Source organism: Polyodon spathula, chromosome 9 (genome assembly GCF_017654505.1).
Source record: "Polyodon spathula isolate WHYD16114869_AA chromosome 9, ASM1765450v1, whole genome shotgun sequence".
NCBI classification, from domain to species: Eukaryota; Metazoa; Chordata; class Actinopteri; order Acipenseriformes; family Polyodontidae; genus Polyodon; species Polyodon spathula.
Window position 1 is genome coordinate 1,492,570 of NC_054542.1, and position 72,089 is coordinate 1,564,658.

The window sequence follows — 72,089 nt, forward strand, 5'->3', positions numbered from 1 at the left end:
AACGTAAACTCCACTTGATCCTAGACATATCCCGCTGTGCAATGAGCCGACCAGACGCTTGCAGAAGTTAAGCGTTAGAAGAGGAAATAATGTTCTTTTATTCTGTTTTCCAGCCTGGCCAACGGGAGTTGAGACAGCTGTGATTCTGGCCAATGGGAGTGTCGATTTTTTATTTGCAGAAAGAATGTGCGCCTCCTGTAAGCTATTTATTAAAGAGGACTACGGTGGCCCAAAAGTGCAAATCACTGTCATCTTAAAAAATGCAGGCGAATTAAAAAATTTCCAGCACCTTAAAGGGTGGTGAACACAAAAAAAGTATGTATTTCCGTCATACTTTTTTGTATTCGCCACCCTTTTAAGATGCAATCCATTTTTATTTCCGTCATACCTCATTCGCCAGGACACTTTAAGATGACACTGACTTGCACTTCTGCGCCACCGTAGACATAGCATATGCTTACATTTCTTACGAGTTTAATTTTATATTTGTTCAGTTTCAGTGCGCCCTAGCAATGTTTTTATTTGGTTGAATGATCCTTAAACTCTGATTTAGTTAAATATGTTACTTTCATTAAATAAATGTTAATCCTGATGAAAATTACTTAATACTGATTTTATCATTAACTTAAATTATTTCTAACCACATTTAAAAACAGCACCGTATACAATAGTATGCAAAATAAAATTACATACTCACCCTTAACTTGAAAAATACAAATACTTAGTGATAAAATGTATGGTATAACAATAACAATAATAATAATATACTGCGTTAAAGTTATGTATGATACAATCAAAAGCGCTGATGTAAATTAAAAAAAAAAAATAACATCACAACTTAATGTTGAAAGACTTGATATTTAGATTTTTCTAAAAGAAACACATGAACAAACTCTGTACTTTAATAGTTATCAAACACATTGCTTGTATTTGTGTTCCTCTCAGAAATGTGGTAAGGAGACTTTGGTTAATTAAGTTAAATCTGATATCCCAGAAACTCTAGCTGAGATACTGCTTTGTCTAAAATTCAAACAAGTGCTATACTACTTAGTGGTAAATACAATTAGTTTTCAACTGAATGTGTGGACCAGGACCTAGATCTGAAATATTTTCAAGTCCGTCAAGCAAAGACTTTCATAGGTACCATGATACGATTCGTATCGTATCGTGATTGGTGTATCGTTTCACCCCTAAATAAAATAATAAAAAAAAAAAAAAAAAAAACGTTTGCACAGTAGAGTGCTAAAACAGAACTGGCTCATCGAGAACGTTAATACCCAAATGGCAAACAACAGTAAGTAAGCAAGAACCGGACTTTTGCTGTCAGGTCAGTGGTTCTACACAATTCCAGTAAAACTGGATGTCCGGTCAAAAAACCGGGCAGTTGGCAAGCCTAACCCTATGTAAATCACACACTATCGAGAAAAGAAAACCATGCAAAGACGACAATGCAGTTGAAAGACCCTTACATCTAGTTTGCTTGTACTGGTTACAGCCTGCTCGTTCTTCTTTTTCTTGTACTTGTCCTTGTACATTTTATTTCTGTGTTTCTTGCACATCCAAGGTTTTCTCTGTTTGGCCACTTGAGTAGTGGTCTCTGTGCAGCCCTCATAAGTGCAAGGCTTGGTCACAGTCTCGTCACCAAAACAAGCGTCGTCGTCGTTCAACTCCTCGGGGCTTGCGGTGCTGTCTCTGGGGTCGGAGGTGTCTAGAACATCGCTCTCTTCGCCGGGATCGTCCGCAATTTCATAGAGCACCATATTTTCAGGTTCTTGAGGGGTGGTGATATTCGTCCTGGTTTCAATAGGTGTACTATTACCAGCGTAATACATCTTCACATCTTGTGAGACAACGACCGAAATGTTTGTTTCAGTGTTCATGTTTTTAGTATTACCTTCTTCACTCATTCTGCGAATAAAACAAGTAAACAATTACTACTTAATAGATATGTATTCCACTAGGTCCAAACAAAACGGATGTGTGTAAACTGCTCCATACTATGCACTATTTGGAAATAATGGAAATGCAAAAAAAAATAAATAAATACAAAAACAAAAGGCTACGCTATCGCTCAGCTGCCTACGGTAATACCGGTTTATATGTACTTAAGATTGTAATATTTTGTACTACACCTGACGTTTTTAAATATAAAAAACAAGTTTAAAATCAAAACAGCGTTCCCGCGATCACACAAAAGAGTAAACACAAATACATCCAGCTCGACTTTCCTTGTTCCTTACAACTTCCTCCTGAACCACATAAAAAATGAAACAACGACGCTGCTTTGCATGAGCTTCAAAATCGTTTCATATTATTGTAGTGCCACCTTCTGGAATATACTTGTGATGACCTGCATCCAAGCACAGATCGTTAGAATTGCAGGTGACGGTTTTGTTCAGCTTATATGAAACTTCCATTTTTTTCATAAAGCAATCATGTTTTACAGTGGAGTTTGTCGGCATTACCCTCCAGGCAGTGTTGTTTAGTTGTAGAGACACAAGCAACCCATCGGTGAACCTCGGTGGGGGTGAAAAGTGGAGGTTCCCCAGTGGCCCATCTGGTAGCTCAGCCAGGTGGTGTACATTCATACAGCACAGGTTCACATTCTGGCTATGCAAAGCAGGCCAGTCTTCACTGGGAGTGCCACATTGGCACTGCCATGGATTAGGGAAGCAAAACCATCAGGGACTGTTTCTCCTCATCACTCAACAGCAAACCCTGCTGGCAAGGCATCCAGTGAGCTCAAAGCAGACACCTGCAGGGCTGGGCCTTTGCCCTCCAGAGGTTAACAGCTCACTGACATCCGTTCTTTAATTCCTTGGTGAAAAAGGAAGCTGGTTTGGGCATGGGATCGGAGGACACCCATTGAATCTTCAGGTCTCCTTCAGGTCATTGACTGCACCCCCTGTCAGACTAAGGTTTTTTTGTATCATTTTGTTCCTTAACATGTCTAGATTCCATTTTTTCCTGTTGCCAAGCTGAGTTTGTGTCCATTTGGCTTGGCAACAGTATATTCTGAATTTACTTCTCATATCTGAAAATTTAGATATTGAAAAGCAGAGGTTTTATTATTTTTTATTACAGCATTGAATGTGTTATTACAATGTAGATTATACCATTAACATTATAACTATAATTAGGGCTGTAAATCTGTTTAATTTATAACAATCAGCACCAAAACTGCAAGGCTTGAGAGGAATGAAGACTTCATTAGCAGAGGTAGAAGCATACAAAGTAGTACCAGCTCTGTTGTGGTTTTGTGTTTCTCTTCTATAGCGTTTTTTTCTTGTAAGTACTAGATTAGCAAAAATGTATTTTAATTTTCCACAGCTATAAAAAAAAAAAAAAAAAACCCACAAAAACAAATCTACAACCAGTGTGTCCTACACTGTTTAAACAGTATGCTGTTTCTTCACCTGTTTCCCCCTCTGCCTACCCTGAAGCTACAGCAACGGCAGAGGAGAATGTGAGAGTGTGAGAAAGGGACGTTGGATTGTTCCTTTTTCTTTACCGAAGCAATGTATTTTCCTTTAACTATTTTTACTGGAGTCCAGTGGAATTGTGAACGCAGTTAACAAATAAATGTAAAGTTTTTTTTGGGGGGGGGGATTCAGCCACATTTCGGGACTGCTTTTAAGTTAACTGTTTTTTCTTTCCCGAGTTTTAAACCGGGTTTGTTTTTCCTTTTTATTTAGACTGACCTAACGGGATATTTTGTAAGTGACTTTTTAGACGAGAGGATTTAAAAGAAGTTTGTTTGTTGTGGATTTTCACCTTTTGGTATTTGAGTCACATTTTTAATTTAATTATTTTTGCACAATTTAAAATGTTTCAAGTTCTTTTTGGTTAGTTATTTCTTTGCACTTTATCTTTTGGTTTTTGTTCTTGTAATACGATTTTGTGGTTATTTTATTATTACTACACACTACTTGTAAAACCCCCGTTCTTCTTTAGCCATTTTTTTGCTCGCTGTTTAACTGTGATAGTGCTCTCCTGTAGGATCTTTTTGTAAACATTTTAGTTAAATTGAATTCCACTGCTCTTGAGAATTGTTTGGTAACCTTGTGTTGTTTGTCCTTTGTGTACACATTACTTTCTTTTGAAATTCCAGACCCTTCAATATTTAGTCAATTTGAGTTCTCCAACCTCTCAAATTGGAGTGACGTAGACAACTAAATTTTAGCCCTATTTAATAATTATCGGAGGCATTACACGAAGGACAGCAAGATATTTTTAGGATGATAGTTTTGACTGTCTGTTAAGGCTGTACGCCGTTCCCAAAAAACGGCACGTCGCAAGACTGTAGATGGTGTAATTACAACTTTTTGCATAGGATTGGAGACACTGATCAGAAATTCAGTCTGGAGGATGTACTGAACGTTTTGTAGTCTAAAAGTAACATTTGAACTTGCCAGTAGTCAAAAGCAATAGTTTTGATAAATGGTTTTGGTGTACTATTTATAAGGTCTTGTGTATGTTGATGTAGCTAAAAAAGCATTTGGTGAACTTTCCCTGAATTCTTGTTTTTGCCGCACCTCCGACATGAAATACACAAAAAATCTGTGTGCCAAAATTGTAGCCTTATTCTTGATCTCCATACAAGAACTGTCTTCACGAAAAAAAAAAAAAAAAAGTCAAGGTGAAAAGGCTGCTGGTCCAAATCGCAGCTGTGAAAGTAGAGCAGTAATCAATAGTCAATTTTCTTACCACAATAGCAGTACCAGGAAATGCTCTTTTCTTTTGGTTCTTTGATCTAAATATTCCATATTTAGGATTGTCTTACTGACCCAATTTTCTACTTTGTATTGAGGATGGGGAAAAGGATTAGCACTTGACAAAGGCTCTTACTGTAGCCTTCCAGAGAAGCAGGATTGTGGATAACTGTAAAATTTTGCACAACCATTTTTTGGAGCAGCCTTTGTCATTAGATACAGGGACCAATGTATATGGTTTGTTGAAAAGTGGAGGGCAAACTGAAGGACTAACTGCGATTAAGCTTCAAGAAACCAAGCTGTCAATCTTTGCAGTGTTACCTTTTTAATTGTTACCCCACAAAACTGGGCAGGTGTTTCAGTATACAATGTTCAATATGTACTTAGAGTATGTAACAAATGCAAGCAGAATCAATTGGCTCAATCAGTACCAATGCTTTACATAGAATTGTTACACTGTTTTAAAAAGGAAAGTATTCTCCAAGTACTACAGTACAAAACATTTGGTTTACTTAAACTATATTGGATTGATAGGTTTAAAAAAAAAAAAAAAAAAAGTGCAATTCCCCACTCAGTTCTGGAAACCTGTTGGTTCAGTGGGCACCCCCCGATCAAGCCAGCTTCCTTGATCATCCAGGAACTCTAAGGCGGATGTTAACGAGCAACCGACCTTTGGCGTTGCCTTTGAGCTCACTGGACGCTTGGCCAGTAGGATTCATTGTAGCGCGATAAGGAGAAACAGTCTGCCCATTTTGCCTCCCTAACCCACAGGAGCACAGAACCAATGCAACACTCTCGTCCGAGACCCCCGCGAAGACCGGCCTGTGCTGCATGTCTCACGCTGCGCATGACCCTGGAGTGTACCAAATTGGTGTATGCCATCATTGTTTTGCTATGTTATTGGAATAACTGATATTTGCAGAAACAACTCAGTATATGAAGTGGCCAGAAACAGGTGTCATGTCATGGTTCCATATGAATTCAAAAACAGCCAAAACACCCTCTAGTTTCACATGTATTCCAACTGCATGTGCACAGACACTTTTCTGATTGTATAGATCACTCCCAATCCCCCCCCTCCCACCAAAAGTCAGACATTCAATTTTTTTTTACTTCCATAAGTAGTCCTGTGATATGACTAGGCTTGGTACAATTTTTATTTTTTATTTTTTTGCCAAAAAGGAATTTACCGTTTCTTTCAATCTTTATTTTTTATATATAAGTATGCCATTAAAAAAAACCATTTAGCAAAACCCATTTCATATTCAGCATGAAACAAAACCACGGTTACCAACATTCGAATTGAAATAATGCTTGGTCACAGCAGAGCTATACCTTGTAAAGATAAGATCCTTCACAAATTAAAATATAGTCTCAAACTGTAGAAAACGCAGCATATAAAAAGTGTATTACACTTTCATAGCATAGAGTAAAAATATGCACGGAACAAAGACATTAGATAGTTGAACAGAACTTGCACCTCTTATTTGGAGTCTAAGCTCCACCCCTCTCCTGCTTCAGCACAGCCGGACTCAGTCACTGGAAGGCTTCGTCCTGCCCTGGAGACTTCAGCCATCAGCTAGGGTATTGTGCTAAATATTCATTTAGTGTTACTCTTGCTCCCCATTTTGAAATCAAAACCAGTAACTGTCACCATATGCCTAAAGCAAAAGCTTACGTACACCTTAACCCGCTAATTTCATAAGTAGGCACTTTGAATGACAGGCGCTCTAGCTAGCAAATGCAGTCTGTGCAGGTCTTGATGATTGACAGTCATTTAAACAAATGAGCATTCTAGGTGAAACGACAATACTAATGGACCACAAAAGGATTGACAGCAACCCCCAGCCATTCAGAGCAGAATGGAGATGGGACAGACAGCAAGTATAAACTACAAACTAGATGATTGTTAAATGATTTTTTGGCAAAAAAAAAAAAAAAGAGTGGTTTTACTGATATTCATCAAATATTTCAGTGAAACTCTAGGAATTCGACATTTGAGTTTTACCGGATTAATATAAAAATGTCATTACATTAATTCTGTCTGCCCTCAAATACGAAGCCCTGTACAAATCAGTTTCTCTAATCCTAACATGCAAACCACTTCAATACTGAGGGGAGAACCACAAGACAGAATTAACACAAGATAAAGGTTTATTCAAATTAGAGACTGCTTTTCTGGGACATGACAATTTGCAAGACAACTCATTTCTTGAGGAAGAGCATTACAACAGATAACAGGAGTAGCAAACCAAGCAGCCCCAGGAGACCATGGAAGTGCGTCCAGTGCTTCTCTGAAAGAGGAAGACGCAAAAAAGGTTAGTGGCAGAATATTTTAGTGCTGAAGTGAATAATGATGAAGCTTCAGATCAGGCACTCCTCAGCGCACTTCACCAAGACCTAGATACTTGAGCTTTGGCCTAAACAAGAGAGCAACCTCCATCTTCAATTAGGAACAATACATGAAGAAGGATAGTACTGCTTCAATGCACCATCTCAAAATCACTTACCCATTTGAACGTGGGGCATTCCATGGGGCACGTTCTCATCCAAAATGAAGGTTCCTTCACCGACAGATATGAGGCTGGCCTGACCATGAGCAAATCGCTTCACTACATTTGATTTCCTAGGACAGGGCTTTCCTGCACAGCGCCCTCCCACACCAAGATCTACTGGAATAGGCATATCTGTGGAAGGAGCAAGTCATCTGGAATAACTAACCAACATTTTATCAAGTGGTATAACTATTGGCCAAAACTAGTTAACGGGGGAGGGGCAGAATTTGACAAATACTTCAGGGGTAAGTCTAAAATGGCCAAGCTTTAAAAGGACCAACATCCTTGGAAGTTGTGGGTCCAACTAGTGCTTTTCAGCAACATACCTCTCCCATTAAAGCATCCTTCATTACAAACACGGTGTTCTGGAGAGCACACTTCAGTTGAACACTTGAAATAGATCTAAGAGAGAAAGTAAATAGTCAGAGCAGCATTTGTCTAAAAATACCATTTATGACTAGGCCCTTGGAGGCAAGCACGAGTATATGATTAGACCATTATAAAAAGATACTCGCCACTTCGTCCAAATACTGCTTGATCTTGTAGTCCAGGAACCGGAAGATTTGTATTTCAAAGCGTCGAGTGTGCTTGGATACAGGCATGTTATTGTGTTTGACATGGAGGCCAGCAGCACTGCTATAATCCAGGATGTTTGGACAACTGTGGGGTAGAAATTCAGAAGGGAGTCCGACAGCTGCCAACTAGGAGGCTTGAAGTGCATGGCAGCCATATTGTAATGCTTCTAGCAACTGCAACAGTCTAGCTTGCAAAGATTTACTTCAGGTGTTTGCAGCCAACAATAATCTGAGCCATTGACTGAACCTGTTGCTGAAGTTACAAGTCCTATATAAAATACAAGTAGGTGGTGATGTACCCTTGCAGTGGCTACATTTCTGAAGGATTAATTTTAGAAAGAGAGAATAAAAGGTCAGCAATTTGGTCACTGGTCATATCTGGCAGTAGCTGCTGGACAAAGCCCTGGCATGTTGCTTTGTCCAGACAAATGGAGACATCAGGATATTTGAACCCTGTCAATGATGCAGGATACTCACCCTTCATATATGATCACCCAGGCAGCTTGAGAGGACTGGGGATAGGCAATGCAGTAGTGGACCAGCAGAACTACATTAGGGTTAGGAGGGTTTACAAGCTGCACTTCCAGATACACCTTGCTTCTAAGCAAGAAGCTCAGGGGCAGATGGGACTGTGGGTAGAAGCTGGTGTCTGCAAGAGACAAGCATTTTAGAATAACCAGACACAAAGTACTGCATGTGCATCGCTCTTAATACACCAGCCACTGAAAGAGGGATTTGAGCAAGTCAAATCTAGCAGTCATGCTGGGACATGATGCCCAACATACGGCTACAGCTCCACAAGACCAAATGAGAGAAGTTACACTGAAAGACATTACCTTTGTCATCAAGTAGACTATGTTCTTATTAAATGGCGTAAAAAAGGTTAGACATGATTTCAATTACCTGTGGCAATCCTTAACCTAACTGCAAGAGAGCCAAAAGCCAAGGCTGCTGATGGAGGCGGTGGGTTCACCACCAAGTAGCCAGTGCTGGCCATATTTCCTTTAGAATAGCGACATTCCACCTGGAAACTGCAGTGCAGAGAGGTGACAGTGAAGATCAAGAATCCATTTAGTTACCAGTTGGCACAGATGTTCCATTCAGTAATAAAGCCATGAGGGCTTTTACTCCAATCATGGGGTCCCCCACCCACCCATTACAACCAGCAAAATAGGCTTCTTTCAGCAAGAGGGTTAACTGGCTGCCTGTTCCTAGCTTGTGTAAAAGAAATTACCGATAAGAGTGGTCTCTGGTAATTTGTCCATACATCTGCTGGATCCCCCGAACCAAGCCATGAACTTCAGCAAGATAGACTGTAGTCTCTGCCACAGTCTACAGAAAAAACAAAAAGCTTGCAGGCGAGAACACTGAAGCAGACAGGAGGAGGATTGTAAAATCAACTGGGCCAGTCCAAAACCAGTGGTATTCCAATAGATTAGCACCCCCCTCCCCCTTAAACATATGGCTATAAATAAGGGACTGTAATACCTAAAAAAGTCCTAGTACTACCTTTGTGGTAAAACCGCACACATTGCAGTACCCAGGAGAGTGCACTTACAAAGACGTGTGTCCCACAGCCAGTCACATGAAATTTAAAGATGGCAAAGTCTGGAGTGCAGATTACAGGGGCACAGGATTGGTTTCCTGCAATTACCAGACTGCAAGGATCAATCTCTGGCTTGGTTGAGGTGCGGTATACTGCAAATACAAAATGCCCATCTGCTGTGCACGCTGAAAGAGAAAGCCAAGAACTACATTAATGCAAATGCATGCAATAGTGAAACTTGTAGGAAATCTTCCACTTATGAAAGTATGTTTAGCAAGGCTGGAATTCAATCATGTTACAAAAGTCTTCTTCCTCCCCCCAAAGAATTATGTAGTCTCCATTTCTTTGCAAACTGTTCAATCTGGATTGCTCATTAGATGAGTAGTGCTATATATCAAAGTGTAAAACAAAGCCATACCATCCAGAGGATAGTAACACTGGGAAGTTGTTGCATCCACACAGCATCCACTGGCCACACACTGTTGTGGATCAGCATTAGGTAGACTGCAAGCAACCTGCTGACTTCTTGGTATCTTGCACCCTGCAAAACAGTAAACTTCAATGCTTGTTGTATAGGGAAGACCCTGTAGTTTAGGTTTTAATATCTCGAAGTAAATCCTCAACTTTGTCAAGCAGCACATTGTATTCAATTAAATGCAACACAAGACTGAAGCACTCCTGCATTATGAAGAAGTGTCCAGTGAATTAACACTTACCCTCACGTGGAACTAGGCCAGGAACAGGACACGTGGCCTGTATATCTCCTCGCTCCCCAGTAAGAGTTGTGTAAATCACTCTCAGGATATAGAAGTTGTTCTGGAAGTGGAAAGAGAGTCGATAGAATCCTTGACAGGATTTTGATCACTTGCAATACAAATGGGGATCACAGCTGCAATTGCCCTCAGCTTACCAGTATCTTGACATGACAGGCCTTGTAAGGAGCGGTCAAGATGTTCTTGCCGTTTCCTCTCACCACACTGTATCCACAAGTCTTGGGAGCACTGGCAACAGCTACCAAGTTGTTGGATTCATCTATAACAAATGCCACATTTACAGCATGCTTCCTGTTTTACAGCACCCACATTACTGTGTAGCAAGCCAACTCACCTATTAAATGGATATCTTGTAGCAGTCCCCCAGGAAGCTCCACTGTCATGCAAGTATCACTGCAGAGGACAGAAACCCCAAAGGGAGGGAGTGATGATCCTGTTGGTAAAGCTGCACTGGTTGGACACTTCATCTGCACCGGTACCCTTTTCCCATTAAGGGTTACATATACTAGAGTCAGGACATAATTCCCATTCTGGAAGAGAATTAAGGGAGGGAAGAGAACAAGTGAGGATATTTACATGCATAGGAATTTTAAAAGCAACAGAAAGCTGAAAATATTTACCATCATCTTCACATCACAGGCTGTATAAGGAGTTGTGAAGATGTTCTTTCCTCTCCCATGCAACAAGCTGTATCCACACTTTCTGGTATCATATTTGACAATTACCAGAGAGTTGAATTTATCTGCAAGCAGCAAGGTTGCCATGAAATTGGGTTTCCAGGGTTATCTTCATTGCCAAGCAATTTGGGTGGGAAGTTATCTGGGACAAGGCACAACTTACCTATCAGGGCTACTTGTTCAATTGGTCCTCCAGGCAGCTCTATTGTCATGGTGGAGGCTTTGCAGACAGTGGGTATTGTTGGTTTTCCAGTAGTGGTTGTAGTGGTTGTTTTTGTAGGCTCTACAGCACTGGTTGGGCAGATCATCTGAACATACCCTTGTTGCCCAGACGTTGTATAGCGGAGAGTCAAGATGTAGTTCTCATTCTAGAACACAAGAGGAAGTTAACTTCAAATGTAGATTCAGGAAACAAGGAAATGGCAGGCTTGGGGTAGTCCAGACACATTCTGGTCATATCAGCAGATGTCAAACGGCATGCTTTGAAGTATGCTTTCAAATACCAGAAGATATACTAGGCACACTTAAATATGAAGCCCAGCATTTTGCATCAATTTGATCTCCCACTGAAATGGGACAAAACATTTGCCAGGACTAGTTTCAAATGAGCCTTTCTATTTCCATTCCAAACCAGCAGTGTGCTGCTGAAATTCAGGACAAAGCTATGCTTCGGTAGTTCAAAACAATATTCTCACTGACACGTGCTATACTACTTTCAAAATGTCTATGCTTTGGATTCCCATGCTTCTTGGAGAAGGAGTTTGGTCAAGAATGCCAGTTACTGATCTGCCTGTGCTCTACTTATAGCTCTAAATATCCAGCAAGTAAAATGATTGTCACTATAGAATCATTGTACACCCAGTTTAAATCCACCAGTGTCCAGGTTTGTTTCAATTGTTTCAACCCCCCCCACCCCCCGCCCCGATTACCAGTATCCTGACATCACAGGCTTTGTAGGGGGTTATGAAAAGGGTCCTTCCACTTCCCTGCAGCAAGGTGTAGTTGCAGTACACAGGAGCTTTGTTGACAACTATCCATTTGTTGGAATAATCTACAAAAGAAAGTTACCATAAGGATCTCCCTACTGTGCCATGACTAAATTTACAGGTGTCTAGCAAAACACCAACTCACCTAGAAGCTCCACTAGGACTAGAGGTTCCATGGGCAGCTCCACCATCATGCCAGAGGAGTTGCACACCACATCTGGCGTGGGAGGGGTCCTTGTTGATTTTGTGGTTGTGTTTGTAGTTGCAGGTGCTTTTGTTGGTTCTCCTGCACTAGTTGGACATTTCATCTGCACGTACTTTACTGTACCATTAATTGTTGTATAGCGTAAGACCAAGAAGTAGTTCTCATTCTAGAAGAAAATTCAAGATGTGCATTAAAAGGGTTTCAGAGCTTAGGGTAAGAAGGAAGCAAGTCACTAAAATCAGAAGCACAATCTGGAACCAGCCGATACTGAATTTGTGTCTTTCCAGCAACACTAATCTTGGATTAGTTCATGCAACATTAGGAAATCCAAGAGCTGTGCAAATCAGGTTAAGTGAATCCTGGCCCTATCTGTTGTGAGAGCACTACTTTAATTCTCTACCACCCCCTTTTGCAGTTGTGTTTTCAATCCAAATTTGAACAGAAGCACAGAGTAGTCTATTTTGTTAAACAAAAATGGGATTACCAGGATCTTTACATCACACGCCGTGTAGGGGGTTTTGAAGAGGTTCCTTTCCCCGACCTGCATCAAGGTGTAGTTGCAATTCTCAGGAGCATCAATGACAGCTACCCACTTGTTAGATTCAGCTACAAGAGAAAAGTTGGCATAATTTCCTCATACCCTTATCAAGTTAATCCACATGAACAAAAATAACTCAACCTCACCTAGCAGCTCTACTAGTACTAGATGTTCCTTGGACAGCTCCACCACCATACCAGAGGCTGTGCAGACCAGAGGTGGCTCCAAACCAGACGTTCTCATAGTTCTCCTAGTAGTCCTTCCAGTGGTCCTCCTAGTAGTCCTTCCAGTGGTCCTCCTAGTAGTCCTTCCAGTGGTCCTCCTAGTAGTCCTTCCAGTGGTCCTCCTAGTCTTAGTGGTTGTAGTTACAGAGGCTTTTGTTGGTTCTCCAGCACTAGTTGGACATTTCATCTGCACATACTTTACTGTAGCATTAATTGTTGTATAGCGTAAGGCCAAGAAGTAGTTCTCATTCTAGAAGAAAATTCAAGAGATGCATTAAAAGGGGTTCAGAGTTTAGGGTAAGAAGGGAGTCACTAAAATGAGAAGCAGAATCTAGAACCAGCTAATACCTAATTTGGGTCTTTGCAGCAACACTAATCTTCTCTACCATCCCCCTTTTGCAGATGTAGTTTCAATCCGAATTTGAACAGAAGCACAGAATGGTTATTTTGTTAAACAAAAATGGGATTACCTGAATCTTGACATCACACGCCGTGTAGGGGGTTTTGAAGAGGTTCCTTTCCCCGACCTGAATCAAGATGTAGTTGCAATTCTCAGGAGCATCAATGACAGCTACCCACTTGTTAGAGTCAGCTACAAGAGAAAAGTTGGCATAATTTCCTCATGCCCTTATCAAGTTAATCCACATGAACAAAAAGAACCCAACCTCACCTAGCAGCTCTACCAGTACCAGATGTTCCTTGGACAGCTCCACCACCATACCCGAGGCTGTGCAGACCACAGTTGGCTCAGAGTAGGTCTTCCTAGTAGTGATTCCAGTGGTCCTCGTAGTCCTCCTAGTAGAGATTCCAGTGGGCCTCCTAATAGTGGTTCCAGTGGCCCTTGTCTTCCTAGTAGTGGTCGTAGTTACAGGAGCTTTTGTTGGTTCTCCAGCACTGGTGGGGCATGTCATCACCACATCCCCTTTTTTGCCACTAGTTGTCAAATACCATATCTTCAAAACATAATTTTTATTCTAGAACAAAGAGAAAACATATTTAATGTACTAGGGGTTACGGTTTTCGGTAAATACCAACCGAATTTAACGTTCAAAGTTACCAGCGTTTATTATAAAAACTGAAACGCAGAATCTCCACTTGTTTTTATTTTGTACTCCATTTCCCCTGTCGACAATGCGCAAGAAAGCTTCCCACATCAGTTCATATCTAGCAAAACACACTCCTCACATTCTGTAATATCCAGAACAATCCTCAAGGTCTGCTGCCAGCTTGTACGTGTATTGACTACAATCAAAGCAGACAATTTGAAAACTGCTGGTGAAAACCAAGTTTAAGTTGGATGTACAAAGTTAATTTCAACGCAGCAGACAAACCGACTGCAGCATTTGTGCCACACTTTCTTAAATTTGGCCTGGCTTTGGTTTCAGGCAAGTAAATGCCTTTTACTAGTGTCACGCTGCAAAGAAAATGCGTTATTGACATTTATGTACCAGTTTCTACTGTGGAACATGGGTAGGAGGGTTGTTTTAACCGATTTTTACCTGTGTCAGTCTTGAAAATAAGTGGCAACAAGTACCTGCTGATTTTTTATTTTATGCCACAAATCCAAACGGATTTCCACGCTTTTAAAAACTTGCAAGATGCTGGATATCTGATCTAAAGTTAAATCTTAAGCGTTAAATCAGAGGTTCGCAGCCTAAGGTTTGCATTACTCTTGGTTGCAGTCTCATGGGTTATAGCGAAAAGTGAGAAACTTGAATGATGCAATGCTTAGCAAGGCCTACAGTAACAATAGTACTGACCAGATAAGCATATCCATTTAGAACTACACTCTTACTGCTACAATGACCTGGGAGACAAGGTGGCTTGTTAGATTTAGCCGTTTTGACTTGCAGTCAAAAGCAGACAAGGTTTAAATTTTACAGCTGCTGCATTGTGCAGCAGGACTGCTTGGTTGCTAGGATAGACTGCTAGAAGTTAAGGCAGTATTTGAGAGAGAGCAAATAAAGCAACAATGCTTTCAGTACGTCAGCTTACATGTTCAGGGGGGTCAACTCCAGCCAGCATGTCAAAGTGCAGCAACACAGTTCTCTATACTTTAAGCATCCAGATTTCTGGGCAAAGCCCAAGAAGTTACTCCAACTGCTCAATCGTGGCACAGCCACATAACCAAGCACAACTTCCCACTGACTGGCTGAACATTTGAATGGCCAACTTCTAGTTCTCATTTCATATGAAATCCACTGCCTTTTTTGTATATATTTGTACACCTATCCTTGGAGCAGAGATTGAGAACCACTGTTAGATAGTCACTGCTACAAACTTGAGGGACAAAAGGGAAGCAGAGCAAATTGGGCCAATCATATCATTGTTTACTAGACTTCAAATTAAGCTATGTTAAAAGCCCACACAAGTCTATTGGGAGAGAGAAACAGAGGATCAAAAACCACAGGGTTCACCTTATTTCCAAATCAGACAAAACTATTACCAGTATCCTGACATCACAGGCCGTGTAGGGGGCTATGAAGAAGTTCCTTCCCCTTCCCTGTAACAAGGTGTAATTGCAGTACTTGGGAGCATCAATGACAGCTACCCAGTGGTTGGATTTATCTACAAAGAAAAGGGAAAGTGGCCATAAGACATCTAGTGAGACATGATGTTGCTCCAACATCCAAACACCCAACTCACCTAGAACCTTAATTCTTAGAAGTTCCTTCGGCAGCTCCACCACCATATTGGAGGCGGTGCAGACCACAGTTGCAGGGGCCTTGATCAGCCCCCTAGTGGTGGTTCTGGTTGGCTCCCGTGCAGTGGTTCTCATGGTTCTAGTTAGCTTGGATGCCTCTAAAGTAGTGGTCGTAGTTGTAGGGGCTTTTGTTGTTTCTCCAGCACTGGTCGGACAGGTTATCACCACATGTCCTTTTTTGCCACTAGTTGTCAAATACCATATTTTCAAAACATAGTTTTTATTCTAGAACAAAGAAAACAACATATTGAGAGGAATGGTAGTTTTTCGTACAAGTTAGAAAAACTTGTTTGAAACTACAGCTCCAACAGTTTTGCTGTTTTCACCATCTTGCAGCGGCAAAACTAAAACACTTAGAATTACCATCTGTACCAGTACCAAAAGTCTGAAACTTTTACATCAAATGTGAAAAAAAAACACACCACCTCTTACACAATGAGATATAAGTTATCAAACTAAAGTAAAACTATTCTTCCTCTTGGTTAATTAATTTATTTTTTTTAAATTTTTATTAAATCGCACATAGCAACTTTTTTTCAAAACAGAAAGCTAAAATAACTGGATAACGGTTTGTCTTTTACCAATGACCTATGACATGGTTAGTACACTGGTGACAACCAGTTACAGGTTATTTGGGTCCCGAACGTTTCGGATACCTAATGGTTTGAACTTGCAACATGATGTCCTTGAAGAGCACATGGCCTTAGCCTGCTGCGCCACTGTGCTGCTGTTGAAATGCATTCATTTAAGCTTACACCCATTTCTGACCAGCTTTTGCTGAAAACCGGAAGGTTCTGCTGGATTCTAGAAATGCTCTAGTTTCCGGTTCGATAGATACCATAGAATGGAATTGTACACAAGTGTGGCACGTAGCTTCCTTGTCTAAATCCGATAAGAATTGTAGTTCCTCGATTAATTAAAAATAAACTCAGGAATAATTTTTGGTAGAAAATTAAATGATTTAAAAAAAACGCATACAGGAATAAATATTTAGAAATAAGTAGAAATTAAATGTTTACATTATAAATTAATAAATAGCAAGCCAGAAAAATGTCTCATTAATTGATTTGGCTGATGTTTTTATCCAGAGCAATTGACATTTGTATACCATACCTATATACAAAAAGTATGTTTCATGCAAAAAAAAACAAAAAAGTGTCTGCTAAGAAAGAAAATAATTTTCAGGCCTGGTTCGTACTTGGACTATACCAGGTACTTAACTTTTCTTTGGAATTTTACTCAGTGATGTAGTCAATGGTATATGCAGGTAAACAGCATTTACCTACTTCTCATGCAAGTAGGGTGACCAGAAGTCCTGATAAAAATCGGGATCATCCCAATATTAAGGGCTTTGTCACACATCCCAATTGAGATACTGTTTCTTTCTATCTCACTCTATACATCAGGCTTCCAATTTAGCAAAATCCAACATATCCACTGAGCCAATCAGCATGCAGTATCGCAGTCATGTGACCCTATTGGCAGCATCCAGGAGACAGAGTAGAGTAGTGTATTTAATCTTGCAAATTGTGATTGATGATTAAATGATGAATAATTTAAAAAATGCAGGGAAGTCAATTTTCTAACAGGGTGTAGCAATGGTGAATGTGCATTCACAAATAATGCTTAGAAAACTGTCACTCAATCGGAACTGTGAAACCTGCCGTCATCTCCCTTGCAATGTCAACCCCACTTAATGTGTTACGTTTGTGTTCTCCCTCTGCACAGGATGCAAAGTTTATAGTTTTAATTTACTGAAACACGTTGCAGCTTGGTTACAACCCGGATTAAAGATGTCATTAGCAAAGGGGGCCGTACTAACAAGAGGTCACGTTTTACTAAACATTTTAAAACAAACAATTAGCATACTGAACACTATCATAGTATGTTGCTTAAAAGAAAACAAAGTTGAGTTCTTATCTATAAACAGTAACACATTTAAAGCTTGGGAGTCGCTGTCTGTAGATTGGTGTGGTTTACATTATCGTCAGCATATTTTAAGCAAGTGAAAGCTGAAATTATTTTTAAAAACACAATTTTCTTATACCAAAGTATTGGTGATCAATAATCAGTAATCAATAATCAGGGGTGATAAAACTGAAGGACTAACTGCAATCCGCACCAAGATTGCAAGCTATCAATGTTTGCCAAGTTACAGTTTTAGCAATTCTAGAATTGGGTAGGCGTTTCTACATATAAATGTTCAATATGTACTTACTGAGCGTGTAACAAATGCAAGTAGAACCAAAGGCCACAACCCGTACCAATGGTACACACAGAATTCATACATCTTATGAAAGATGTGTTAAACACCATTTAAAAAAAAAAAAAAAAAAAAAAGGCAAGTTTTCGCAAAGTAATAGTTCAAAACACTTGCCACGCCAGATGCATTGGTTTACATAAACTACATTGGACGACTAATGGGTTTAAAGAGATTTTAAAAATTGTCCAATTCCCCCACATGGCTCAAACCCAAAGTGGTTGTCTGCCAATCATGCCATTCACCTTTGAGCTCATTGAGGAGAAACAGTCCCTGCCCACTTTGTCTGCCTAACCCACAGAAGTCAAAGGGCCAATACTACACTCAGAGTCCCTAGCGAAAATCGGCATATGTCACACAGCTAGGACACTAACCTGCGTTGCACTACTCACCCTGTGCATGACACAGCTATGCTTCAGAATAGGGTCCATTGAGCAGGGAAAAGTAAAACTAAAATGTACGTGCTGCAACCAAGTAATTTGCTAAATAAAATACCCCCCCCCCCCCTCCCCCCCCCCCCCCCCCCAAAATGAATAGAAAATTAGAATAAAAAGAAAACCAAACCAACTATCTACCTGCCCAGCAGCTTCCGTTTGTCAGGTCAGCTATTGGAATTCAGTCTGGACCAATGGGCAAATGCAGTTTACAACACTAGGATCCAAAACTTGATTTATAATTAGCAATTTGGTACAATCAAAAGTGAAAGTTCACAGCAGATAGGGATGCTTAATTAGGAAAAGTTGACCATTAAGGAGGCCTCCATAATCTGAATGCCTTTCTTACTTTTTGTTGCCCCAATTAGTGTTAGTCATTACCAGTATCCTGACATGACAGGCCTTGTAGGAGGTTATGAAGATGCTTCTTCCCCTTTCCTTCATCAGCGTGTAGTTGCAGTTCTTGGGGACATCCTTCACAGCTACCCATAGCCCATTAGATTGATCTACAAAGTAGACATGTTTCCATGAGGATTACCATATAAAATTATGTTTACATCTTGTTTTGAGAATTCAATATCCTCACTCATTATCTTGACTTGTTCCAGAGGTCCCTCAGGCAGCTCCACCATCATGCTGGAAGCTCCGCAGACAGGAGTTGGAGGAATGAGTTTTGTAGAGGGAGGGGGGTTTGTTGGTTCTCCAGTGGTAGGGCATTCTATCTGCACTGATGCAAATTCTCCAGAATAAGTTGTATAGATAATGGTCAGGACATAGTTTCCATTCTAGATGTACAAGGGGAGAAGGAAGACACAGCGGCAAAGTAGTCAAGCCTGTACAAATGCCACCAAGCTAAAGCTGATTTGATGCTGAAAATAGAATTCACAAAAAGGAGGCGGCCATTTGGCCCATCCAAGTCAATTTAGTATTCAACCACTGAAACTTGGTTTCCAGGATCTAGCAGTCTCAACAATCACAAGTTGTGTGTGGGGTGGGGAGAGAAGATGCAACATTACAGCAATCAGTTATAAAAACAAACAAAAAAAAGTTGAACAGAACAGGTAAATAAACTAAACAAAAGGAAACCTCCAGAATCAAATGCAAGGGACATGCAGACAAACACATATGTATCCCCAGAAACTGATACACGTTAAATGTTAATACCAAATTTCATGACAATTAGACAAGGGGTTCTCCCGAAATTCCCTTAATGAACAAACATTCCATAGAGTTACGCTAATATGCCCCAACAAGAAGATGTTTTAGTTAAGTTTTACCATATAGTGTAATTGACTATATAGCGTAGAGTACACAAGCACTGAAGAGAATTACCAGGATCTTGACATCACAGGCGCTGTATGGAGCTGTGAAGAGGATCTCTCCTCTTCTCTCCACCAAGCTGTAATTGCAGGACTTGGGAGCATCAATGACTTTAACTGGCCTGTTGCGTTCATCTACAACACAAATGTAGCCATGTGTTTACACCCAGGATAGGACTAGTCCTTGATAGTATAAGTACCCCACCACAAAAATGTTCTAGTACCCAAATCTAGCTTGTAACACACCTAGTACCAAGACTTTATCCCGAGATCCTCCAGGCAGCACCACAGTCATGTTAGAGGACCTGCAGACAGAAATGGGTTTCCCCACAGTGGCTGCAAGAGGAGGAGGCAATTCTGTAGGGCTTACAGCACTGGTTGGGCATTCCATCTGCACAGACCCTCGATTCCAAGTGGCTGTTCTGTACATTACAGTCAGGACATAGTGATCTCCCTAATGGGAACAAAAATGAGCAAAACAACCTTTTAAAAGCTTATATCATTTCAAAAGTTACACTGCCATGCAAGGATGTACAAGCTGAATGGAACTTTACTGTACATTCTAGTTAAATGAAAGTTTAGCTTTACTGAAGATCAAACAAATTTTAAAAGGATTACATATCAAGCTAGCCCCCAGGTAACCATGAAGTGTTCTGTCACTTAATGTACTTACCACTTGCTCAACAAAACAGCCAGTGTAGGTAGTTGTAAAAATTATTTTCTCCAGATGCAGAGAGAGATTGTAATGGCATCGTTCTGCAACCTCACTAGTCACAATGATCTCTTTGCCAGAAAGATCTGCAATAAAAGTACACTTTACATCAAGTACAAGTCTTTGGAATTCCACTGCAGCTTTAGTTAAGAATAAAGGGAATACAAGCACAACACCATTGACCATGCATTGGTTAATCAAATGCACCAGCTGATCAGGCACCAGTACTCAGATTGTCACCAGTTCTTTGAACACCTTTCAAAACGTGTATGTATAGGTGCCGCGATTACAGTAAATTCACACTCACCTGTCACTCCAATCCCCCACCAAGGGCCATTGGGTAGAACTACCATCATGCCATCCTTGTTGCAGATGGTAGCAGACACATCTACAGGAATTACTGGAGACTGTAGACTGGAAGTTTCAGGGTGGCAAGTTGGTTTTGGCCACCCACCCTCATGGCAAAGTGCAGTTACCTCTCCCATTACACGATCACCATGCTGGAATTGGATACTCAAGGCAAAGCTGCCATCCTTAAAAGAAATACCATTGACATTTCAGTATTTCTTGTACTGAAGCAGTTTGCCAAAAGCATGCAATAACATTTAATAAATTATTGCCTTAAGGGAGGAGGGGCGAAAGGATTCAGTATTCTTACCACAAATGCAATTTGACAGCTTTGGAAGGAAGCAACCAAGATGATGTTTCCAGTCTTCATTTGAAAGAGTTGATAATTGCATTTCCTGGTAATACTAATGACAGGTATTGCCTTGCCAAACCCATCTGCAGAAGACAAATTCCAGAGAGTTCCCAACAACGTGCTCATTATACAAGACAAAGCCCATTTGAGGCTTCTGCTGTACTACTTCTTGGCTGGCTGTAACTGAAATGTCACCAATTTAACATGTGAATGGTTCACAGCTTCAATTTCAACATTGAAATTAGTAAGGAGGGGTGGAGTGGCACTATCAGAATTCACAGGAACAGACACAACTCACCTCTCACTTTGACTGTGTTAAGACTTCCCTTTGGTAATTTGATCATCATGCCAGACTTGGCACAAAACACTGATGGCAAAGACTCTTCAGGTGGGACTGCAACATTAACTCCAGTCCTACAAGACATGAGTGCCTGCCCTAGCTTCCCTGGAGCAATCTGATAGTAGATGTTATAGAAATAACGATCCATCTAGGTGGGGGGGAAAAAAAAAAAACCTTTATAGCATCCTGTTCCTATGGGTGGAAGGCTATTCTGGTTTCATATTATATTAGTGACCAGCCAAAGAGTGTAACAGTTCCAATATTTAAAAATAGGATTAATAAACTGTCACAAAGATGGCCAAAGTGGGCGGCATCAGACCAGGAAATAAAACACACAAACACAGGACGGATGAATTCAAATGATGAAGACACTTGCACCGGTTTATTGTAAAATAAAAGGTTTAAACAAACAGAAGACAGGACACGGCACTCTACGCCAAAATAAATGGATACACAAAACTGACTATACAGACAAACACGGCGAGCAGATAAACAAGTATCATGCTGGTCCCACCAGCACGCAATAGCAATTGATATTTAACTCTCCTACTCTCTCTCCCGTTCTCCACTCACTGAACACCCAACCCCGAGTGGGTGAAAACATGTTGCTTTTATGCAGCTGTACCAAGACTCGATTGCTAATCAATCATTCAGTTGGAGTCTTGGTACAATTTCCCGTGCTCACATATTATTACTTTTTACTTGCACGTGAAGTGCTGTGCAATCCTCGTGCCTAAATACAAATACACTTTTTAAACACTCATGTTACACAGACCCGTTTATATCCCGTGTACCAATGACTACACACCAACATATAACAGCTAATATACACAGGGGAGGGCACTTTGTCACATAAACCCATTATATATTCAGCACATCATTGTGTATGGGCACACAGGTGAAATACTGGATTGATCCATTCTTCCCAGGTTACAATGCAGGCTGTATGCAAAGCATAATATTTCCTATACTGGTGGAAAGCAGGACATGCGTACCAGTCTCCTCACGTGACATCCATTGTATGAAGTACTGAAAGTGATCCTTCCCTCCAAATCACTCAACAGTTGATATTTGCATTGAACAGCAACTTCGTAAATGGATACCCATTTGTTGAATTTATCTACAATTGGAAGAAAATTTAGAAAGATCTCCCTTTATTAAAATAGGCAGCTTTCCTCAATGGGCTACACACCACAGAGGAAGCCTACTACAAAATAAGTCTTTTATTTACTCAGAATTGCTACCAAGCATTTACAAAAATACATGAAAATTCATTAACTCATCCACTGATTCCAATATTAGCCACCACTAATGACTGACCACCACACTACATTTGTACTGTTAAGAGCCAATACTTGACAAGGGTGTCAATCCTTGTAAAGGACATTTACTATAAATTACTGTAGCATATATGTAAGAGTTTCAAACACATGCCAGGAGTTGAAGGTATATGGTTTAGCAAATACACCCACACATTCCAGAGTAGGATGCCATTTAGTGCCAGGCAAGAACAGCTCACCTTTTACACGAAGCGCTTTTATTGGTCCTGCTGGGAGTTTGATGGTCATGCTACTCGTACCACAGATTGTAATAGGTCTATCAGGTGTGAGAATTGGACAGGACATATTCACATATTTCTTTCTCCACAGCAGGGTCAAGACATATTGCCCACTCTGCAAGCAAAGATAAGAAATCAGGTTGAATGGGAAAGTTTTAGCCAGCACCTGTAGGATTGCAGGGAGTCTCAATAAAGACCAATGGAGTCGGAATTTTAAAAGCAGACGTTCTGTAGTTGACAAAAGGACCCAAAAAGACTAAAATTTAAGATTCATGGAACAGCAGTGCTGTGGCACTTGCTTTGTCACTACCATTCACACTATACAAGGCCATGTGTGATGGCATAGTAGCACCAGGCTTTAAAAAAGTTGAGTCAAAAGAAAAAAAAGATTTTACCCGTGTCTTCACATTGCATCCCTTGAAGGCAGTTGTAAAGATGATAACTCCATTTTTTTTCTCCAGCACCTTGTACCTGCACCTCTGTGCAATCTTGCTTACTTCAACAGGTAAGAAGGCTGCTGTGGAGGGGGTATAGTTACAATAAGATTTGATAATCATACCTCTTCCAGAATTTGATATACACCAGGTTAAGCAAGAACCCTTACCTCGCACTTTGAGGTCTGTCAACCTTCCACCAAACAATCTGATGGTCATGTCAGTGACGCCGCATGAAGTTGCTGAAACCAGGGTTGTGGGCTGTCCTCCTGTGCTACGGGGAGGAGGGTTTCGTGGAGTAACAGGTAGATTAAATACACCATAGGGCCCAAAGGAGGCATCATAGACACTAGACAACATGTGACCTCCGGAGAGATCAGGAGAGCTGCGTGAACTGGCAACCTTACGAGCTTCATCCAACTCCAGAGTTACATCAGTAAGCACAGCTCTGTCAAAAGAAGAAATGTGCATGCCATTGTGGTCTAGGTCCTCAAGATGATAAGAATGCCCCTCAGGATGTAGAGTACCAGTCCCTTCCTTTTCAAGATCTGCAAAGGCAGCAGAATCATAGCCTAGGGTTTCAGAAGAGTCAAGCTCTTGATTGCGTATAACCATTTCTGCTGCAAGATTAATAACTGAATCATGGCTTTCTAGAAGATCACGGGTTTTGGACACATTATCTTTATCTGAAGTAACTAAATCAGCATTTGCAAAGACTTCAGAGAAGTCAGCATCAGGGTCATTACTCTGATCAGCAAAGTGTACATGTTCCACATCTCCTTCAGATTCTGAAGCCATAGGGTATTCATCAGCAACAAGAGGGACATAGTTCTTGGTCAAATCAAAATTGAAGTCATCACTAAATGCATCCTCATCATACCTATAATGCTGGCTGAAATCAAAAAGCTCATAGTTTGCAGCATCAGATTCAGTCTCAGCAAACACATGATCAATAGACTGCAGCTGTTGATCTGCAGAATAACCAGCAATCTCAGAGAGTTCACCTTTTCTATTTGGTGAAAAGAAACCAGGTTCAGAAAAAAAGTGCTCAGCATATGGAATGGCTAAATCAGTAAGCAAGCTCATGTTCAATCCACCATCCAAGCTTCCTGTCCCTGACAAGGAATTCTTAGCTGCTTCATCCTGCAGGCGTTCATGAGCTGAAGCAAGAGCATGTGTGAGCCTCAAGGCCAATAAGAAGAATGGCAGCACTGCTCTCCGTAACATCGTTATTGTAAATAAAACACAAACAAAACAAACAACAAAAAAAAAAAAAAAAAAGCAGTCAATATGGCTGCGTTTTGAGGCCGCGGCTATTTAAACTAGGAGGCTTCAACTGTTTCCGTTGAATTTGTAATTGGCAAGCCAGTCGCTGCCGCTGAATTAGCAGCATTCTCAGTTAATTAGTAAAGCATTGCTAGAGTGAATTCTGCGAGAAAAAAAATCACCTGGTTTAATTTTCAATATACTCAAAAGATTAAAAAAAAAAAATAGCATTGCATTAGAAATAAGAATAAACTTCATGAAAGAAACAATACAAAATATACTGTAAACGGCAATCACCAATACTTATTTTTTTCTTAAAAAGTAAACTAAAGTAGCATTTGTGTATTTATTCACATATATTAAAAGAAAATAAATAAATAAATAAATAAATAAATAATTTTTTTTCTTCTGGCCTGTTTTTTTAATCGAAGACCGGACAAAAAATTAGCTTCGAATTGAACTGAAGAATAACAAGATTCTTTTCTCTTGTTCGAAATTTTTAAACAAGGGACATTTTAAAATTTGTGCTAATATATATATATAATATATATTTAAATATATATTATATAATATTTATATATATATATATATAATGATTGTGACACTTGGTCGAGATTAAGTGTCTGTAGACATTAGTGTCTGTAGCATTGTCATAGTTCTTGTAATATTGTATGTGTTAAAAAAAAAAAAAAAAAGATAGCTTATTATTAGTACCCATAGAAATCAGTTCATAAAATGGTATACTGTTGGCACACTTTATATAGTAATATTAACGTTTGGTAAATTACGTGTTTTGCAATTATTTGACAAACGTCGACTTGCCCATATTAGGAGTTAAAGAAAAACGCACCATGTACAGTAGCTGCAGCCTTTTTGTCGCGCGCATCGCCATGGCTTACTGAATTCTCAACATCAGCACCAGTTACACTGTAGACTGCTATAATGTTTTTTTTTTTTTTTTTTTGTTTTGTTTTTCAAGCCAGTTTCCAAAGGTCGCCAGATCTATAAACGAACAGACGCCGTTTTCATTAAATATACTTAATAGCGGAGGAAATGTTTACTGGCAGTACTGTTTTTATTATTCTACAGTACTTTATACCAAGTTGTATGCCACTGGCTTGTAGTGTTCCATTGTATATTACAAGTCCTAATCTCTCTATCATTAACTAGAGCTTGATTGGTTATCTCACTATATGGGTATACCATTTTAGTTTTCCACTCCACAATCATAATTAACATGGTTTGTCCTTCTGAGCAATTCAAAACCAGACCTTATTGTCATACCAGTTTGTATGCATGCCCTAAAGCAATGGTGCATAACTCGGTCCTGGAGGGCCGGTGTCCCTGCAGGTTTTTATTCCAACTGCACCCTAAAGTACTTTATTGGACCTTATTAGAAGCTTAATTGGTACCAATTAACTAATTTAGGGTATGGTTAGAACAAAAACCAGGAGGGACACCTGCCCTCCATGGCCAGAGTCGTGCACCACTGCCCTAAATGTATCTTCAGCTGTAAGCAGAATGCTTCCACTATCCTGCAGTTGCTCCCTATAGCATCAGGAAGTCTCAAATGCGATCAACAAGCTCTGCTGTTGCTCTTAGTCGTCGTAGTAAACAAATAGTAGTTTATAGGGGGGGGGGGGGGGGGGGAGGGGGGGGGTGGGGGGGGGGGGGGGGGGGGGGGGGTAGTATTATATAATTAGTAACAGTATTTCAAAATTAAATATCAACTTTGAATGCTTCTTAGCAATGTTTTCACCCCAGTATCCAAAGCTAAACTGTAAGATTGCACTGTGTCGAGGAATCCGGGAAAAATTCTGTTAGCCCGGAACCGGGACTGGATCTTTACATTTAGGGACTGATCCATCCTATTAGGGATGGACGGTCACCCTAGTGACATGATTGCAATCTAGGATACAAGATGCTTTTCGACCTTTTTTGGCCAACTAACAAACAAGAAGCCACATGAGAGTGTGACTTTTTTTTTTTTTTTTTTTTTTTTTTTTTTAACTCACAAACTCATTTAAGATTCTGAAAGCACTGCACAACATTGAATTGCAGAAGGAGCCCTTAGGGACCAGTTTGTCTGGCTTTCAGCTGGTTCCAGCAGACTGACAGGAGATGACAGGCTGTCTATGCTGCATATTTGAGACATCCTCTGGGGTGGTTCACTGACAAGACGCCGAATTGAGATCAAGTCATGCCACTAGCAAGGCCGTCAGAGAACAGAAGGCTGAGCCCCAGAGCTGCTAACAGACAGGGTGTATGAGAAATATGACTTAATATGACATTATCCCACCATGCACTGTATTCTGTGTTTGCAAACCGGCAAATACAGAGCTCATGCCCATGGAAGACAAAGCACTTCTTAGCATGAACGTTATTATTTTGTTTCTTAAAAACCCAAGGTACATGTTAACGTTTAGTTTTGAACACTGAAGTTCTCCTTGACCGATTTTTCATCACTCCAGATATCAATGTGCCTTGATTTCGGCGTCTGATCCTATCGCTCCATGATCCACCATTTTACAACAAGCCTCAGAAATTGTATGCGGTACAGCAGTATTGATAGTCGTTCTCAACTCCTTCAGGCGTCTGTTCTGAGTACTGTATTTGTAATGTCCACATGCCATAAAATATCAGAAAGCATTTTGGAATATTGAAAAATACACATAACATGTAGTTCAGTATTACAGCAGCGTCCACACTGCTGACAAACCTCACTACCTGATGCGATGTAATTGAGAACCAGACTCAAGGCTGCTTGAGGTGGTTTCGAGTCTGGTTTACCAGTACTGTATTAACTCGCCATAGTGTAGATGCTAACCGTATTTAGCACTCTTAATCCAGTTCAAAGGCAACTAATACAGTTTAACTAATTTTACAGTTTTAATAGTATGGACAGGGTTTTTATCCTTTTATCAATTTTACCTGTTTATTTTTTTATCCAATTTGAAATGTCAAATTCAACTTGCTTACAAATGAAAAGGACACAAGATCAACAGTTATTCACTAAACCACAGTAATGTAAAAGATGCACAATGCTTCTTCTGGGACTTGGCTAAGACTGGAAACTTAGCCTAAATTAAACTTTGCATGCATGATCTCCTGCTTACACATAATTGAGAATTGGAACACAAATAAACATGTTCCAGTTATCTTAAACATGTCTTTAAATACTACCTCAGTCCTTTAATGTATATTTTTGGAATCATTTTTGCTTGGAATTGTAAGAGAATCACATAATTACATGGCGAGACAAAACATTTGAAGGTGGGAGATGAAATTAAATACTCCTTCCCTGTTAAGGACACTTGACATAACTTTCCAACAGTTTTTCTCCTCAATTTAGAATGTCCAATTATGTTCACTCAAAGCATCAGTCCCCACAACAGCGTGAGAAAACTGAAGCCAATGGACATCCTCTTATCGCACCTCCAAAGCAATCTTTACACCACAGAGCTCGATAGTGTATGACAGTGCGATGCTCCCTGTGGAATATCCAGCTGAAGAATGTCAATTTGGCACAGCCAGTACATGTCTTGTATCAAGCAGGGGGGCCTCTCAGCAACCCCCCAACCTGATAACATTTCTCATCAAAGAATATTATTTAAAAAAAATTAAATACAGGTTTCCCATTAACTGGGTTAAGTCAGACAACCATAGAGAATAGCCCTGCATTTATATTAATACTGATTAAATTAATTAGCTTTTAAAGTGACTCGAAGTGACTTGTCAAAAATCCTATAGAAGTTATTTTTTAACTAACTGATTTTTTTTTTAAATTTTAAATCATCATTCTGTAAGCAAATCAATGTTAGTCTTATATCTTCCTCTTAGTAAATGATGCCTTATCAAGAAGGAGTTATCTAGCAAGTTGTGGGAATATTTTGTTCTGTGCTCTTTGGAATACTGACATTCTGCATTACTGACTGCAGCCCACCATCATGCAACCCGAGGTGGTACATGAATTATAGATATTATGATTCCTATTTGATTGCCCTTCAGTGCAGCGATTCTTTACAAATGCCAATGAGAGCAGTTTTAGATGCCCCACGTCAACAAATCTGTACTATTTACAAGACAATCTCAGAGGAGTTGGAATGAATAATAAATGTCTACCCTGGCCAGCATTTAACTTGAACATTTTGGAGTGAAAACTCTGGTTCTATCCCCCGTAATAAGTGCATGCATTGTGATTGCTTTCCTTTCAATCTATCCGTAAATTACAATTAGTGTCATTTGGGATACCTGCAATAGAGATAATTAAGTCCTGCTTCACAGAAAAGCTATTGGATTATAATTAAAACACAAACAGCATCTTCCTTGCAGGCTCCCAGTGGAAGTCACTTCTCTATTTGAGGCCTGTTTTTTACGGTTGTCCCATTTTTTTATGAAAGATAAAATAAACAAAATAATGTCTATGTGTCTATGTTTTGTACGGCCTTTCTGCTGGAGATACTAAGTCAGAAAAATGGGATATTGACTGCCGAAACCTCCTGAGCCACAAGCACGATTCCTGCTCCAATTTATATGGGTTTTTACAGCTGTTTTTACTGTGAGAAAGCAATTCACCCTGCCCTTAAAGTCACGATGCCAAAAGGACGTCCTTTTGCTGTTTCATGGTGTATTCGCGTGACAACGTCACACAGTCATGACTGTAGAGTCGATTTTCAAGTGCATGTAAACAGCCATAGACATTATTAATACTGAATGTGTGTGTGCATGGGGGGGGGGGGGGGGTCTGACAATGATAAACAAGTCGCTACACATTATCTAACCATTATCACATAATGAAACCAATTTAGTAACGTATTAAGCAAGTAATGAACCGTTAATATAAAAAGAAAAGATGAATGGTTACATTGCAGTACAAGTATTGATCTTTGGAGGACTTCTTGTTTCAATCAAGACATTTTCCTTCATCCTTCATTTTCACTCCCCCTATCATTGATGACCTTTTGAGTTGTAATATATCTTCTTTGAATGTAAAACTCTCTAGAGCCCGCCAATCCCTGCTGTCCTCCTCTACATGTAGGTCTGTGCAATATACCTAGTCCATGTACATGATTCAGCTACAGTTACACTTCCATTTAATATAGACTTATTGGAAATGGAGGGTAGCAACACTGATGAAGCCCTACTACACCTTTAAGGTAAATCGCTACAGGAAATTCAAAACGGTGATTAATTATGATGTCCAACATTATACTGTGATGAACAATACAAGAAGCTTTACAAAAAGCCCTACAAATTGAGTCTTCAAGGCAAGCTTCAGTTTCAAGGACATATGATTCAGCTGTTCTACTGCTGCAATGTTTACAGTGTGAAATGTATCCCTGAATCCCAGCAGATGTGCGTTGCTCAGGTGTTTAATATAGTAACTGGCAACCTGCATGTGGATTATTTTATCGTTTTCTTTCAATTTCAGTTAAAACGGGATATCTTAAATATACAATATTGCTGGTCGTAATGATTGTTACTGGTACTGAATTATTAAAGGAAGTCATAGCCCCTTGTCCCCCTGTATTTCAAAGGCATTTTCAAAGGTCATGTGTCTCTGAGAATTTTTGGTTTTTTTACAGCACTTTTCTAACTTCAGCACTTACTAGAGAGATGGTGACTCACTGGGTTGAATTGAGTTGTCTTAACATGAAATATCTAAACACTTGCAGCAGTGAAGACAGGATAGTGCCAAAAATACACCCAGACAAATTTCACATGAAGTTAGTAGACAGACCACATAAAAAATAAAAAAAAACAGACAAAACACATTCTTGTCCTTGTAGCATCCCCTCAAATATTAGACTCTGTGAGAGCAGGCATCAATCTAACAGCTCTGCCAGCCAAAGTCATTGAGATGGATTTTGACTTTCGAAATTCATGCCTGCAGTATCTGTTAAAGCTACAGGTCTCTGTCACTGATTGTTGCAGCACCAAAGGGCACGCTACTTTATCTGTACTATTGATAATGAACAGTGTAATTATATAGCCCTGCCTTGACCATTTCCCTGGGGCTAACCTAAAGGTATATGCAATACCAAACCCTCAAACAACATGCTAAAGCAAATTGCATTCCATGGGTTTACACTGCGAGTGTGTAAAAAAAAAAAAACACTCTGCCAATAAGTGTAATATTGACAAAAACTTTGAGCTCTGTTTTAACATGATTGCTTTCGCTAAGGCAGCTTGTAAAATACATTTCATTGGATGCACCATAATGATTTAGAACAACATCACACTTGTGTCTTGCCTCTGACTAGTTCAGTGCTCTTTAACATAAAACCATGCACATGACCAAAACTCTTGTTGTATACTAGCTATAGCTATTGGCCACACCTAGCGTGCTTGGAGACAACCATATTTCTTGCTAGTATAAAGTTCTTGACTCAGTCTCGTATTTGCTCTATTTAGAAGACTGTAAACTCTTTGTACATTTGATGTACTTTGCAGTTACTGCTTAATTGTATAGCAAGTGAAGTCCCTGTCATTAACCTTCTTTGAGTTTCCGAGTGTTTTTATATTGCAATACCAGAACACAGTACAGTTTCAGTAAACAGACGTCACACATTTGCATCACCAGCCTACATCTGAATGACTGATTCAATGATTCAGAGTCAAATGTGTGGGAAAGGACCTTTACATTTTTTAAAAATTCATACAGGTTTCTTATAAAAACACATGGCACATAAGAGATATAACAAGAGTATGCAACAAGTGTACATAGTCAACCATCTCCTTTGCTGGTATAAAAACCTCAATGCTGTCTTGGATTCTAACCACTCAGAAGACTTCTATTACCTCATTCAATGTGCCCTGTCATTTCTAATTATAAGGAGTATGCTTACATAAACTCCCCCTAATTGTAAAAAAATTATCAATAAATGTAAAATCACCTGCCCCAAAATGTAAAACTTCTACCCTAATGTAAAAATGATCTTTGCCCCTGTGAACAACTCTCAACTCGAAACAACTTTTACGTATAGGGGTAACTTTTTACATATTGGGGTGTTTTACATATAGGGGTAAATTTTTACATATTGGGGTGTTTTACATATAGGGGTAATTTTGTACATATTGGGGTGTTTTACATATAGGGGTAACTTTTTTCATATAGGTGGGGGTATTCTACACATAGGGGGAGACGCTTTACACACTGTGATTTATTTACGTTTAATGGGAGGTTATTACATATCGGGGTAGATGTTTCACACATAGCAGCATTTTATTTATTTTTTTGTACAACCTAAACATGAAAAATCACCCTAAAACCTACTTAAATGCAGTTATACTGGGTCAGTCACACTTGATAAGCCCATTAAATCTTTCAAAACACACGATCAATGTTGTACCAACCGGGATAGAGATTCTGATTCCTCCTCCACTGGAGCCACTCCCTGTACCACGTTGGGTGTTTAACATTGCTCTTAAACTCAAAACAACCCCACTGTTCCTTCCTGCTACTCTGAGTAATCCGTTTACTGATACCAAGGGATCCACTATTCTGTTTTCTATTACTGGGTTGAAATATATCGTTGGCATAGAAAGGTTCTGTTCACACACTAAATTCGTTGTAGCACAGCTTGGTCTTCTGATATACAATGCTGCATACTTTTTCTTATAATTTCAACTGGCAACGGTGTTGACTGATGAATGGTGGGCAGCATATCATGCCGTGGTGTCTCATCACAAGACCTTCTCTTGTATTCATCGTTTGGTGTGCTGTGCTGAGGTGTGTGATTGCATTGCTCCTCGAAAGAACGGTCACTACCAGGGCTTGCTGCAGACCTTCTTTCACATTCATCATTCAGTGTGCTGTGCTGAGTTGTCTCATCACATTCTTCCTCGTACATATGGTTGCCATCGGTACTGGAGGCAGACATTCTCTTAGTCAAATCATCGGTCAAAATGCTGTGGAGTGAGTCTCAGTGAATTCATCTTCATTTGCTGTCAGCTGCAAACTAATATAGTGCTCAATCTGCCCTTCTAGAAAATAACCCATATAAAGAACAGGTCCATCAAAAACCTCACTGGACTTTATGTCGTTAATTTCAAATTCCCCTCTAGCAAGATAAACATACATGGTAACCTCATACACCTTGGCAGCAGCAAGCAAAGTTAGGTTGTCTCTAGATTGTAAGTGCCATTCTGACTCCTGGATTCCAAATAATCATTCTATTCTCCTTCTATTACAATTGACATAATGTGACCCATCCTGCACAAAGGGGGAGGTTCTTAATTCATCAACAATTTCAGCCCTCACACTGTCTGCTGACCAAAATATGCCAGCTCTTTGAAGTTGATGAGCCAAAGCAACAAATTAACAATTGCCATCATCAAATGGATCACAAGATTTTCATCCCTACAGCATCAAAATGCTTCAATCCATTGTCATGCGCATATGGGATGTAAAACTTATTATGAAGAGTGGCTTTCTGTAATTTCCGACGAAGAGTGATTTCTGCAACTGAAAATCAATCAGTCACACACTCGCTTGATCCTGGAAGTGTATATGATACTTTGTATTTATCATTTTTTACCACTTGTAAGATGCGGCCTAGCTGAATATGGGGTTGCTCTGTTGGTTTTGTCCATCCCTTTCCTGAATTTTGGTGGTGGGTTATCATGCTGTTGTCACTTGACCATGTTCTCATTAATTTTTTCTGTTGCCTTAACAGCTGGTGATCTGATGGACTTTATCTTCTTCAGCGACTCGATGTAATCACCTGGTTTTAACATCTCTGTTAACATCTCTGCTGACAGTGAGTTTAAAACCAGCAATAATGTATTCCTGTCAGTCAGGAAAGCAAGTAAAAACTAGGACAGACACCACCCCCGAATTACCGTCCTAGATTTGAGGTGTCTGCAGGAAACTGAGGTCCCGCGGTCGGACTGGTGCGTAAAGTCTGGTTCAATCGTTAACTTAATCTGGCATGACTTGGATGCGAGGATGTCTGACAACTAACAAAAACATATTTTAAAATCCAAAAGTATGAAAACATACTAGAATATGTGTGCCTTGCATATAACGAGTTAACAAACTCATTTCAAGATCCGGTCTCCATCGCAGCCGCTCCCCTTACTTCCTTAGTGTCATTTGAAACTCCGCCCATCATTACAGCTTGTCCTCAGTCCTTTAGTTTCACTTTTGATGCAGAAATTCACAATTAACGAACATGTACAATTTATTTTTAATAAGAGAACGATTCATTTAATTTAATTAAATTTGGGACTATATTACACTGTGGATGTATACACAATAAAAGTTTCTGATTTTGTCTTAATTTAAATGTGTTTTAATTATTTTAATTATTTTTCTTCCCACAAATCACAGGTAGCCATGTTAGAAGCGGTATAAACCACAACAGGCCGTGTGGTTCCAATGATACAGGCCACTTCTGGGTATCACCACCCCAGGCGTGTTATATATCATGGGAACCGCACGGCCCGCCGTGGTTTATAACTTACATATATAGTCTGTTTAATTAACAAAAATATGTTTTTTTTAAATTATTATTTTAGATTTTATTAAAACATTATGAATATTTTAAAATAGATTTTTTTTAAAGCACACTACTTATTTATCATTAACACTAATTACATCAACATTGAACTCTGTGACTCTAAATCATAACTGCAAATATTTAAAAAAAATGCATATTTGCACATGATAATTTTATTATATTTTTTTATATCATTTTTATTATTATACTAGTGCACCAAATAAAATAAATATATTTGTGTTTAAAAAAACTGTAAACAGCAGGTTTTATTTAATGTTGTAATTTAATATATTTATTTTAATGTAACTAAAATGTTATATTCTCTAACTTCAAGGAAAGGTACAACTTCTATTGCTATCTTTAAAACACCTCCACCATGTATAAAATATTACCCCTGTATGCATAACTTGGTTTTCACATCAGCTTGCTGCACAACAAACTTCTATAAGTCAGGGTGGACAGCATAGATGCATCTGTTGAACTCATATGGAAATAGTAGGTTAGATAAAGTAGGTCAATCCTACTTTATCAAAAGCAGTATGAAATCGCGTAGCCAAGCCGCATGACACCAGGTCCTGACCTGGGTAGGTTCCGATCTCGGTAGAGTATGCCAGTGTTTTATCACAACCTGAAAACAATTATCCTCAGTGAAATATAAGTTCTTGACATGACCTCACCTTAGAGGCTCCCATCCTTGAAAGCGACTTTGGCCTAAAGCAGGGCTTCCTGGGGACCCCATGTGTCTTCAGTTTTTCATTCCAGCTGAGCTCTCAATAACTTAACTAAACCCTTAATTGAACTAATAATTTGCTTAATTAGACCTTTTTACTTGTTTTCAGCTCTTGAACAGTTGCAGATTTCAAGTTTGCAATTACATTGTATAAGCAATGTATAGTTTAGTTATTGAGAGCTCAGTTGGAATGAAAACCAGAAGACATATGGGGTGCCCAGGACCAGGGTTGGGAAGCTCTGGCCTAGAGGATCAAGGCCTTAACACCGACCTTGACAATGGCTTTGACATAAAAGGCTCTGAAGCTCGGCTTCAGGCTTGTAGTTCCAGCCTTAAATCCAACACTGCTACCAGGCTAAGGAAAGTCAAGACTCAAGAGGTTAGATGTTGTCTTGTTCTTATTGTCTGGAAACTGTGTGGGACAGTTTGGTAAAAATAAGTCTCGCTTACATAAAAATCTATAGTGCTTTCTATAATATAATATAGTGCAGAACAGCAGTATAGGAAACTCCAGTGTTTCTGGGTGGTACTATATTGCATTTTTTATATATGCAGCAAGGCATTTAAAATATATAACAACACTTTCATTCTGAAACGTATTCATTCTTCATTCAGAAAATTGGCCTTGGTTCTTTAAAATAATTATCTATCTATATATGGAATGTGGCCAGGTGGTAATGGAATGATTGATTGCTAATTACCCCTGGTCACATCCTATAAAAAGGAACAAAGTTTGGTGTGTGTTGTGGAGCATGTAAGAGAGAATACTGGGTGAGAAAGGTGCTAGCTATGCGTGGGTGCTCTTTTGTTTATTTTGAAGAGTTCTGTGTGTAGGGTTTTGTTCAAACTGTTACCAAAACACACACAGGAACAAAATAACAGTTTGAACAAAACCCTACACACAGAACTCTTCAAAATAAACAAAACAGCACCCACGCATAGCTAGCACCTTTCTCACCCAGTGATTTCAGATTGCTGTTGTTGCTTTGATTCCTTGAGAATGAGTAGTCAAGAGAGGTCAGTTACCGATCTGCCTGCCTCTTCTCCACCCAGCCTGTAGCCCCTTCATTAACACTGGTAATGGTAAAAGTTCTATTTACAGATGAAGAGGCCATAAACAAGGTTTGAAATTGTATTGTCGTTTATTTAAAATATATATTTGCGGTATGAACAGAATATTGAATGATTGTTCGTTCAATTTGAAAAACGTTGTTAAATGTTCTAACGATACCCGCATTAAAATTTGAGATATAACTTATACTCAGAACAAGTGATAGTGAGCTATCCTCTATTTATACCTTTATGTCATAATTATCGCGTTATCCAACAGAAAAAAACTGTGAAATTAATTATATTTCATACATGCATAACTGATAAGCATGAACAAAATAACTTTTTGTTAAAGGACTTCAAGGGGTTTTTAAGGTTGTGACCCATAGTTCAAAAGGAAGGGCGTGTCTGTGTGCATGCGTGCTTGCGTGTGTGTGTGTGTGTGTGTGTGTGTGTGTGTGTGTGTGTGTGTGTGTGTGTGTGTGTGTGTGGATATGTGTGCTCATGCCAGTGATTTTGTAGGTTAACACACTGGCATGAGCACACATATCCACACGCACGCACATATTCAATCCTGACAGGTTGAATATGGATAATCTACTTTAAAAGGTCATTGGAATGAAGTATAATTTGTTATTTTAAAACAATTAAAAAATACATATGTCTTCTGTGTTGGATTTGCTGGTAGATCTGGTTGGCGCTACCATTAATAATACAAACGACCCCAGGCTTTGGTTCCAATTAAATATGAATGCTGCATGTCAAAAATATGTTGTGCATATCTATATTTCTGCCTAAGCTTTCAGAACTGGCATTCATTGTAAACGGCAGAGATGAAAGGTTTGAAAGATGACATTTAACAAAAGTCTACTTTGTTCTCCCTGATGTGGAACCTATGTTAACATTTATTGAAGGTGCTTCTGCATACATTATAAAGACCACTGATTTTTTCCCCCACACATACTGATGAGTAACTACAGCCATATATGCAAATATAATTTCATTAGAATATGTTGTTTAATTATAATGGGCAATATTTGAATTCTCATTATGCAAAGTGATTTAAAATATGATTGCTTCTTTTAATTTGAGTAGGTGTATAATTAAGGGAACTGTCCTGCTAAAAACACACAACAAATGAGTCAAGCTATTGGGGTCCAACATTTTACAGCAATAGTCACTGACCTGTATATACCGTAGTTCCTCCAACGACAACATCATTCAATAATTTGAATGCCGATAGTAATACCAAATGCTTAGAGCTGAGTATCTCTGATGTTGAGTAAAATACTATTTGAGTAAATTCAAAACTAAAATAATAAACAAAATTATATCTCTCACAAAAAGTCCATTGTTTACAACTGAAGTTAGCAGCTCCATTAACTTTTTCTCTATCAGAGCAAAGATAAGATCCATTATGTTGTATACCATAGACAGCTCTCTTTCATAATACATTCAACACACCAATTGGAAGACCCCAATTTGACTGCTGTAGATTGTGCAAGACTAGAAAAGGGACAACATATACAATGCTAAACACCAGGCTGACAGTCAGTTACTGTCAATGCACTATATCATCTAGACATGGAATCAGTAAGGGTTACAAGATGTCCAGAAGATCATCCTTCATTTTCTTGCATCTTGTCGGGAAAGGAATAGCGCTGAATTCTGAAATACTAAAATAAACTTAATTCAATAACACATTTCAATTAAAGTATTTTTCAATGTCCTTGAACAAAAACTTCTAGTCAAAATGTTTGTCATTGAATTTAAGTTTCTTTTACAATTTCTGAATTCTGCAGTATTGAGTGTTTAATAGTTACGGACGAGTTATCTCTGTGAAGGTACTGGATTCTTTTTTAAGCTGAATTAGACTTGTATTACATGTATAGTTATACATAATTGATTACTGATTGCATCAATAGTCAAATCATAGAATTATATGTATTGTTCCTTAATAATGATATTCACACAAACATAAAAACTGAAAATGTAAAGGTGAAGTGATGGGGCCCCAGGTTTTTCACAGAGTTGTTATAATTCCATGGAAACAGCTTTGTTCAAATTGGGAGTTTATTTGACAGGAAACACCAGTCAAGCAAGAAGCCAGTTCACGTAACTCGTCGGTATTTTTTATGTTATTTTTTATTTTTTTAATTGCCACGGTTTCTTCTCCACATGTACAAAAACATTAGTATTCATCAACTGCCAGCAACTTCAAAAACAGAGCTAATTACCGGCAGTTAATACAAACCCTAACATACTCCATCGACTGTAACTGCAACTCAAAAGCACATAGCCTACTGAGTAACTAACATTAAACAGAATCCAGAAAGTATTGTAATTTAATATTAAGAGTAAACCTAAATGTTCGTTATTAACGTTAGCAATACCTTGGCACCTTTTAACTTTTCCAAGAACTATATATATATATATATATCCTATTTATGGCTGTTATTTGAAATAACATGTTTTGTTTTTTTTTACCTACCAAAATCTGCGTCTGTATTCTGCTCAACGATGAAGGCTGACGCTCCTGTAAACACACATTCCACTTTGTGAGTGAATTCCAGAACAGAAACAACACGAAGCGCAAACCCATTGGCTCCTGCCGTTACCAGGTGACCCCTCTCATTTTGAGCACGTGACGTCACCTCCGACTACAGCGCCTATCCCCCGGAATTAGTAGCTTGAAGTGTGTGAGTGTAGATATTTGCATTGTTTATTTCCGTGTCTTGTGTTAAGCCCGCAGTTTGTGATATGCCCCGTTACTGTGCTGCAAATTTCTGTAAAAATCGTGGAGGCCTATCTTCAAAAGATAATAGGAAAATTATTTTCTATCAACTACGTTTTGTTTTTGTTTCTTTTATTTTACTGGAGGTACACTATATATAATGATAATATATATATATATAGATATATATATATATATATATATATATATATATATAGATATAGTAGTATAGCAAATCTAGTTTATCGTTTTTTTTAACTCAGATCTGTTCATATATGTGTTACTATACTGACTTGACTTTAAATTAAAAACGATTGCTTTCTGCTTTCTGGTGGCAGAGTATGAACAAATATTCACATTTAAGGATATTAACTTTTTTTTTACAACAAAATCATAGTCTATATGGATAGAAATAGGACTTCCATTGCTATCAATTTGATCTGTTTGAGGTTTTACTGTGTGGTTTATTTTCCTTGTAGAGATAAATAGGACAGACTTAATAAAAACACAAATTAAAGTCTCTCAAGTTTCAGTCTACTCTACAGTTTCCACCCATAAAATGTACCCTCCAACTCTATATAACAAATGAACATGGTGTCGATGGTTGAGAAAAATATGCAGTAGTAAGGGATTAAAAAATATCCATGCTGTGTATCTTGCAGATTAAGAGGAAGACATTGTTATTGTATGACATAACTGCATGTTTCTAAACAGACAATAATAGAAAATATTTGAATGTTTAAAATAGTTTGATTTACCAGGATTTGAAATGTGTGAAGGGCATTGTGAATGGCATAGTGGTTGGATAATGTTGTAAAATGCCTGTAAATACTAGGTATCTTTCATTATGTTTTGTTTCAAAAGGTTTCCACTGCAAGATAAAGAAAGGCTTCAGAAATGGACAGTGAACATGAAACGAGGAGTGTGGCTCCCCAGTAAACATCAGTATTTATGTAGTGATCATTTCACTCCAGACTCCTTTGATGTGCGCTGGGGTATACGGTATCTGAAGCACAGTGCTGTACCTACAGTTTTTGCATTCTCGCATGATCGGCATGGCTCACAAGCAGTACAGGTAAAGTTCTCATTTTACGAGATTCAGGGGGTGAGCGTTGGGGCTGCTTAATTAATGGCTATCATTATTATCTCTCTATTTAAGGCACAATCTTACGCATTTCCCTTGTCTATTGTTTTCTCTTTGTCCTCCTCCTCCTCCTTCTATGTTATATCGGTCTCCTCTGGGGTGTCAGTGAGTCTCACTTCCTTGACCTCAGGTCTGCTTCAGCGACCTCGTCCTCGCTCTGGGGTGTTCTCACCGCTGTGAGTCAGAGGGGACCCCTGGCCACACTATCCTGTCACAGCTCATGTGCTAATCTTACCTCGTCACCCGAGGCTCTGTTCTATTTCCCTCGGGACGTGGCCCACTTTACGCTCTCAGTGCCAAGTCCCAGACTAACCCATCTCTCATTGTTGCAGGTTCTCTGCGGGATGCCTCTCTGCTCCCGGCTTTGGAGGCCTGTGCCTCACCTCGTCCGAGGGCAGCACCAGATCAGTCAGGGAACCCTTTTCTATCTCTCCTTTCAGGTCCTGATTCATCTGACTTTCCTTTGCCCCTACAGGTGCCTCATCCGAGTCAGAGCCCTTTTATGTGTTTTCAGATCCTTGAGGCTTCAGCCTTAAACCAAGCCTGGTCCTACATAAAGGCGACTCGTCAGTCGGGATCTCTTCCTATCCTAACTTCAAGTCCGGGCCCCTCCAAGCCCGCCTCTAAGTCCAGGCCATCAGCTTGCCTTCTACACTAAGTCCGGGCTCTCTTTGTCTGTCTCTGTCCCACTAACAAGCTTGTTTCTGCTTCTTCTATTCTATCCTTACAGCCTCAACAAACGCTCTGTGAAATGAGTACAAATAATAATGATAAATAATTATTTTCAGATCAGTTATTGGTATTGGTGTGCATTTCAAAGCATATTTGAAATGGAATAGGTTTCTTTATTTATCTATTTATTACCTCATAGGGTTAGAATATGTATTATGGGTTTGGACAACCACCCCCTTTGGTGAATAAAATATAACAACTACAGAAGCCTGTTAGTGTCAATGGAGAAGTAAAAATGCACCAGGTCACAAGCTGTGACAGTGAATACCAAAAGAGGAACTTGATGCCTTTGAGGGTACAGAGAAAATATGTTTTTTTTTTTTTTCCCCACAGTTAATTTCAATTAGATGAGACTCCTCTGTGGTACAAAAGTATATGTTTATTGAGTAAATGTACAATATTTGGATTTGTAATTATACCAAAATGTTAATTTTGCATGTATTTGTGTACATTGAAGTATGTTGTGTATTAAACTCAGCAGGATTGTACATGTATTGGTCTCAAAAATAAATTTTAATAATACATATTCTATGATTGTTTTCCAGGAGGAATGGTCTAGGCCACATACAAGAAAGAAAAAAGCAGTGCCAAAGGAAAAGGCAGCTGATAGCAATGACATAAATACATTTGTCAAACCTTCTCCTTCAACGAAGAAAAAATCTTTGCTTTTAAAAAAGCAAGATGAAACAGAAAAAGCAGCCAGCCCTCAAATTGAATATGTTGAAAAGGAAAACTCAGAGACAGCTTACTCTGTGGAATCAGAACAAAACTGCCAAAAGGAAAACATAAAACTAAATGACCAGGAAGGTGCACATTCTTCTGAGATACTTAACACAAATGCTTCAGCTGTAGACACCACAAACAATCCACAAGATGCAAAAGAAGAGCTGAAGGAAAAGTTCATATCGGTCAAGTCTGATCCCCCATCTGAGAATGAGTCCACTGAAAAGCAGCTTGATTCAACGTCTCCAATCACCTGGGAGTCTGATGGAAACCGAGCTCCATATCACTCTGTTGAACCAACGAATGAAACTTTAAATACAGACACCATTACACGTCCTGTTGGGCATAATGAAGAAATCTGTGCTTTAGTTGAACCACCTGATACACAGCAGTGCACTGATGCAGATCACATCTTTTTTTCTGAACATTCGTATTGCAGACAGGACACTGACAAGGAGCATCTATGGAAAAAAATTGCCAGTCTGCATGAAAAGATAACAGAGCTGGAGAAAAACGAAGAGAGAACAGTAGCTAAACTTAACTCACTTGCTAATCTTATTACACATTTAAAGCAGGAGAATATTGTTTCTGAAGAGAAGTTGAAGGTTTTGGAAAACTATTTTACAACGCTTGAGTTTTCTGTGGTGCAATGATTTGAAGCAGGATACCACTGCATGTTTAAGCAGTGTCCTGTAAGTTGAAAAAGTGATGAAATATCATTGGAAATTAAGTTTAGCTGCTTGATGGTATTGCAAGCATTACATTTCGTACAACTGAAATGGGTTATAGCTAATGCAATAATTCTATTAGTCATACTTGTTTCCTGAACTTTGATTTGCTATTTAAGTCATGCACGGTATGTGCAAGTGGCCAGAAACAGGTGTCATGTCATGGTTCCATATGAATTCAAAAACAGCCAAAACACCCTCTAGTTTCACATGTATTCCAACTGCATGTGCACAGACACTTTTCTGATTGTATAGATCACTCCCAATCCCCCCCCCTCCCACCAAAAGTCAGACATTCAATTTTTTTTTACTTCCATAAGTAGTCCTGTGATATGACTAGGCTTGGTACAATTTTTATTTTTTATTTTTTTGCCAAAAAGGAATTTACCGTTTGTGGCAAAGAAAAGTCTAGAAATTTTAAATCTAGAAGTCATCGGTAATTTTAAAAAAGAAACTCAATTTCGCAACACCCCACTTCGTCTATCAGCTGAAACAACATACCAACGCTTACCATTACCTTCGAATTGAAATCAAGTGTGGTTCACGACAGCCAGAAGCTGACTTTATCACCTGTTCAAGATAAGAGTCCTTCACAATTTAGGTAAGAATTATATGTATCAAAACGGTAGCGTAGAAAAGACGCATGTGCAAATGGAGAAAAGTGTATTACCTTTCATGCTAGAGTAAAAATATGCCATGGATACAAAGACATTAGATAGTTGAACCGTATCATGAGTAAAAATAATATGCACGGAACAAAACATTAGATAGTTGAACAGAATTAACTTGCACTTATTATTTGGAGTCTAAGCTCCACCCCTCTCCTGCTTCAGTACAGCCGGACTCAGTCACTGGAAGGCTTCGTCCTGCCCTGGAGACTTCAGCCATCAGCTAGGGTATTGTGCTAAATATTCATTTAGTGTTACTCTTGCTCCCCATTTTGAAATCAAAACCAGTAACTGTCACCATATGCCTAAAGCAAAAGCTTACGTACACCTTAACCCGCTAATTTCATTAGTAGGCACTTTGAATGACAGGCGCTCTAGCTAGCAAATGCAGTTCACAGGTGCAGGTCTTGATGATTGACAGTCATTTAAACAAATGAAGGTGAACAGACAAATTTGCTGTGATGATTACCTGGTGTGTTTTCAACTGTCCGTTGGGGGTTAGGTAAGTCTCGTCTTACCTATCCCCTGTCTGGTTCATCGTTTAGTTGATGGTTGATCTACTAACAATTACAAATGTTTTTTTGGCAATAAAAAAAAAAAAAAAAAAAAAAAAAAAAGAGTGGTTTTACTGATATTCATCAAATATTTCAGTGAAACTCTAGGAATTCGACATTTGAGTTTTACCGGATTAATATAAAAATGTCATTACATTAATTCTGTCTGCCCTCAAATACGAAGCCCTGTACAAATCAGTTTCTCTAATCCTAACATGCAAACCACTTCAATACTGGGGGGAGAACCACAAGACAGAATTAACACAAGATAAAGGTTTAATCAAATTAGAGACTGCTTTTCTGGGACATGACAATTTGCAAGACAACTCATTTCTTGAGGAAGAGCATTACAACAGATAACAGGAGTAGCAAACCAAGCAGCCCCAGGAGACCATGGAAGTGCGTCCAGTGCTTCTCTGAAAGAGGAAGACGCAAAAAAGGTTAGTGGCAGAATATTTTAGTGCTGAAGTGAATAATGATGAAGCTTCAGATCAGGCACTCCTCAGCGCACTTCACCAAGACCTAGATACTTGAGCTTTGGCCTAAACAAGAGAGCAACCTCCATCTTCAATTAGGAACAATACAAGAAGGATAGTACTGCTTCAATGCACCATCTCAAAATCACTTACCCATTTGAACGTGGGGCATTCCATGGGGCACGTTCTCATCCAAAATGAAGGTTCCTTCACCGACAGATATGAGGCTGGCCTGACCATGAGCAAATCGCTTCACTACATTTGATTTCCTAGGACAGGGCTTTCCTGCACAGCGCCCTCCCACACCAAGATCTACTGGAATAGGCATATCTGTGGAAGGAGCAAGTCATCTGGAATAACTAACCAACATTTTATCAAGTGGTATAACTATTGGCCAAAACTAGTTAACGGGGGAGGGGCAGAATTTGACAAATACTTCAGGGGTAAGTCTAAAATGGCCAAGCTTTAAAAGGACCAACATCCTTGGAAGTTGTGGGTCCAACTAGTGCTTTTCAGCAACATACCTCTCCCATTAAAGCATCCTTCATTACAAACACGGTGTTCTGGAGAGCACACTTCAGTTGAACACTTGAAATAGATCTAAGAGAGAAAGTAAATAGTCAGAGCAGCATTTGTCTAAAAATACCATTTATGACTAGGCCCTTGGAGGCAAGCACGAGTATATGATTAGACCATTATAAAAAGATACTCGCCACTTCGTCCAAATACTGCTTGATCTTGTAGTCCAGGAACCGGAAGATTTGTATTTCAAAGCGTCGAGTGTGCTTGGATACAGGCATGTTATTGTGTTTGACATGGAGGCCAGCAGCACTGCTATAATCCAGGATGTTTGGACAACTGTGGGGGAGAAATTCAGAAGGGAGTCCTACAGCTGCCAACTAGGAGGCTTGAAGTGCATGGCAGCCATATTGTAATGCTTCTAGCAACTGCAACAGTCTAGCTTGCAAAGATTTACTTCAGGTGTTTGCAGCCAACAATAATCTGAGCCATTGACTGAACCTGTTGCTGAAGTTACAAGTCCTATATAAAATACAAGTAGGTGGTGATGTACCCTTGCAGTGGCTACATTTCTGAAGGATTAATTTTAGAAAGAGAGAATAAAAGGTCAGCAATTTGGTCACTGGTCATATCTGGCAGTAGCTGCTGGACAAAGCCCTGGCATGTTGCTTTGTCCAGACAAATGGAGACATCAGGATATTTGAACCCTGTCAATGATGCAGGATACTCACCCTTCATATATGATCACCCAGGCAGCTTGAGAGGACTGGGGATAGGCGATGCAGTAGTGGACCAGCAGAACTACACTGGGGTTAGGAGGGTTTACAAGCTGCACTTCCAGATACACCTTGCTTCCAAGCAAGAAGCTCAGGGGCAGATGGGACTGTGGGTAGAAGCTGGTGTCTGCAAGAGACAAGCATTTTAGAATAACCAGACACAAAGTACTGCATGTGCATCGCTCTTAATACACCAGCCACTGAAAGAGGGATTTGAGCAAGTCAAATCTAGCAGTCATGCTGGGACATGATGCCCAACATACGGCTACAGCTCCACAAGACCAAATGAGAGAAGTTACACTGAAAGACATTACCTTTGTCATCAAGTAGACTATGTTCTTATTAAATGGCGTAAAAAAGGTTAGACATGATTTCAATTACCTGTGGCAATCCTTAACCTAACTGCAAGAGAGCCAAAAGCCAAGGCTGCTGATGGAGGCGGTGGGTTCACCACCAAGTAGCCAGTGCTGGCCATATTTCCTTTAGAATAGCGACATTCCACCTGGAAACTGCAGTGCAGAGAGGTGACAGTGAAGATCAAGAATCCATTTAGTTACCAGTTGGCACAGATGTTCCATTCAGTAATAAAGCCATGAGGGCTTTTACTCCAATCATGGGGTCCCCCACCCACCCATTACAACCAGCAAAATAGGCTTCTTTCAGCAAGAGGGTTAACTGGCTGCCTGTTCCTAGCTTGTGTAAAAGAAATTACCGATAAGAGTGGTCTCTGGTAATTTGTCCATACATCTGCTGGATCCCCCGAACCAAGCCATGAACTTCAGCAAGATAGACTGTAGTCTCTGCCACAGTCTACAGAAAAAACAAAAAGCTTGCAGGCGAGAACACTGAAGCAGACAGGAGGAGGATTGTAAAATCAACTGGGCCAGTCCAAAACCAGTGGTATTCCAATAGATTAGCACCCCCCTCCCCCTTAAACATATGGCTATAAATAAGGGACTGTAATACCTAAAAAAGTCCTAGTACTACCTTTGTGGTAAAACCGCACACATTGCAGTACCCAGGAGAGTGCACTTACAAAGACGTGTGTCCCACAGCCAGTCAAATGAAATTTAAAGATGGCAAAGTCTGGAGTGCAGATTACAGGGGCACAGGATTGGTTTCCTGCAATTACCAGACTGCAAGGATCAATCTCTGGCTTGGTTGAGGTGCGGTATACTGCAAATACAAAATGCCCATCTGCTGTGCACGCTGAAAGAGAAAGCCAAGAACTACATTAATGCAAATGCATGCAATAGTGAAACTTGTAGGAAATCTTCCACTTATGAAAGTATGTTTAGCAAGGCTGGAATTCAATCATGTTACAAAAGTCTTCTTCCTCCCCCCAAAGAATTATGTAGTCTCCATTTCTTTGCAAACTGTTCAATCTGGATTGCTCATTAGATGAGTAGTGCTATATATCAAAGTGTAAAACAAAGCCATACCATCCAGAGGATAGTAACACTGGGAAGTTGTTGCATCCACACAGCATCCACTGGCCACACACTGTTGTGGATCAGCATTAGGTAGACTGCAAGCAACCTGCTGACTTCTTGGTATCTTGCACCCTGCAAAACAGTAAACTTCAATGCTTGTTGTATAGGGAAGACCCTGTAGTTTAGGTTTTAATATCTCGAAGTAAATCCTCAACTTTGTCAAGCAGCACATTGTATTCAATTAAATGCAACACAAGACTGAAGCACTCCTGCATTATGAAGAAGTGTCCAGTGAATTAACACTTACCCTCACGTGGAACTAGGCCAGGAACAGGACACGTGGCCTGTATATCTCCTCGCTCCCCAGTAAGAGTTGTGTAAATCACTCTCAGGATATAGAAGTTGTTCTGGAAGTGGAAAGAGAGTCGATAGAATCCTTGACAGGATTTTGATCACTTGCAATACAAATGGGGATCACAGCTGCAATTGCCCTCAGCTTACCAGTATCTTGACATGACAGGCCTTGTAAGGAGCGGTCAAGATGTTCTTGCCGTTTCCTCTCACCACACTGTATCCACAAGTCTTGGGAGCACTGGCAACAGCTACCAAGTTGTTGGATTCATCTATAACAAATGCCACATTTACAGCATGCTTCCTGTTTTACAGCACCCACATTACTGTGTAGCAAGCCAACTCACCTATTAAATGGATATCTTGTAGCAGTCCCCCAGGAAGCTCCACTGTCATGCAAGTATCACTGCAGAGGACAGAAACCCCAAAGGGAGGGAGTGATGATCCTGTTGGTAAAGCTGCACTGGTTGGACACTTCATCTGCACCGGTACCCTTTTCCCATTAAGGGTTACATATACTAGAGTCAGGACATAATTCCCATTCTGGAAGAGTTAAGGGAGGGAAGAGAACAAGTGAGGATATTTACATGCATAGGAATTTTAAAAGCAACAGAAAGCTGAAAATATTTACCATCATCTTCACATCACAGGCTGTATAAGGAGTTGTGAAGATGTTCTTTCCTCTCCCATGCAACAAGCTGTATCCACACTTTCTGGTATCATATTTGACAATTACCAGAGAGTTGAATTTATCTGCAAGCAGCAAGGTTGCCATGAAATTGGGTTTCCAGGGTTATCTTCATTGCCAAGCAATTTGGGTGGGAAGTTATCTGGGACAAGGCACAACTTACCTATCAGGGCTACTTGTTCAATTGGTCCTCCAGGCAGCTCTATTGTCATGGTGGAGGCTTTGCAGACAGTGGGTATTGTTGGTTTTCCAGTAGTGGTTGTAGTGGTTGTTTTTGTAGGCTCTACAGCACTGGTTGGGCAGATCATCTGAACATACCCTTGTTGCCCAGACGTTGTATAGCGGAGAGTCAAGATGTAGTTCTCATTCTAGAACACAAGAGGAAGTTAACTTCAAATGTAGATTCAGGAAACAAGGAAATGGCAGGCTTGGGGTAGTCCAGACACATTCTGGTCATATCAGCAGATGTCAAATGGCATGCTTTGAAGCATGCTTTCAAATACCAGAAGATATACTAGGCACACTTAAACATGAAGCCCAGCATTTTGCATCAATTTGATCTCCCACTGAAATGGGACAAAACATTTGCCAGGACTAGTTTCAAATGAGCCTTTCTATTTCCATTCCAAACCAGCAGTGTGCTGCTGAAATTCAGGACAAAGCTATGCTTCGGTAGTTCAAAACAATATATTCTCACTGACACGTGCTATACTACTTTCAAAATGTCTATGCTTTGGATTCCCATGCTTCTTGGAGAAGGAGTTTGGTCAAGAATGCCAGTTACTGATCTGCCTGTGCTCTACTTATAGCTCTAAATATCCAGCAAGTAAAATGATTGTCACTATAGAATCATTGTACACCCAGTTTAAATCCACCAGTGTCCAGGTTTGTTTCAATTGTTTCAACCCCCCCCCACCCCCCGCCCCGATTACCAGTATCCTGACATCACAGGCTTTGTAGGGGGTTATGAAAAGGGTCCTTCCACTTCCCTGCAGCAAGGTGTAGTTGCAGTACACAGGAGCTTTGTTGACAACTATCCATTTGTTGGAATAATCTACAAAAGAAAGTTACCATAAGGATCTCCCTACTGTGCCATGACTAAATTTACAGGTGTCTAGCAAAACACCAACTCACCTAGAAGCTCCACTAGGACTAGAGGTTCCATGGGCAGCTCCACCATCATGCCAGAGGAGTTGCACACCACATCTGGTGTGGGAGGGGTCCTTGTTGATTTTGTGGTTGTGTTTGTAGTTGCAGTTGCTTTTATTGGTTCTCCTGCACTAGTTGGACATTTCATCTGCACGTACTTTACTGTACCATTAATTGTTGTATAGCGTAAGACCAAGAAGTAGTTCTCATTCTAGAAGAAAATTCAAGATGTGCATTAAAAGGGTTTCAGAGCTTAGGGTAAGAAGGAAGCAAGTCACTAAAATCAGAAGCACAATCTGGAACCAGCCGATACTGAATTTGTGTCTTTCCAGCAACACTAATCTTGGATTAGTTCATGCAACATTAGGAAATCCAAGAGCTGTGCAAATCAGGTTAAGTGAATCCTGGCCCTATCTGTTGTGAGAGCACTACTTTAATTCTCTACCACCCCCTTTTGCAGTTGTGTTTTCAATCCAAATTTGAACAGAAGCACAGAGTAGTCTATTTTGTTAAACAAAAATGGGATTACCAGGATCTTTACATCACACGCCGTGTAGGGGGTTTTGAAGAGGTTCCTTTCCCCGACCTGCATCAAGGTGTAGTTGCAATTCTCAGGAGCATCAATGACAGCTACCCACTTGTTAGATTCAGCTACAAGAGAAAAGTTGGCATAATTTCCTCATACCCTTATCAAGTTAATCCACATGAACAAAAATAACTCAACCTCACCTAGCAGCTCTACTAGTACTAGATGTTCCTTGGACAGCTCCACCACCATACCAGAGGCTGTGCAGACCAGAGGTGGCTCCAAACCAGACGTTCTCATAGTTCTCCTAGTAGTCCTTCCAGTGGTCCTCCTAGTAGTCCTTCCAGTGGTCCTCCTAGTCTTAGTGGTTGTAGTTACAGAGGCTTTTGTTGGTTCTCCAGCACTAGTTGGACATTTCATCTGCACATACTTTACTGTAGCATTAATTGTTGTATAGCGTAAGGCCAAGAAGTAGTTCTCATTCTAGAAGAAAATTCAAGAGATGCATTAAAAGGGGTTCAGAGTTTAGGGTAAGAAGGGAGTCACTAAAATGAGAAGCAGAATCTAGAACCAGCTAATACCTAATTTGGGTCTTTGCAGCAACACTAATCTTCTCTACCATCCCCCTTTTGCAGATGTAGTTTCAATCCGAATTTGAACAGAAGCACAGAATGGTTATTTTGTTAAACAAAAATGGGATTACCTGAATCTTGACATCACACGCCGTGTAGGGGGTTTTGAAGAGGTTCCTTTCCCCGACCTGAATCAAGATGTAGTTGCAATTCTCAGGAGCATCAATGACAGCTACCCACTTGTTAGAGTCAGCTACAAGAGAAAAGTTGGCATAATTTCCTCATGCCCTTATCAAGTTAATCCACATGAACAAAAAGAACCCAACCTCACCTAGCAGCTCTACCAGTACCAGATGTTCCTTGGACAGCTCCACCACCATACCCGAGGCTGTGCAGACCACAGTTGGCTCAGAGTAGGTCTTCCTAGTAGTGATTCCAGTGGTCCTCGTAGTCCTCCTAGTAGAGATTCCAGTGGGCCTCCTAATAGTGGTTCCAGTGGCCCTTGTCTTCCTAGTAGTGGTCGTAGTTACAGGAGCTTTTGTTGGTTCTCCAGCACTGGTGGGGCATGTCATCACCACATCCCCTTTTTTGCCACTAGTTGTCAAATACCATATCTTCAAAACATAATTTTTATTCTAGAACAAAGAGAAAACATATTTAATGTACTAGGGGTTACGGTTTTCGGTAAATACCAACCGAATTTAACGTTCAAAGTTACCAGCGTTTATTATAAAAACTGAAACGCAGAATCTCCACTTGTTTTTATTTTGTACTCCATTTCCCCTGTCGACAATGCGCAAGAAAGCTTCCCACATCAGTTCATATCTAGTTTGTTGTGGCAAAACACACTCCTCACATTCTGTAATATCCAGAACAATCCTCAAGGTCTGCTGCCAGCTTGTACGTGTATTGACTACAATCAAAGCAGACAATTTGAAAACTGCTGGTGAAAACCAAGTTTAAGTTGGATGTACAAAGTTAATTTCAACGCAGCAGACAAACCGACTGCAGCATTTGTGCCACACTTTCTTAAATTTGGCCTGGCTTTGGTTTCAGGCAAGTAAATGCCTTTTACTAGTGTCACGCTGCAAAGAAAATGCGTTATTGACATTTATGTACCAGTTTCTACTGTGGAACATGGGTAGGAGGGTTGTTTTAACCGATTTTTACCTGTGTCAGTCTTGAAAATAAGTGGCAACAAGTACCTGCTTATTTTTTATTTTATGCCACAAATCCAAACGGATTTCCACGCTTTTAAAAACTTGCAAGATGCTGGATATCTGATCTAAAGTTAAATCTTAAGCGTTAAATCAGAGGTTCGCAGCCTAAGGTTTGCATTACTCTTGGTTGCAGTCTCATGGGTTATAGCGAAAAGTGAGAAACTTGAATGATGCAATGCTTAGCAAGGCCTACAGTAACAATAGTACTGACCAGATAAGCATATCCATTTAGAACTACACTCTTACTGCTACAATGACCTGGGAGACAAGGTGGCTTGTTAGATTTAGCCGTTTTGACTTGCAGTCAAAAGCAGACAAGGTTTAAATTTTACAGCTGCTGCATTGTGCAGCAGGACTGCTTGGTTGCTAGGATAGACTGCTAGAAGTTAAGGCAGTATTTGAGAGAGAGCAAATAAAGCAACAATGCTTTCAGTACGTCAGCTTACATGTTCAGGGGGGTCAACTCCAGCCAGCATGTCAAAGTGCAGCAACACAGTTCTCTATACTTTAAGCATCCAGATTTCTGGGCAAAGCCCAAGAAGTTACTCCAACTGCTCAATCGTGGCACAGCCACATAACCAAGCACAACTTCCCACTGACTGGCTGAACATTTGAATGGCCAACTTCTAGTTCTCATTTCATATGAAATCCACTGCCTTTTTTGTATATATTTGTACACCTATCCTTGGAGCAGAGGTTGAGAACCACTGTTAGATAGTCACTGCTACAAACTTGAGGGACAAAAGGGAAGCAGAGCAAATTGGGCCAATCATATCATTGTTTACTAGACTTCAAATTAAGCTATGTTAAAAGCCCACACAAGTCTATTGGGAGAGAGAAACAGAGGATCAAAAACCACAGGGTTCACCTTATTTCCAAATCAGACAAAACTATTACCAGTATCCTGACATCACAGGCCGTGTAGGGGGCTATGAAGAAGTTCCTTCCCCTTCCCTGCAACAAGGTGTAATTGCAGTACTTGGGAGCATCAATGACAGCTACCCAGTGGTTGGATTTATCTACAAAGAAAAGGGAAAGTGGCCATAAGACATCTAGTGAGACATGATGTTGCTCCAACATCCAAACACCCAACTCACCTAGAACCTTAACAATTCTTAGAAGTTCCTTCGGCAGCTCCACCACCATATTGGAGGCGGTGCAGACCACAGTTGCAGGGGCCTTGATCAGCCCCCTAGTGGTGGTTCTGGTTGGCTCCCGTGCAGTGGTTCTCATGGTTCTAGTTAGCTTGGATGCCTCTAAAGTAGTGGTCGTAGTTGTAGGGGCTTTTGTTGTTTCTCCAGCACTGGTCGGACAGGTTATCACCACATATCCTTTTTTGCCACTAGTTGTCAAATACCTTATTTTCAAAACATAGTTTTTATTCTAGAACAAAGAAAACAACATAGAGAGGAATGGTAGTTTTTCGTACAAGTTAGAAAAACTTGTTTGAAACTACAGCTCCAACAGTTTTGCTGTTTTCACCATCTTGCAGCGGCAAAACTAAAACACTTAGAATTACCATCTGTACCAGTACCAAAAGTCTGAAACTTTTACATCAAATGTGAAAAAGAAACACACCACCTCTTACACAATGAGATATAAGTTATCAAACTAAAGTAAAACTATTCTTCCTCTTCCATTTATTTATTTTTTTAAATTTTATTTAAGTAGCGTGTAGCAACTTTTCAAACAGAAAAGCTAAATAACTGGATATCTACCAATCATGTGATTCCACATGTTGGTCAATGTCAAAATAAACCAGGGCTTGCAAGCCTATGGTTTGAACTTGCAACATGATGTCCTTGAAGAGCACATGGCCTTAGCCTGCTGCGCCACTGTGCTGCTGTTGAAATGCATTCATTTAAGCTTACACCCATTTCTGACCAGCTTTTGCTGAAAACCGGAAGGTTCTGCTGGATTCTAGAAATGCTCTATTTCCTGTTTGAAAATAGAGTACCATAGAATGGAATTGTACACAAGTGTGGCACGTAGCTTCCTTGTCTAAATCCGATAAGAATTGTAGTTCCTCGATTAATTAAAAATAAACTCAGGAATAATTTTTGGTAGAAAATTAAATGATTTAAAAAAAACGCATACAGGAATAAATATTTAGAAATAAGTAGAAATTAAATGTTTACATTATAAATTAATAAATAGCAAGCCAGAAAAATGTCTCATTAATTGATTTGGCTGATGTTTTTATCCAGAGCAATTGACATTTGTATACCATACCTATATACAAAATATGTTTCATGCAAAAAAAAAAAAAAAAAAAGTGTCTGCTAAGAAAGAAAATAATTTTCAGGCCTGGTTCGTACTTGGACTATACCAGGTACTTAACTTTTCTTTGGAATTTTACTCAGTGGTGTAGTCAATGGTATATGCAGGTAAACAGCATTTACCTACTTCTCATGCAAGTAGGGTGACCAGAAGTCCTGATAAAAATCGGGATCATCCCAATATTAAGGGCTTTGTCACACATCCCAATTGAGATACTGTTTCTTTCTATCTCGCTCTATACATCAGGCTTCCAATTTAGCAAAATCCAACATATGCACTGAGCCAATCAGCATGCAGTATCGCAGTCATGTGACCCTATTGGCAGCATCCAGGAGACAGAGTAGAGTAGTGTATTTAATCTTGCAAATTGTGATTGAGACTAAATGATGAATTTAAAAAAACATGCAAAGTCAATTTTCTAACAGGGTGTAGCAATGGTGAATGTGCATTCACAAATAATGCTTAGAAAACTGTCACTCAATCGGAACTGTGAAACCTGCCGTCATCTCCCTTGCAATGTCAACCCCACTTAATGTGTTACGTTTGTGTTCTCCCTCTGCACAGGATGCAAAGTTTATAGTTTTAATTTACTGAAACACGTTGCAGCTTGGTTACAACCCGGATTAAAGATGTCATTAGCAAAGGGGGCCATACTAACAAGAGGTCACGTTTTACTAAACATTTTAAAACAAACAATTAGCATACTGAACACTATCATAGTATGTTGCTTAAAAGAAAACAAAGTTGAGTTCTTATCTATAAACAGTAACACATTTAAAGCTTGGGAGTCGCTGTCTGTAGATTGGTGTGGTTTACATTATCGTCAGCATATTTTAAGCAAGTGAAAGCTGAAATTATTTTTAAAAACACAATTTTCTTATACCAAAGTATTGGTGATCAATAATCAGTTTGTTTGAAAACCAGGCTTTAAATCACCGATAACAGGTGGACAGGCAGTGATTCCGTGAGTGCTCCGGGTCTCAAGCACCAATGGGAAAATAAGGTTCTGCACAGTGCAAATAAATTATGTGCTTTGTCAAATTATAGTGTGGATGCCTCACAAGCAGAAATGTTATTGCAACATTTAAAAATATAGAATCCATTTATACAAAGTCTCCCTAGTTCTTGAAAAGATCTGCGATTCCCTTGTTTTTCTTTTGTGTTTGTTTTGCTCTCAGTATCGATAATAGATACATCAATCATTAAAAAAAAGTGCCACATCAATCACATTGAATATAAAATAAATAAAAGCTTTTAAACGACATCTGCAAAACATAGAAGTGCCCAATTGTGGTTTGGTACTGGAAAATGAATGGTTACCATGCACGGGCATAATGAAAAATACTGTAAAGTGACTGCATCTGTATTTGTCACTTTTTTGTCCAAAATCCATGGCCAAACATATATTTAAGGAAAATAAAACCGTGCTCAGTTCTTTTCAGTGCTGTAAAGGGGCGTGGCTACTGGACAGCATGTTTTTGTGTGTCTTTTTGCTGTGGGTGCTACTGGAAAATGGGTGCATGCAAAAGATGCACTCACTGAAGTCCAACCATGGAAAAGAAAGGCAAAGGACATGGATATGGCCTTTTAGGAAGAGATTGAATGTTTTACAAATGACTTACATTGGCCTAATATACTACGCTTTAGCACTGACATGCATATGTACCTTTTTAACAATTCATAACATTGTAGTTTTGTACCTATGTAAATATCAACATTAACACCTACAAAACACAATGTTTTCACCACTGCTGGATGCATATTTGCAACTAAAACACAATGTTTACACACTCAATACTGTACAAAAGTCCTTTCTACCATGTTACTTTCAAATCTTTACATTTCTCTATTACTCTTGTTTTGTCTGTCTATTTAGCACACCTTCAAACAGCTTTCCCTCTCTATTTGTTATTGGTCTTGTTCATCAGCTTCATTGTTGGAAACATATTGCTTCAAGTGCTTGCATGCATTCTTGTATGTATGGACTAAATGTCTGTCCATGTGTGCCCTGATCTACCTGTGCCTTACCTGCATGTTTTCCATGTTTCTTTCCAAAGCATACTTGTCTGCACTTGTGAGGATGCCTCTCCCGTTCCCTGTTTGTCTTTCTCTCTCGCTCTCTGTAATAGTGCTTGTAAGGATAACCAAGATGTGTTGAACACTTTCCTTGGCATATAGTGCCTACAGAAAATCTACACCCCCTTGAACTTTTTTCACATACAAAACTGAAAGATTATAAAATTGGATAAGTCCAGTCTCCCTGCCCCCGTTAAAACATGGTGGAAGCACCTTTGGCAGCAATTACAGCTGTGAGTCTGTTGGGATAGGTCTCTACCAAATTTGCACACCTAGATTTGGCAATATTTGACCATTCTTCTTTACAAAACGGTTCAAGCTCCGTCAAGTTCCTTGGGAAGTGTTGATGGACAGCAATCTTCCAAGTCATGCCACAAATTTTCTATTGGATTTAGGTCAGGGTTCTGACTGAGCCACTCAAGGACATTTGCCTTTTTGTTCCTTAGCCACTCCAGTGTAGCTTTGGGTCGTTGTCATAGTGAAAGGAACTTCCGTCCCAGTTTCAGCTTTCTTGCAGAGGGCAGCAGGTTTTCCTCAAGGACTTTTGTATTTTGCTCCATTTATTTTCCCTGTATCCAGACAAGTGCCCCAGTCCCTGCCAATGACAAACATCCCCATAACATGACGCTGCCACCACCATGCTTCACAGTAGGGATAGTGTTCTTTGACGGGGGGGGGGGGGGGGGGGGGGGGGAGGGTGGGGATGCACATTGTTGGGTTTGCACATAACCAAACGCTTTGCATTTAGGCCAGAAAGTTCCATTTTAGGTTTGTCAAATCACAAAACTTTGCCACATGGCTACAGAAGTGTTTTTTGCATACTTCAAAAACACGATTCAGGGTGGGCTTTGAGTTATAGCTTCCTTCTTGCCACCCTACCATACAGGTCAGATTTGTGGAGTGCTTGGGATATTGTTGTTATGTGCACACTTTGCAAGAGCTACAGGCTTTTATGGCTAAGACTGGTCAAAGTTGCCATTGGGCTCTTGGTAACCTCTCTGATCAGTTTCTGGGTGGTACCATACACCTTCCACTTCTTAATAAATTATCTTGACCATCCTCCAAGGGATATTCAAGGCCTTTTTTTTTTTTACCCATCTCCTGATCTGTGCCTTTCAACAACTTTGTCCCAGAATTCTTTTGAAAGCGCCTTGGTGCTCATGGTTGAGTCTTTGCTTTGAAATGCACTACCCAGCCGAGGGAACCTACCGGAACTGCTGAATTTATTCTGAAATCATGTGAATCACTACACATTTAAACACAGGTGAAGGCCACTTAACTTGGTGTGTGATCGGTTACACCTGAGCTAATGTAAGATTGCCATTACAAAAAGGGGGGTGGACACTTATCCAACCAAGCCATTTCAGTTTTTATTTAAGTTTTCTACAGATTTCTAGATTATATTTCTCACTAGGAAGTTGTGGGGTAGGATGTGTAGATAAATGAAAAAAGCTATTTTAACTCCAGGCTAGAAGGCAACAAAATGTGAAAATTTTGAAAGTGGATGTAGACTTTCTATAGGCACCATTTGTCTTGGCATCTTTATTCTGGTTAAACACAGCTGATAAGGGAATGAGCATTTCAAGGTCAAGTGGAGCAATCAAAAAAACAAATTTAAAAAAAGAAACAGAAGTTAGAAGCAAAAATTGTATGAATGTTGGGCCCCAGCTCCTTTCCAATTGTGCCTATTTGCTTGATACTTGACAAGGTTGCCCCAATTGCTTCTCCTAACTTGAGCTTTTGTATTTGATAAAACCACTTTAAAAAACAGTGGTTGTGTTTTCTAACTTTTCTTTTTACATTGACAATGTTTGTTAGATTTATTACACTATACTCAATTGAGTTCCATGGTATTAAAATTGGCATCATACAAAAGATGTTAATATCTGAGCTTATGATTTTTAGCTCATTACAAAAGAGAAGGACAGGAGGAAAAGTAGAGTAAGTTCGGCCAATCAGACCATTGCTGCCTAAGCACCTCATACGAAGCATTATTAAAAGCTCAGTCTATTGGTTGGGGAGGAGGAGAACAGGGTTCACGTTGTTTCCAATTAGACAAAAACAATTACCAGTATCCTGACACAGGCAGTGTAGGGGGCTATGAAGAAGTTCCTTCCCCTTTCCCGAGACAAGGTGTAGTTGCAGTACTCAGGAGCATCAACGACAGCTACCCATTTGTTGGATTTATCTACAAAGAAAAGGGAAAGTTGCTAGAAACACTCCTAGTGTCAGACATTATGCCCCCGTAATCTCACAAAAGCTTTGCTCACCTAGAAACTTTACATGTTTTAGTGGTTCTGTGGACAGCTCCATCACCATACTGGAGGCTGTGCAGAATACAGTTTTAGGGGCCTTTGTTTGTTGTCTAGCAGTGGTTCTAGTACTCTTCCTAGTGGTGGAAGTAGAAGTCTTTGTTGGTTCCCCAGCACTGGTTCTAGTTGGTTTCCTAGTAGGAGTCTTCATTGGACATCTCATGTGCACATACCCTCGCTTACCAGCAGTGGTTATGTAGAGTAAGGTCAAGATGTAGCTTCCATCCTGCAAGTGAAGGTACAGAACTAGTTGACTGGAAGGACTTTATTCCACTTCTGTATCCTGGAATCAGCACATGTCCAAAGACTTTATAGTGGAGTACCATACAAATGTACAACTCATACCTGTATCCAGACAGCACAAGCCCTGTAGGGGGTTGTAAAGAAGTTGCTTCCTGCTATTCCCTGCACCAAGTTGTAGCAACTGGGAGCATCATTGATATCTACCCATTTGTTGGATGGGTCTACAAAGCAGGAGGAGATTTACATGAATCACCAACTGATTGATCCATTCAGCTGAAACATTGGGAGGGAAGTCAAACTCACTCAATATCAGAATTTGAAGTGACCCAGAAGGCAGTTCTACAGTCATGCTGGAGGCTTTGCAGACAACAGTGGGAGGGAGAGATGCTTTTGTAGGTTTGCCAGTAGTCCCTGGCTTCCTAGTAGCATGGGTTGTTGGCTCTACAGCCCTGGCTTGGCAACTCATTTGCACCATTCCTCTTATCCCAGATTCTGTTGTGTAGATTACAGTCAAGACATGTTTTTTATTCTGAAAAAAGGTAGACAAGAAAAAAGAAAAAAAAAGTCAGACACCTCAATTAGGTTTAGTTGAAATCAAAATGTTCTACAGAACACATTCAAAGCCCAACATACTGAAAGAAATACATGAACTGGCTATATTAATTCCTATATTATGGCCATTTGGGATTCTAGTCAATACATGGGGCCCTGCCAGTCTCCAATACAGACCATGTAAAGAACAAAGAAAATGTTCATCACCCATGACCAGTTAGTTGCAATATTCTGGCATGATTCATTACACAATGGCAGCACACCCCAGTAAATTGTTACTGCAGTGAAATGACAGGTCAAGTTGCTTTTGAGGTTCCTCAAAAAGCTCAATCGTGTTAGCTGATTCAGTGGGAAGGAGTAGGTTTTCTTCTTGTCCCTGTTGAGGCTGTAGGTTTTTTTTTTGTTCACCAGCACCATTTGTGCATTCCATTTCCAAACTCCCCAATATCCCCAGTGGATGCAAGTATTTAGGGCAATTGTGGCCAGAAGAGAAAGTTGGGATTAGGGTCATTTCTATCAAGAACTTGCATAGATTTCCACAAGATGTCCATAATTTCCATATGCTATCCATACAAGTATACCTCCACAAGGTAAAAGGTTTTGCCCCCCCCCCCAAAAAAAAAAAAAAACAGCCACACACCACAGCTGTTGATGTAGAGCACTACACCAAAAAGTGACCAGACATGCACAGCAAGTCTTAGAGCTAAGAGGCTTACTGAACCAACTTCCTACTTTGTATTGGGGGCCCAGGGAGAAAAAGAGGAGCAACACTTGAGGCTTGTACTCTAGCCCTACAGATACAGGATTTTGGATGACTGTAGGAGTTTACACAACCATTTAAAAAAAAAAAAAAAAAAAAAAAAAAAAAAAAAAAAAGCCCAAACTGTCATTAGATACAGGGACCAATGCATAACAGCATAGCTTTGTTGAAGTTGGGGGTGATAAAACTGAAGGACTAACTGCAATCCGCACCAAGATTGCAAGCTATCAATGTTTACCAAGTTACAGTTTTAGCAATTCTAGAATTGGGTAGGCGTTTCTACATATAAATGTTCAATATGTACTTACTGAGCGTGTAACAAATGCAAGTAGAACCAAAGGCCACAACCCGTACCAATGGTACACACAGAATTCATACATCTTATGAAAGATGTGTTAAACACCATTTAAAAAAAAAAAAAAAAAAAAAAAAGGCAAGTTTTCGCAAAGTAATAGTTCAAAACACTTGCCACGCCAGATGCATTGGTTTACATAAACTACATTGGACGACTAATGGGTTTAAAGAGATTTTAAAAATTGTCCAATTCCCCCACATGGCTCAAACCCAAAGTGGTTGTCTGCCAATCATGCCATTCACCTTTGAGCTCATTGAGGAGAAACAGTCCCTGCCCACTTTGTCTGCCTAACCCACAGAAGTCAAAGGGCCAATACTACACTCAGAGTTCCTAGCGAAGATCGGCATATGTCACACAGCTAGGACACTAACCTGCGTTGCACTATTCACCCTGTGCATGACACAGCTATGCTTCAGAATAGGGTCCATTGAGCAGGGAAAAGTAAAACTAAAATGTACGTGCTGCAACCAAGTAATTTGCTAAATAAAATACCCCCCCCCCCCCCCCCCCAATGAATAGAAAATTAGAATAAAAAGAAAACCAAACCAACTATCTACCTGCCCAGCAGCTTCCGTTTGTCAGGTCAGCTATTGGAATTCAGTCTGGACCAATGGGCAAATGCAGTTTACAACACTAGGATCCAAAACTTGATTTATAATTAGCAATTTGGTACAATCAAAAGTGAAAGTTCACAGCAGATAGGGATGCTTAATTAGGAAAAGTTGACCATTAAGGAGGCCTCCATAATCTGAATGCCTTTCTTACTTTTTGTTGCCCCAATTAGTGTTAGTCATTACCAGTATCCTGACATGACAGGCCTTGTAGGAGGTTATGAAGATGCTTCTTCCCCTTTCCTTCATCAGCGTGTAGTTGCAGTTCTTGGGGACATCCTTCACAGCTACCCATAGCCCATTAGATTGATCTACAAAGTAGACATGTTTCCATGAGGATTACCATATAAAATTATGTTTACATCTTGTTTTGAGAATTCAATATCCTCACTCATTATCTTGACTTGTTCCAGAGGTCCCTCAGGCAGCTCCACCATCATGCTGGAAGCTCCGCAGACAGGAGTTGGAGGAATGAGTTTTGTAGAGGGAGGGGGGTTTGTTGGTTCTCCAGTGGTAGGGCATTCTATCTGCACTGATGCAAATTCTCCAGAATAAGTTGTATAGATAATGGTCAGGACATAGTTTCCATTCTAGATGTACAAGGGGAGAAGGAAGACACAGCGGCAAAGTAGTCAAGCCTGTACAAATGCCACCAAGCTAAAGCTGATTTGATGCTGAAAATAGAATTCACAAAAAGGAGGCGGCCATTTGGCCCATCCAAGTCAATTTAGTATTCAACCACTGAAACTTGGTTTCCAGGATCTAGCAGTCTCAACAATCACAAGTTGTGTGTGGGGTGGGGAGAGAAGATGCAACATTACAGCAATCAGTTATAAAAAACAAAAAAAAGTTGAACAGGTAAATAAACTAAACAAAAGGAAACCTCCAGAATCAAATGCAAGGGACATGCAGACAAACACATATGTATCCCCAGAAACTGATACACGTTAAATGTTAATACCAAATTTCATGACAATTAGACAAGGGGTTCTCCCGAAATTCCCTTAATGAACAAACATTCCATAGAGTTACGCTAATATGCCCCAACAAGAAGATGTTTTAGTTAAGTTTTACCATATAGTGTAATTGACTATATAGCGTAGAGTACACAAGCACTGAAGAGAATTACCAGGATCTTGACATCACAGGCGCTGTATGGAGCTGTGAAGAGGATCTCTCCTCTTCTCTCCACCAAGCTGTAATTGCAGGACTTGGGAGCATCAATGACTTTAACTGGCCTGTTGCGTTCATCTACAACACAAATGTAGCCATGTGTTTACACCCAGGATAGGACTAGTCCTTGATAGTATAAGTACCCCACCACAAAAATGTTCTAGTACCCAAATCTAGCTTGTAACACACCTAGTACCAAGACTTTATCCCGAGATCCTCCAGGCAGCATCACAGTCATGTTAGAGGACCTGCAGACAGAAATGGGTTTCCCCACAGTGGCTGCAAGAGGAGGAGGCAATTCTGTAGGGCTTACAGCACTGGTTGGGCATTCCATCTGCACAGACCCTCGATTCCAAGTGGCTGTTCTGTACATTACAGTCAGGACATAGTGATCTCCCTAATGGGAACAAAAATGAGCAAAACAACCTTTTAAAAGCTTATATCATTTCAAAAGTTACACTGCCATGCAAGGATGTACAAGCTGAATGGAACTTTACTGTACATTCTAGTTAAATGAAAGTTTAGCTTTACTGAAGATCAAACAAATTTTAAAAGGATTACATATCAAGCTAGCCCCCAGGTAACCATGAAGTGTTCTGTCACTTAATGTACTTACCACTTGCTCAACAAAACAGCCAGTGTAGGTAGTTGTAAAAATTATTTTCTCCAGATGCAGAGAGAGATTGTAATGGCATCGTTCTGCAACCTCACTAGTCACAATGATCTCTTTGCCAGAAAGATCTGCAATAAAAGTACACTTTACATCAAGTACAAGTCTTTGGAATTCCACTGCAGCTTTAGTTAAGAATAAAGGGAATACAAGCACAACACCATTGACCATGCATTGGTTAATCAAATGCACCAGCTGATCAGGCACCAGTACTCAGATTGTCACCAGTTCTTTGAACACCTTTCAAAACGTGTATGTATAGGTGCCGCGATTACAGTAAATTCACACTCACCTGTCACTCCAATCCCCCACCAAGGGCCATTGGGTAGAACTACCATCATGCCATCCTTGTTGCAGATGGTAGCAGACACATCTACAGGAATTACTGGAGACTGTAGACTGGAAGTTTCAGGGTGGCAAGTTGGTTTTGGCCACCCACCCTCATGGCAAAGTGCAGTTACCTCTCCCATTACACGATCACCATGCTGGAATTGGATACTCAAGGCAAAGCTGCCATCCTTAAAAGAAATACCATTGACATTTCAGTATTTCTTGTACTGAAGCAGTTTGCCAAAAGCATGCAATAACATTTAATAAATTATTGCCTTAAGGGAGGAGGGGCGAAAGGATTCAGTATTCTTACCACAAATGCAATTTGACAGCTTTGGAAGGAAGCAACCAAGATGATGTTTCCAGTCTTCATTTGAAAGAGTTGATAATTGCATTTCCTGGTAATACTAATGACAGGTATTGCCTTGCCAAACCCATCTGCAGAAGACAAATTCCAGAGAGTTCCCAACAACGTGCTCATTATACAAGACAAAGCCCATTTGAGGCTTCTGCTGTACTACTTCTTGGCTGGCTGTAACTGAAATGTCACCAATTTAACATGTGAATGGTTCACAGCTTCAATTTCAACATTGAAATTAGTAAGGAGGGGTGGAGTGGCACTATCAGAATTCACAGGAACAGACACAACTCACCTCTCACTTTGACTGTGTTAAGACTTCCCTTTGGTAATTTGATCATCATGCCAGACTTGGCACAAAACACTGATGGCAAAGACTCTTCAGGTGGGACTGCAACATTAACTCCAGTCCTACAAGACATGAGTGCCTGCCCTAGCTTCCCTGGAGCAATCTGATAGTAGATGTTATAGAAATAACGATCCATCTAGGTGGGGGGGAAAAAAAAAAAAATCTTTACAGCATCCTGTTCCTATGGGTGGAAGGCTATTCTGGTTTCATATTATATTAGTGACCAGCCAAAGAGTGTAACAGTTCCAATATTTAAAATAGGATTAATAAACTGTCACAAAGATGGCCAAAGTGGGCGGCATCAGACCAGGAAATAAAACGCACAAACACAGGACGGATGAATTCAAATGATGAAGACACTTGCACCGGTTTATTGTAAATTAAAGGTTTAAACAAACAGAAGACAGGACACGGCACTCTACGCCAAAATAAATGGATACACAAAACTGACTATACAGACAAACACGGCGAGCAGATAAACAAGTATCACGCTGGTCCCACCAGCACGCAATAGCAATTGATATTTAATTCTAATTCTCCTCCTCTCTCCCGTTTTCCACTCACTGAACACCCAACCCCGAGTGGGTGAAAACATGTTGCTTTTATGCAGCTGTACCAAGACTCGATTGCTAATCAATCATTCAGTTGGAGTCTTGGTACAATTTCCCGTGCTCACATATTATTACTTTTTACTTGCACGTGAAGTGCTGTGCAATCCTCGTGCCTAAATACAAATACACTTTTTAAACACTCATGTTACACAGACCCGTTTATATCCCGTGTACCAATGACTACACACCAACATATAACAGCTAATATACACAGGGGAGGGCACTTTGTCACATAAACCCATTATATATTCAGCACATCATTGTGTATGGGCACACAGGTGAAATACTGGATTGATCCATTCTTCCCAGGTTACAATGCAGGCTGTATACAAAGCATAATATTTCCTATACTGGTGGAAAGCAGGACATGCGTACCAGTCTCCTCACGTGACATCCATTGTATGAAGTACTGAAAGTGATCCTTCCCTCCAAATCACTCAACAGTTGATATTTGCATTGAACAGCAACTTCGTAAATGGATACCCATTTGTTGAATTTATCTACAATTGGAAGAAATTTAGAAAGATCTCCCTTTATTAAAATAGGCAGCTTTCCTCAATGGGCTACACACCACAGAGGAAGCCTACTACAAAATAAGTCTTTTATTTACTCAGAATTGCTACCAAGCATTTACAAAAATACATGAAAATTCATTAACTCATCCACTGATTCCAATATTAGCCACCACTAATGACTGACCACCACACTACATTTGTACTGTTAAGAGCCAATACTTGACAAGGGTGTCAATCCTTGTAAAGGACATTTACTATAAATTACTGTAGCATATATGTAAGAGTTTCAAACACATGCCAGGAGTTGAAGGTATATGGTTTAGCAAATACACCCACACATTCCAGAGTAGGATGCCATTTAGTGCCAGGCAAGAACAGCTCACCTTTTACACGAAGCGCTTTTATTGGTCCTGCTGGGAGTTTGATGGTCATGCTACTCGTACCACAGATTGTAATAGGTCTATCAGGTGTGAGAATTGGACAGGACATATTCACATATTTCTTTCTCCACAGCAGGGTCAAGACATATTGCCCACTCTGCAAGCAAAGATAAGAAATCAGGTTGAATGGGAAAGTTTTAGCCAGCACCTGTAGGATTGCAGGGAGTCTCAATAAAGACCAATGGAGTCGGAATTTTAAAAGCAGACGTTCTGTAGTTGACAAAAGGACCCAAAAAGACTAAAATTTAAGATTCATGGAACAGCAGTGCTGTGGCACTTGCTTTGTCACTACCATTCACACTATACAAGGCCATGTGTGATGGCATAGTAGCACCAGGCTTTAAAAAAGTTGAGTCAAAAGAAAAAAAAGATTTTACCCGTGTCTTCACATTGCATCCCTTGAAGGCAGTTGTAAAGATGATAACTCCATTTTTTTTCTCCAGCACCTTGTACCTGCACCTCTGTGCAATCTTGCTTACTTCAACAGGTAAGAAGGCTGCTGTGGAGGGGGTATAGTTACAATAAGATTTGATAATCATACCTCTTCCAGAATTTGATATACACCAGGTTAAGCAAGAACCCTTACCTCGCACTTTGAGGTCTGTCAACCTTCCACCAAACAATCTGATGGTCATGTCAGTGACGCCGCATGAAGTTGCTGAAACCAGGGTTGTGGGCTGTCCTCCTGTGCTACGGGGAGGAGGGTTTCGTGGAGTAACAGGTAGATTAAATACACCATAGGGCCCAAAGGAGGCATCATAGACACTAGACAACATGTGACCTCCGGAGAGATCAGGAGAGCTGCGTGAACTGGCAACCTTACGAGCTTCATCCAACTCCAGAGTTACATCAGTAAGCACAGCTCTGTCAAAAGAAGAAATGTGCATGCCATTGTGGTCTAGGTCCTCAAGATGATAAGAATGCCCCTCAGGATGTAGAGTACCAGTCCCTTCCTTTTCAAGATCTGCAAAGGCAGCAGAATCATAGCCTAGGGTTTCAGAAGAGTCAAGCTCTTGATTGCGTATAACCATTTCTGCTGCAAGATTAATAACTGAATCATGGCTTTCTAGAAGATCACGGGTTTTGGACACATTATCTTTATCTGAAGTAACTAAATCAGCATTTGCAAAGACTTCAGAGAAGTCAGCATCAGGGTCATTACTCTGATCAGCAAAGAGTACATGTTCCACATCTCCTTCAGATTCTGAAGCCATAGGGTATTCATCAGCAACAAGAGGGACATAGTTCTTGGTCAAATCAAAATTGAAGTCATCACTAAATGCATCCTCATTATACCTATAATGCTGGCTGAAATCAAAAAGCTCATAGTTTGCAGCATCAGATTCAGTCTCAGCAAACACATGATCAATAGACTGCAGCTGTTGATCTGCAGAATAACCAGCAATCTCAGAGAGTTCACCTTTTCTATTTGGTGAAAAGAAACCAGGTTCAGAAAAAAAGTGCTCAGCATATGGAATGGCTAAATCAGTAAGCAAGCTCATGTTCAATCCACCATCCAAGCTTCCTGTCCCTGACAAGGAATTCTTAGCTGCTTCATCCTGCAGGCGTTCATGAGCTGAAGCAAGAGCATGTGTGAGCCTCAAGGCCAATAAGAAGAATGGCAGCACTGCCTGCCCTCTCCGTAACATCGTTATTGTAAATAAAACACAAACAAAACAAACAAACAAAAAAAAAAAAAAAGCAGTCAATATGGCTGCGTTTTGAGGCCGCGGCTATTTAAACTAGGAGGCTTCAACTGTTTCCGTTGAATTTGTAATTGGCAAGCCAGTCGCTGCCGCTGAATTAGCAGCATTCTCAGTTAATTAGTAAAGCATTGCTAGAGTGAATTCTGCGAGAAAAAAAATCACCTGGTTTAATTTTCAATATACTCAAAAGATTAAAAAAAAAATAGCATTGCATTAGAAATAAGAATAAACTTCATGAAAGAAACAATACAAAATATACTGTAAACGGCAATCACCAATACTTATTTTTTTCTTAAAAAGTAAACTAAAGTAGCATTTGTGTATTTATTCACATATATTAAAAGAAAAATAAATAAATAAATAAATAAATAATTAAAAAAAGGCTGACCCGTTTTTAAAAATTAGCTTCGACTTCTTATTGAAAGAAGAATAACAAGATTCTTTAAACAAGGGACAGCGAAATTTGTTCCCTGTCGGATTTTAAAAAAGACACCGTGCTAATATATAAGTATATAGTTATATATTATATATATATATATATATATATATATATATCTGACTAACTGGACTGTGAACCAGCTCGAATTAGACATCTGTAGCAGTATCATAGTTCTGTGGGGAAACCCAGCTCTCTATTGTAGTATGTGTTAAAAAAAAAAAAAAAAAAAAAAAAAAAAAGATAGCTTATTATTAGTACCCATAGAAATCAGTTCATAAAATGGTATACTGTTGGCACACTTTATATAGTAATATTAACGTTTGGTAAATTACGTGTTTTGCAATTATTTGACAAACGTCGACTTGCCCATATTAGGAGTTAAAGAAAAACGCACCATGTACAGTAGCTGCAGCCTTTTTGTCGCGCGCATCGCCATGGCTTACTGAATTCTCAACATCAGCACCAGTTACACTATATGCTATAATGTGTTTTTTTTTTTTTTTTTTTTTTTTTTCAAGCCAGTTTCCAAAGGTCGCCAGATCTATAAACGAACAGACGCCGTTTTCATTAAATATACTTAATAGCGGAGGAAATGTTTACTGGCAGTACTGTTTTTATTATTCTACAGTACTTTATACCAAGTTGTATGCCACTGGCTTGTAGTGTTCCATTGTATATTACAAGTCCTAATCTCTCTATCATTAACTAGAGCTTGATTGGTTATCTCACTATATGGGTATACCATTTTAGTTTTCCACTCCACAATCATAATTAACATGGTTTGTCCTTCTGAGCAATTCAAAACCAGACCTTATTGTCATACCAGTTTGTATGCATGCCCTAAAGCAATGGTGCATAACTCGGTCCTGGAGGGCCGGTGTCCCTGCAGGTTTTTATTCCAACTGCACCCTAAAGTACTTTATTGGACCTTATTAGAAGCTTAATTGGTCCAATTAAGTAATTTAGGGTATGGTTAGAACAAAAACCAGGAGGGACACCTGCCCTCCATGGCCAGAGTCGTGCACCACTGCCCTAAATGTATCTTCAGCTGTAAGCAGAATGCTTCCACTATCCTGCAGTTGCTCCCTATAGCATCAGGAAGTCTCAAATGCGATCAACAAGCTCTGCTGTTGCTCTTAGTCGTCGTAGTAAACAAATAGTAGTTTACTAGTGTTTTTTTATTTTTTGGGGGGGGGGGGGGGGGGGGTAGTATTATATAATTAGTAACAGTATTTCAAAATTAAATATCAACTTAAATATCAACTTTGAATGCTTCTTAGCAATGTTTTCACCCCAGTATCCAAAGCTAAACTGTAAGATTGCACTGTGTCGAGGAATCCGGGAAAAATTCTGTTAGCCCGGAACCGGGACTGGATCTTTACATTTAGGGACTGATCCATCCTATTAGGGATGGACGGTCACCCTAGTGACATGATTGCAATCTAGGATACAAGATGCTCGACCTTTTTTGGCCAACTAACAAACAAGAAGCCACATGAGAGTGTGAAAAACTAACTTTTTTTTTTTTTTTTTTTTTTTTTTTTTTAACTCACAAACTCATTTAAGATTCTGAAAGCACTGCACAACATTGAATTGCAGAAGGAGCCTCTAGGGACCAGTTTGTCTGGCTTTCAGCTGGTTCCAGCAGACTGACAGGAGATGACAGGCTGTCTATGCTGCATATTTGAGACATCCTCTGGGGTGGTTCACTGACAAGACGCCGAATTGAGATCAAGTCATGCCACTAGCAAGGCCGTCAGAGAACAGAAGGCTGAGCCCCAGAGCTGCTAACAGACAGGGTGTATGAGAAATATGACTTAATATGACATTATCCCACCATGCACTGTATTCTGTGTTTGCAAACCGGCAAATACAGAGCTCATGCCCATGGAAGACAAAGCACTTCTTAGCATGAACGTTATTATTTTGTTTCTTAAAAACCCAAGGTACATGTTAAAGTTTAGTTTTGAACACTGAAGTTCTCCTTGACCGATTTTCATCACTCCAGATATCAATGTGCCTTGATTTCGGCATCTGATCACATTGCTCCATGATCCACCATTTTACAACAAGCCTCAGAAATTGTATGCGGTACAGCAGTATTGATAGTCGTTCTCAACTCCTTCAGGCGTCTGTTCTGAGTACTGTATTTGTAATGTCCACATGCCATAAAATATCAGAAAGCATTTTGGAATATTGGAAAATACACATAACATGTAGTTCAGTATTACAGCAGCGTCCACACTGCTGACAAACCTCACTACCTGATGCGATGTAATTGAGAACCAGACTCAAGGCTGCTTGAGGTGGTTTCGAGTCTGGTTTACCAGTACTGTATTAACTCTCCATAGTGTAGATGCTAACCGTATTTAGCACTCTTAATCCAGTTCAAAGGCAACTAATACAGTTTAACTAATTTTACAGTTTTAATAGTATGGACAGGGTTTTTATCCTTTTATCAATTTTACCTGTTTATTTTTTTATCCAATTTGAAATGTCAAATTCAACTTGCTTACAAATGAAAAGGACACAAGATCAACAGTTATTCACTAAACCACAGTAATGTAAAAGATGCACAATGCTTCTTCTGGGACTTGGCTAAGACTGGAAACTTAGTCTAAATTAAACTTTGCATGCATGATCTCCTGCTTACACATAATTGAGAATTGGAACACAAATAAACATGTTCCAGTTATCTTAAACATGTCTTTAAATACTACCTCAGTCCTTTAATGTATATTTTTGGAATCATTTTTGCTTGGAATTGTAAGAGAATCACATAATTACATGGCGAGACAAAACATTTGAAGGTGGGAGATGAAATTAAATACTCCTTCCCTGTTAAGGACACTTGACATAACTTTCCAACAGTTTTTCTCCTCAATTTAGAATGTCCAATTATGTTCACTCAAAGCATCAGTCCCCACAACAGCGTGAGAAAACTGAAGCCAATGGACATCCTCTTATCGCACCTCCAAAGCAATCTTTACACCACAGAGCTCGATAGTGTATGACAGTGCGATGCTCCCTGTGGAATATCCAGCTGAAGAATGTCAATTTGGCACAGCCAGTACATGTCTTGTATCAAGCAGGGGGGCCTCTCAGCAACCCCCCAACCTGATAACATTTCTCATCAAAGAATATTATTTAAAAAAAATTAAATACAGGTTTCCCATTAACTGGGTTAAGTCAGACAACCATAGAGAATAGCCCTGCATTTATATTAATACTGATTAAATTAATTAGCTTTTAAAGTGACTCGAAGTGACTTGTCAAAAATCCTATAGAAGTTATTTTTTAACTAACTGATTTTTTTTTTAAATTTTAAATCATCATTCTGTAAGCAAATCAATGTTAGTCTTATATCTTCCTCTTAGTAAATGATGTCTTATCAAGAAGAAGTTATCTAGCAAGTTGTGGGAATATTTTGTTCTGTGCTCTTTGGAATACTGACATTCTGCATTACTGACTGCAGCCCACCATCATGCAACCCGAGGTGGTACATGAATTATAGATATTATGATTCCTATTTGATTGCCCTTCAGTGCAGCGATTCTTTACAAATGCCAATGAGAGCAGTTTTAGATGCCCCACGTCAACAAATCTGTACTATTTACAAGACAATCTCAGAGGAGTTGGAATGAATAATAAATGTCTACCCTGGCCAGCATTTAACTTGAACATTTTGGAGTGAAAACTCTGGTTCTATCCCCCGTAATAAGTGCATGCATTGTGATTGCTTTCCTTTCAATCTATCCGTAAATTACAATTAGTGTCATTTGGGATACCTGCAATAGAGATAATTAAGTCCTGCTTCACAGAAAAGCTATTGGATTATAATTAAAACACAAACAGCATCTTCCTTGCAGGCTCCCAGTGGAAGTCACTTCTCTATTTGAGGCCTGTTTTTTACGGTTGTCCCATTTTTTTATGAAAGATAAAATAAACAAAATAATGTCTATGTGTCTATGTTTTGTACGGCCTTTCTGCTGGATTACGTGATACTAAGTCAGAAAAATGGGATATTGACTGCCGAAACCTCCTGAGCCACAAGCACGATTCCTGCTCCAATTTATATGGGTTTTTACAGCTGTTTTTACTGTGAGAAAGCAATTCACCCTGCCCTTAAAGTCACGATGCCAAAAGGACGTCCTTTTGCTGTTTCATGGTGTATTCGCGTGACAACGTCACACAGTCATGACTGTAGAGTCGATTTTCAAGTGCATGTAAACAGCCATAGACATTATTAATACTGAATGTGTGTGTGCATGGGGGGGGGGGGGGGGGGGTCTGACAATGATAAACAAGTCGCTACACATTATCTAACCATTATCACATAATGAAACCAATTTAGTAACGTATTAAGCAAGTAATGAACCGTTAATATAAAAAGAAAAGATGAATGGTTACATTGCAGTACAAGTATTGATCTTTGGAGGACTTCTTGTTTCAATCAAGACATTTTCCTTCATCCTTCATTTTCACTCCCCCTATCATTGATGACCTTTTGAGTTGTAATATATCTTCTTTGAATGTAAAACTCTCTAGAGCCCGCCAATCCCTGCTGTCCTCCTCTACATGTAGGTCTGTGCAATATACCTAGTCCATGTACATGATTCAGCTACAGTTACACTTCCATTTAATATAGACTTATTGGAAATGGAGGGTAGCAACACTGATGAAGCCCTACTACACCTTTAAGGTAAATCGCTACAGGAAATTCAAAACGGTGATTAACTATGATGTCAAACATTATACTGTGATGAACAATACAAGAAGCTTTACAAAAAGCCCTACAGATTGAGTCTTCAAGGTTAGCCTCAGTTTCAAGGACATATGATTCAGCTGTTCTACTGCTGCAATGTTTACAGTGTGAAATGTATCCCTGAATCCCAGCAGATGTGCGTTGCTCAGGTGTTTAATATAGTAACTGGCAACCTGCATGTGGATTATTTTATCGTTTTCTTTCAATTTCAGTTAAAACGGGATATCTTAAATATACAATACTGCTGGTTGTAATGATTGTTACTGGTACTGAATTATTAAAGGAAGTCATAGCCCCTTGTCCAGCTGTATTTCAAAGGCATTTTCAAAGGTCATGTGTCTCTGAGAATTTTTGTTTTTTTTACAGCACTTTTCTAACTTCAGCACTTACTAGAGAGATGGTGACTCACTGGGTTGAATTGAGTTGTCTTAACATGAAATATCTAAACACTTGCAGCAGTGAAGACAGGATAGTGCCAAAAATACACCCAGACAAATTTCACATGAAGTTAGTAGACAGACCACATAAAAAATAAAAAAAACAGACAAAACACATTCTTGTCCTTGTAGCATCCCCTCAAATATTAGACTCTGTGAGAGCAGGCATCAATCTAACAGCTCTGCCAGCCAAAGTGATTGAGATAGATTTTGACTTTCGAAATTCATGCCTGCAGTATCTGTTAAAGCTACAGGTCTCTGTCACTGATTGTTGCAGCACCAAAGGGCACGCTACTTTATCTGTACTATTGAT

The 72,089-nt window shown here is 39.6% G+C and overlaps 2 protein-coding genes across 6 annotated transcripts in view; one reads left to right on the top strand and one right to left on the bottom strand.

Moving 5' to 3' along the window:
* The window catches only part of LOC121321372 (regulatory factor X-associated protein), a 4,285-nt gene extending 2,028 nt beyond the window's left edge, over positions 1 to 2,257 (bottom strand). For 4 of the 5 annotated variants that reach the window (XM_041260293.1, XM_041260291.1, XM_041260292.1 and 1 more), the window contains exon 1: positions 1,470 to 2,126. In XM_041260293.1, coding sequence (XP_041116227.1) covers positions 1,470 to 1,907 — 438 coding nt within the window. In that variant the 5' untranslated portion in view covers positions 1,908 to 2,126. The other variant, XM_041260289.1, reaches the window with a different exon arrangement.
* A 37,138-nt stretch (positions 2,258 to 39,395) lies between these two features.
* LOC121321137 (THAP domain-containing protein 5-like) lies at positions 39,396 to 41,985 on the top strand. Its single transcript, XM_041260032.1, has 2 exons — positions 39,396 to 39,610; positions 40,957 to 41,985. Exons 1-2 carry the CDS (start codon positions 39,446 to 39,448, stop codon positions 41,785 to 41,787), a joined length of 996 nt encoding a protein of 331 aa, XP_041115966.1. The 5' UTR covers positions 39,396 to 39,445; the 3' UTR covers positions 41,788 to 41,985.
* Positions 41,986 to 72,089: the final 30,104 nt, after the last annotated feature.

Excerpts from the sequence above, each read along its gene's own strand:
- LOC121321137 (XM_041260032.1), top strand. The coding sequence starts at position 39,446 with ATGAAACGAGGAGTGTGGCTCCCCAGTAAACATCAGTATTTATGTAGT. Across the intron at positions 39,611-40,956 it reads ATGGCTCACAAGCAGTACAG|GAGGAATGGTCTAGGCCACA; the intron begins GTAAAGTTCTCA and ends ATTGTTTTCCAG.